Source organism: Coturnix japonica, chromosome 17 (genome assembly GCF_054131305.1).
Source record: "Coturnix japonica strain WE chromosome 17, WE-NBRP24, whole genome shotgun sequence".
Classification (NCBI taxonomy): domain Eukaryota; kingdom Metazoa; phylum Chordata; class Aves; order Galliformes; family Phasianidae; genus Coturnix; species Coturnix japonica.
This window is the reverse complement of record NC_140679.1, coordinates 13,819,155-13,880,102: the sequence shown is the minus strand read 5'-3', so window position 1 is coordinate 13,880,102 and position 60,948 is coordinate 13,819,155. Positions and strand designations below refer to the sequence as shown.

The window sequence follows — 60,948 nt, the reverse complement described above, 5'->3', positions numbered from 1 at the left end:
TGCTGCCTGCACTGCAATGGACAGAGGCACAACAGAGATGACGGCAGTGCCTTAGGGATGCAGGGCTGTGCAGGACAGATGTATCCTTGGGCCCATCTCCATGCAGCCATACAGCTCCCACAGCCCCATATGGCGTGCTGATGGCACCCACAGGGTATGAGGGCTGATGATACCTGTAGGGTGTAAGGGCTGCTGGGTCCAAATCTGTCCCAAACTCCTTTGCCTGCACAGGCTGAGCCACTCTGTTCTTTGAAGCCTGGATGAAGCCTGGGCATCTCAAAGAGGATGGGATCCAAACCCTGAAAGTCATATCTCCAAGCTTTGTGCAAGGTTATTGTCTTGAACACTGAGGTTTTCACCTACAGATCTCACAGCATTCTTTAAAACACAACAGCTGACCCACTGCAGCAATAACATATCTCTAACACAGGGGAATCACAGGACCTACCCAGCAGCCAAAGCCAGGTTTTGCATCCCAGATGCATCAGGCCCAGCCCTGCAGTCCCACATGGAAACCAACCTAGGCACGTTAGCACCAAGACATTGCTAAGTTCCTAAGTGAGCCAGTAATTACATTTTTACTGTAGTTTAAAAGGCCGTTTGAGGCCTCACAGAGCAAACGTTTTCCCTTTTAATGACATCGTAAGAGATTAAGAGGAGACCGATCTCACAGCAAACATTAAACAAAGGAGATGGATTCCCTCGACGGCTCCAAACCCATCTCCAGCACTCGGATGGGCATGGAGGTAATGGGAAAGCAGTGGCCACTGCTTTGTCCTCACCCTCAAACAGTTGTCAGGGAAGCAGAGCTGGGTCAAGAAAAAGGCTTTTGGTGTAGGGGTGGTGGTGGTGCCTCAGTTATTGCAGATGTTTTGCTTGTTGCAAGATGTTGGCCAGGAGAAGCAAAAGGGAGAAACAGCAGGGGAAAGGAAATATTTATCAAGCTTCAAAAGAAGCAGATGGCTGCAATGGAAGGGGGGAGTGCAAACGGGGCAGGATCAGGATCAGCCCTGAACCTGCAAAGGATTTCCACTCCATGGCACTGCTGAATCCCCAGGGTGCTCTGTGCAAAGTGAGGTGTTCCGGAGGTCTGGGGGTCACCTTCCAGATCGTGCATCGCCACTGCTTTGCTCCAGGGCATGCATCCAGCTGGGACCCATCTCTGTGTGCCCTGTCCCCACCCAGGATGTTGGTACAGCCCAGCACTGCAGCTTCCCCAGCTGTCCCTGAGCTGCTGGGAGCAGCTCCCGCGCCTGGCAAGATGCAAAGCTGCCTAATTAGTGCCAGGAAAAGCAGCAGCAGCAGGGGCCCAGGCAGCCCCTGCCAAGCAAACATGTTCAAATCAAACTGGAGCTTCCTCGCTCCAAAGTTTACAACATGTTTCTTTCAAACCCTCATTAAACCCTTCTGTCAGCTCTGGCATTGCCTGGTCCCACACAAGGCTGGGAGATGCCACCGTGCTCAGGCACTGATGCCTCCCAGATCAGGGTTTACTCCTGGGTGTTCTAACCCATGTTTAAGCCCAGGTTGGCCATCTAACGTGCTGTAATGCATGCAGAGAACACTCTTTCCTCCTGGAGCACTGCCCAATGGGCATTGCTGTGCCCTGTGCCTGGACATGGCTCATTCTCTGCTTTGGGTCACTCCATCACTTGGGGTTAGTTGGTAGTAAAAGCAGCAAGAGTTGCAGCTCTGTTGGGGCTGCTCCTGCCTTCCTTCCATCACTCATCACCCCTCAATGCACAGAGCCCACGCACAGCATGCAGCACACGTCACCTGCCCTCCTCCTCCTCCCAGCACTACAGCAGGATCCAAGGCAGCACAAGTCAGGGCGAAACTGAGCAGCTGGGGACACGTTGGTGGTGAAATACAGCCACGCGGGATCAGCACAGCTTGCAAAACATGGAAATGCACCCAGAGCTCAGCCATAAAGAGGTGGAGTTTTTAAAGGGTATTTCTTTGGGGGGTGGAGAAAGGCCAAGGAAAAGCAATGGAAAATATCAGGTTTCGACACTCCTGCAGTGTTGTGTGCTTCTCCTTTTGATGTTACTTCTTATTTTTTATATTGAAAAACACATTGTGGTCTGACGCAAAGCTCGCTCCTGCCTGCAAAGCCAAAGTCAACAGCAAGTGCTGCAAATGCCTCAAAGCGAAACATTGGAAACTATGTAATGAAAAAGGTAAATAAAAAGAAGCTGCCTTCTCTTTCCTTTTCCCTCCAGGCAGCTCACAGCGCTTTTCACTTTGCTCCTTCCCTTACGAAACCAAGTCGCACTTTGGGGCTCAGATTTGAGCCCAGTGCAGAGCTTTTCACTTGGCCAGCGGTGCTTATCCCACCCGCCTTGTGCTGTCAATAGTTAGCAATGCACTGAACAAAGCCATCCATAAAAGGCACAGAATTGAGACAGGACAAGGTACTTAGCAACATCAGCTTTGCATTTGGGCAATATATAGAATTCTGGCTGGAGAAACCCAACCCAAGGCAATGGCAAGCAACGCATCTAGAGGACCATGCATGTTTAAGACATTTGTGCCCCACCTCTGTGCATGCAGCTACAGGGAAAGAGAGAACCCATGCATACATGTGTGTGCATGTATGTCTCTACAACACTTCTGTATGTGCCTGCACTTCAGGCTGGCTGGGTGTGAGCCTGTTGATCTGTGTCTGTTTGTGTCTACACACTGTTTGTTGGTGCAGGCTGCCTTTCTCTCTGCATATGTCTCTGTGGCGACGTGCCTGATTGCATAGGAAAGCTCCTGTGGCTTTTTGGTGCCATTCCCAGACAGCTCTGACAGCAAAATGCACACATTGCACCGGGAAGTTATTAAACAGCAATGGGAGAGGAGGGAGGACGCTGGGAAATTGTTGCTTTCCAACCTGCATCTCATCACTTTGGGGTTTAATGATGGTGTTTCCCACTTGATTTTCTGGCTTCTAAGCCAAGATATGCTGAAGTGACTCTTTCCTCACTCAGGAACTCAAGAGATGAGGCTGGATCCCTTTCGGTGTGTAAGGAAGTTGTGCCCAGTTCTCCATTACACTCATCTCCTTCAACCAGTCCCTCAGCCCAACACCAGTACAAGCGGTTTTCCTGCCTACCTAAAGAGGATCTCAGGAAGTTTGTGTGTTTGCATCCCATAGGTTTCCTTTGTACCAAAGGACTCCAGGTTTCCCATCCGTAACACTTATCAGAGCCCCTCTTTGGCTCGTTTCTTTAACAAATCTTCCCCACGCACCTCACTGGGAGCAGCCCAGAGATAACAACAGCAGATATGGGCTGACCTATGGGATTCGTGGAGTGATCAAACTGTCAGATAACAGAATAAATCTTTCTCATGGGCTGAGGATTAAATCAGAGAAGTGTGAGCTGCTGCAGCTCCTTATTTATTTCTCTTCTCTTAAATTGCATTTCCCTTCCCCCCACAAAGAGTTCTTGCTGCCTACAGCTGTAAATTACTGCAAACCTTTACGGTACGCTCAAACACTGACTCTCTTAACCTTGCAAACACTTCTTGTTTTCCTTGATGGCCTCCAAAAACTCTTGGGAAAGAAAAAACAAAACCAAAAAGGGATATGATACGATAGCAGGTGTGTATCATGATATCATGGCCCAGCCTGAATGGGCTGGGTATACAGAACCCTGTGGGACCTAGGACAGGAACGCAGCCTGTATCCTGCCAGTCACTGAATTCCCAGTTCCCTTGGGCACTTCCCCTTGGGGCTGCATTGATTTTTGCAGCAGCAACCTGCATCCTAAATTGCAGGGATGACTGCACCGTGCTGGTAACCTTGCTTTAGCCCCATGCACCTCTGTAGGGCTGCTTCAGGGCATCATCTTTCAAAGTCCCTGCTACTTTCAGGTGCATTCATCTCTGGCTGTCCCTTAGGAGGCCCAGGGTTCTGATATGGCTGAGTGCTCTTGTTGCAAACCTGGCAGCCTCCCCAACCAGCTGAGCCCTGAGCAAGCCCTGCTTTGCTAAGCACTGTGCTGAGCAGTGAAAGACAGCAGGGGTGTCATCCCCAAGGGGACAGAGAGATGCCAGCACAGACCCTGTGCTGCAGAGCACACCCTGAGCCCTCCCCATGCAATGCTGTTTGCCTTCAGCCTGCTTCTGTCTTTGCCTCCATCTGAAACTCTTTCCAAACTTCCTAAGCAGGATTTTCATGCCCAACCATTTGTATTTGATAGCCGTGCTGAATTACTGCTTTATAAATAGCAGGAGCTTTATCTCGACTCTAACCAGCAACCTCAACTTAAAGCTAAATGCATAATTTACTGCAAATTAAACTTAATGGGACTAGAATAATTATGTTGACTTTTGGAAGTACTTAAGGATAAATACATGATTAGATATTTTTGCACACCGCGAGGAAATATTTATTTCAAAATACAAATTCTTCCCATTGAGCCTCCTGATGGCACATTTAGAGGTGTCACCATTGGCATATAGATTACAGGACCATTAAAGCAACTTAAATCAGCTCTCCAGCACTGGGGTCCCCTGTTGTTGGTCCCCTGCTCCCCATCCCTCCATGGCCTCATGCTAAAAAACACATACAGCATCACTGCTAACTCCTATCTTCTCCCTTAGAGGTCTGGGTTTTTTTTTCCTTGTTTTTCTTTATGGGAATGGCTCAATTTGAGAATAGCGTTATTTCTTTTTTGTCTTGAGAGTCAAAATGTAGAGAAATTTCAGCAGCCCTCATAGAATCTTTATCAGCAGCTCATGCAATAACAGCAGGTGTGACTGCATTGTGCTCCTGCACTTTGCTTGTGGTTCAAGCTCCAGTTGCCCCAAGCTGAGTGTATGGGAGATTGGTAATCACAGCCTGAACCTCTGATTAATCAGCTGAGGCAAGTCTTGGGTCAGCTCTGGGAGCACAGGTGAGAGTAATTTAGCTGTGCTTCCAGAAGGGGTGGAGCTCAACCCCACCTCCTCTAAGACTTCATTTAAGGGCTGACCACCACTAAAGCAGCATCTCTTGGAGATTGCTCTCTGGTAGAGATTGCTCCAGCTTTTCCAGCCAAGGCGTCAATATTGGTGAGTTTTCCTTTACAAATAACCTTTTGAATATTTGCTATCATCTTTGTTACTATCTTCATACTATTCAACCTTACACTGAGCAAAGCATCTTCCTCCTTCTCCAGGCTCTGTCTCCTACAATCCATGGAGATGCAATGTGGGCACTGTTCCTGGTTGCTGATAGACACTGGGGACATGCAGCCAAGGACAGACCCCATGGCCAGGGGGACACACACCCACCCTCAGCCCTTCCTAGCGGTGCTTCCAGGTTTCATTTTGCATCAGCCCCCTTTATATTATTTATTGATCAAATCTAATTACTGCATCCTTCACAAACCTTAATTAAAGATGAAAAACAGTCCTGACAAGTCAATTAGTTTCTCTCTCTTTTTTTTTTTCCCCCCTTGGTCTTCATTAAATTAAGACTCCAAGTGTTACTGGAAGTGTTTAATATCACAACACATTAAACCAAAGGCTGCTCTGTAATAAATAAATCACCCAGGACAATGCAGGAGCTTTCTTTTCTAGAAAGGTTTCCAACAGGTGTTCACTTTCCAGCTGGGAAAGGCCCTGGAAATCCCTCCTTGCTTTTATGCACCTTTCCTAGTGTTGGTTCCATCCCAGCTGTGGCTCTGCAGAGCAGTGCTGACCCTCCATGCCAGGAAGGTTCTGCAATCCCAGCACGTGGCCTTGTACCTGTTTCCCCCCAAAGCATCCTTGAACAAACCAAGATATGGCCATCTCTTTTCTCCTCTTCCTTCCCCTTCCTTAAATCATATGATGGTTTAGGTTATAAGGGACCTTTATTATGTAGATCCACCCCCCTCAGCTTATGGGGCAGGGACACCTTCTAGACCAGGTTCCTAGTAGTCCCATCCCAATGCCAGCATGAGAAAACCAGAAGCCATCACAAATTTGGAACATTTATTTATGCAACTGATTTTTCTTAAAAGGAAAGAAAGCCAAAAATAATATTAATTAAAAATAAAACCCAAAAACCAAAGAAACAGTCAACAACAGCTGGATGTGTGTGGTACAACCCACATCAAACATGTCCCTCCTGTGCCCCCCCCCACCCCAGGTTCTTCATGTCCCCTCCATGGGGACATTATAAAGGGAAAAAAATAAAAGCACCACTCGAACCTGTAATACCAATAAACATTATCCATCTTAAGAACAGTATTTATAGTTTTATATATATATTTCTCTCTATATATATTCCTATGTACAGGCTGCCCTTGCCTCTTGTCACATGAGCATCTCAGCAGGGGCTGGAGATGCATTGGTTTTTACAGCACTTGGATTCCAAAGTCTGCCCTCAAAACCCAGAGACATCCAGCAAGGAGATATGAAAAGAACCCTCACTTTTGAAACGTATGCAATTCCTCCATTCTCTGCTCTCTCTCCTCAGGACTAAATGAGGTTTCAAACTTGCTTTTCACCATTTTTCTTCTAGCCAATATTCATCTGCAAGCAGCAATCCCACACAGCACCTGCATTCCCTGGGCAGCATGGACGTGGTGCTGGAGAGAAGGGGATGCTGACCAACCCCACACAACAGCTGCAATGAGAGCAGTAGCATCACCCAAATCACTTGTGTTACCAACCCCAACTGGAGCAATGAGACTGTTTGGTCACAAGGCAACACCGGCACACAGCAGGGATGGAAACAAAGGGGAATGTGTTGCATAGCCCTTGGATAAAGTGTTGTCAAGCTGTGCCAGTTACTTAGCAAGGACGTGGGCAAATCCTCCAAGGAGAGAGATTGATCTTGTGGCCTCCCATCCTCAGAGAGCAGGTGGAAGTTTCTCAGGGCTTTGCTCATCCTTGGAGAAGCCACTTTGGCTCTGAGACCTTCGTGCTGCAGACTGGTGCAACCAAACAGCATCTGCTTGGCTTTGGATCATCTTGTGGGTACAAAGGCAGCAAGGGTGGAAAGGTTCTGCTGCCCAGGGAAGATGGCAGTGAAGGATACGGATACCCACGTGCAATTGCAAGCATAGGGATGCTAGTTTCTCATCTGATTTTTCTCTATTTCCCCAAAAATGACTGACAAAAGGCTGTGTTCAGCCCCTACCAAGATAAACAGCATCACCAACCCCTGCAGACAAACCTGCATCCCTTTGCTGTGCCCCCATGGAGTTGTTTGGAGAGAGAAATCCCTGCCCACAGTTCACTCCCAGTTCCTGATGACAACCTGGCTTTTCCACTGCACCTGATGTCTGCCTGCAGCAGGATGAAACCAGAAGGCATCAGCTGCCTTCAAACATCAGCCCCATGATTTTGCCTTTAGGGTCCTGGCTTCTGGGTGGGCACTAGGAATGTGTGACCAGCTCTTAGAGCCCCCCAAAGGAAGGAATAATTACTATGGATGGAGGTGACTGCAGATGGAGACAGACATGCCACAGGGGAAACGCCACTTCTGCAGCTTTGAAAGGACATGGAGAGAACTCTGGGCTGGTCCCCATGAGGGACATCACACATCCCCTGCCACCCATCCCACAGTCCCCCTTTGTCCAGGGCTGAATGTATGGAGGACACAGTTCACTGAAACACAACAGTGGAAACCAAGCTCGTGTTAAGCAGACAAATCCATAAGCTTCCTTCAAGGGTTTTGCTCCAGTACCAAGTGTTTCCACACAGGGCAAAGCACACCAGAACCATTGGGGCTCCCTGAAGAGCAGCTTCAGCTCTACATGTGACTTAAAAACATCTCCACAGATATTCATCCAGCTAAAACAGGCTTGAATCCTTCAGTTCTCTCCATCCCTTGGGGTCTTCTCCAGCTGTTCCAGATGTGTCCAGGTGGGCGCAAGCAGTGCTGAAGGGCCACCTCCCGTGCTCACCAACTCCACATCACAGCAGGGATGGGATGAGGTGAGATGCAGCATCGACCCATGGCCATGCACTTGGAGCAGTGGGAGGGAAGGCGGAGAGCAGAGGATGGAGAACAGGCAGCACTTCCCCAGGTCCATTTGTTGCTCCTGATTTGTGTCTGTGTCCGGTCCTTTGCTGTTTCCCCCTCCACCTTCAGCACTAACACAATGTCCAAGTGCAAAAATGGGAGTTTGGCACAAACCCTAAGCAAACCTCTGCCTTCACCTTCCTGGCAAGGTGCTATCTGGTCTCCAGGGACTCCAAGTATTCCAGTGCTATGTCGTAGCAGAAGTGATACTGCTCCTGTATGGGGATAGAGGAGAGAGTTAAGATCCCCAGCATGGCTAGCTCTATATTTATAGCAAAAAACACTGTTTGAACTTGTAAGCTTTGTCCACCCTTGTCCTCATTTATGTGAGCTGCTCTTGTACCTTCACACTCCCATTTAGCACACAAAACTATAGGGTAGCACAGACATCAGAAGTGCCCTTCCCAGTGAGATACTGCTCTTTCAAGCATCCAATGAGCAAAACAGCCAGAAGGTGGAAAACCACCACAATCCAGGTTTCAGATGCTCTTGGGTTGGAGCATCCTGGATACAGGGGAAGACTGAGCCTGGAGGAAAAGGCAGGGGAGGGAAAGCTCACCTCCCAAAATCCACAGCAGCAGCACAAAAATCCCATTATCCCCAGGTGGGAGTGGGAAGAGGGGCTTCAAAGTAGGGAGGCTGTGTCAGCTTAGATTAAAAGCACATAATGCTTTAGGATTAAGAAAAGAGATTGTTTCCATTTATTATAATATAAAAATAAACCCCACGGGCAGACAGAGGAGGGGGAAGATGCACAGGCTGGATCCAGAGGGAACCGTTCTGCTCTGGCTGCTCTCTGCAGGCCTGCACTCATACACAGGGGGAGGATCCGGCCTCCAGTGGCTCCAGGAGATTGGGATTCCCAGAATAGCTGTTTCAGGTTCATTTGAGCCTAGAGAATGCTTGTGTCCTGATGTGAAATGTTGCCTTTTTAATACCTTGGTAATTTAGCCCAATGGGCCTGGTGGCTTCATGCTTGTCACATCATCTTTCCATTATCTGCAGCCCTCCCTCCACCCCCCGGTACCCTCCCTCGCCTTCCCCTCTAATTTAATTCCTAATGAAATGCTTTTGAGGGGGATGTGATTTGCGTTTGTCAACTTAAGAGATTTCATAATCCAAGCGGGGTAAATATTTCCGGCTGGCTTCCTTCTGAACCACCACCAGGCACCAGCTCAGCACTGGAGATACGGAGACAGACATGTGCTGCTCCTGCCCCAACCCTGCTATCAGGGACCCAGAATAAGGCACAAGATTTCTACCCCTAAAGAAGCAGTGTTTTGGGGTACACGCATCCTATAGCACCCCCTTCTTCCCTGCTGGAGACTTGCAGGAAGGCAGAAGCAGTTAATGTGGATGCTGGTATTGCCTGTTGCTTACCAAGGTCTCCACCATATTTGGCTTGTAGTTGCGGAGGGTCTTCGCAGCGTAGAAGACATCTGCCATGTTGTGACACTTAATCATCTCCAGGATCATGGTGGAGGCACAGTAGGTGCCACTCCGGCCACCTCCATTCCTGGTGGGAGAAGCACACGATGAGGGCTAAAGATGGCCTTCAAGCATCTTCCTGCACCATTCAGTTCCCCTAATCTCTCTCCATTCCCTCCTTCCCACTGTAGGTCCCAGAACTCCAATCAACTGGGTGATATCAATGATTCCCTCATGTGATCCTGCTCTCTGGTCCACGCAATAGCCAGGTAAGAGCAACAAAGTGCCTTTTTGGACTGTCGGAGCTGAGGCTCAGACACCTGAGCTCAGTTCTCAATCACAGACCAATTTCCTGACTGACCCTAGAGAGGCCATCTAGTCCCTATGTGACCCTCTTGCTATTCGTAGCATGACCCAGCTCTGCTCTGCAGGTTGAGCACTGTGGGTAGCACTGGCTGGATTTGCTGTCCCTCATTCTTCCATCACTGCAGTAAAAATCATTCATCCTGCAGTGAAACCATCCGTCACATCCACGTCTGATCCCTGACAGTGATGGGGACTGGGGAGAGAGGATGAGCGAACATGACGCCGGTGTTTTATAAAGCATGTTTTCAAATTACCCTCTGGCTAATGAAGATGGGCGAAGCCATAATTAATTTTTGATTAAAGGCTCTCCTGCTGTCTCTACCAATCTGTGAACGTGCTGGGTCCCATCTGAGGAGAGCAGGGGATGAAGAGTACATGCAGCCTGCAGTGGGAGATGCACAGCCCCAACACCAGAGCCCACAACCCTCCAGCTGACACTCACAAGCAGTGCACCACAGTCCTGCCATCGCCGCTCTCCTTCTGCCACCTCTCCACTTGAGCCAGGAGGTGCAGGAAGGACTTCTTGGAGTCTGGGGTGTCTCGGTACGCTGACCACCGCAGGTACTGGAAGTGTCGGACCATCAGGTGCCCCTCCTGCAGCTAGAAAAGCAAACATCATCAGCATTAAGCCACAGGAGCCCTCTTTTGCCTCTGCTGGAGGTTTCATGGCAAGACGTGTTTGTCATGTATTAACTGTAGAGCAAAAGGGCTCTAATGCAATGAGATGGATGGTTAAGCCCTCTCCCTGACAGCTCACACCAACCCGGTTGACACACCACTCCAGGCAGCTCCATCAACGTGGTTCATCCTAATCAGCAGCACCTCGAGCTGTCTGCATCTCACAGAACCTGGCAGCTGAGCTCTCAGCTTCTCCAGGTCTCCTCCATCACATCCTCGTCCTGCATGCAGAGGACTCCAAAGGTATGTTTGCTGTGTTTGCTGAGCCAGGAGGCTCACAATGAGCTGCTGCCCATAGAGGGGTGGAATGTTGGCACCATGCCTTAATACCCCAGTAAGCTGGTTAGTGGGGAAACTCAAATCTGGTTAGCAGGCTGAGAGAGGAGGATTACATCCACTGAGCTGAATGGGGCCAGACTCCAGCCTGGCAGATGTGTGTGTGTAGGGGGGGTTCTTGCTTAGAAATATTCAGGGCATCAGGAGGTAGAACAGGAAGAAAACTCCTCTGGCACCCAGTGAGGAAAGCCCCAAAACCAGAGATAGACTCACCCGGGTTATGTTCTGCACTCTGAAGAGACGGGACACGATGTCCTCATCTGCTGCTCCTGACACATACTCCACCTCCATGGGGCCATAGTGCTGGAGCCCAGGCTCAGGCCAGTATTGAAGGCAGGGCTGCAGGGAGAATAGGCACAGTGCAGCTTTAGCCATCAGATAACACAACGGTGACCCTCAGCCCATAGCCAGGACCATCCCAAAGTCAAACCAACATCAGCTGGCAGCAAGGAAGGGCTGTAGAGCAGCTCCTGCTCCCTCCCACGTCCCGCAGGGCACTGATGGATGGCTCTGGCCAAGGGTCACGGATGCAATTGTTTTCACACCATGACAGCTGGGAAACCAGCAGCGATACAAAATATATGATGTTTGTCAGCACACTTTAACAGAACATTTAGCATTTCAGGCCATCTAACGGCCTGGGCCTAACTGCATGGCAAATGTGTTTGAGAAATAATTGGTTATTAATAGGGGCTATAAATCTCCAAGATCTCTAAGCCTTCTAGACTCAGAGCTATAATTTGGATATTAAAACTTCCTTCAGCAAGATATAGTTCAAGTGAGGGATATACCCTCTAAGTCACCTTTCAAAGCTGCCTGCTGTAAAGGCTGATTTATTAGCTGTTGGTCCTAAACTGGTAAACATTTAAGATCCAGCTAAATATTGTTACACGCAGACATCCCTGAAGAATAGACGTCTAGAGAGAGAGACAGGGCTGAATAATGAAGAAATATGGCACAGCCCTGGCTAGGATGGGGCTGTGGGATAGCAGCTGTACTGCCACGCTGCAGGGGACAGGCAGCTCCTGCCGGGCATTTCAGAACAGGGAATGAATGAACAGGTGGGGAGAAAGAAATGAAATGTTGGATGTTTTATTCCCCCACTGCTGCTGTGGTCCCTTACAATTGGGTTCAGCTGATAGCTGATGCTTTTGCTGCATTGGTCATAGTGCAGATGGTACCATGTGAGCATGTGGAGCTGTGTGTGTGTGTCCAGCACTTGGATCCACACAACACAGGACTGGTGCTCCATTCATAGCATCCTTGTGACAAATGGTCTAACTGCAATTTGGGGTCATTTATATTGTGGATCTGGTCTCACCTTGTAAAATTAACCAGCTAATGAAGTCTCCTCTAACAGCCGTTATGTGTTTATAATGCTAATTTTATGTAAAAATCCACTATGTTCCCTCATTGAATTAACATTACAGACCCGGAGTGGACTTTTACATCTGCTCTAGCTGTGGCACAGCTCCAGCTCCCCAACCTCCTTGGCAGAGGGCTTCTGTCCCTTCTCTACAGGGAACAGGTGACAGCGGACATCTCTCTTCCAGCTCAGCAGATCTGCACATCCCATCATTACACAACAAAGCTTCAGGACACTCACTCTGTAGCAGGCTGGTTTATAAGGCAGCATTCACAAACCAGCAGTCTTTTGGAAGACAAGCACTGGACAGCTTGGCACTGAAATGTTGCCAGGGTAGAGCACTGAAGGGCTTCTGACTGTGCACAATGAAACCATAAGCTTGTTCACTGCAGGAGAGGGATGGAAGGATGCACCTCGCTAGCAAAATATGTTCCTGATGGTGTAGCCTTCCATGAAGAACCAGGAGAGCCTCATTTTGGGCCAAGCTTAACCAAAAACTCTGTGAACCAGCAAAAAAACCCCATGTGCCTCAGTTTCCCCTTTTTAAAAGGAGAATAAAATCAGCTCTTAACCCCCCCAAACTTCCCTTTGTCCTGTTAAATTCCATTTCCTCTGGGCACTTGGAAAGATGATGGTTCTACGATGCAGCGCCAACCCAACATCAAGGCAGGATACAGCCACATACAGGGCTGTTGGCAGCACTCACCCAGGCAGAGTTGGACTGGTTCAGCTGGTTGAGCATAACGATGGAAGTGCAGCCATAGTCGTACACCAACCTCCAGAAGTCAGTGGTGGTGTTCTGCAGTGGGTGCAGGGTGACGATGAAGGCAGCACTCTTAGTGTAGCTCTGCAAGAAGAAAGAGCAGCGTGGTGGGGATGGTTCTCACAGGGAGAGGTATTTCATACATGTAACTAAGAAAGGGAAATCACTTTGGATCCATGATCAAGTGCAGCTGGACTGCCCCAGACATGAGCAAAAGTGCCACTGTATCACTCATAGCATCATTAGTCCCATGTCCCACCACCTCTGGACAACCCAAGCAGCAGAAACAGTAAGCAGCTTTCTTTTGGGAGAGGAAAGGAAACCAGAATGAAAGACCTCTAGAGAATAAGAGACTGCTTCGGCTCTCTGCTTAAAATATAACCCTCTGAAATTCAGGAGAGATGGATGGAAAGAGGAGAAAAAAGTGGAGGTCTCTGGGAAGGAAGTTGGGATCTCTACCTCTCCATCACATCCAGTAGCAACCCAGATAGGCTCCCCCTGCAAAATGGGAGCAGCAAAGCTGAGCTTTGTCCCCTCATCCATCCCAACACCAGCCTGCCAAAGGACTGCTAGCCCACAGCTGGGCATCAATCACTTTCACATTAACACACTGCAGCTCAAACCTCCTTGGAAGCACAAAAAGAGCCATGCACACCCTGTGCTGGTGAATTAGTGCAGCTCAGCTAACAGCGAGTCCTGACTGCTGCAAAGCCTTCTCACTCAGCTCATGGAAATGCCCTCACTGTGCATTGCATCCAGTCTCAATCTCTGCCCTTTGAGCTCCTGAGTGAGTGGATTTCATCCTTACCATGCACATCTCCAGCACCTGCAGCGCTTCTGCACCAGTGTCAGTGACAGTGCCATGGCTCTGCCAGTGGCACCACAAAGCTCAGCACGGACCAATGTGATCTGACAGACTTACAGAGCAAACCACTTTGGCACTTAAAAAAAAAAAAAAGAAGTCTCATTTTCTTTAAGAGCCAAATGGGTTTTATCCCTTCAGCGAGAATTTCATCCAAAGGGCTTTTCATGTCTGTGTGTCTGTTCTCTGACCCTGGCTGTCCCCATAGCAGAGATTAAGGAAGGGAGGCTCAGTGACGTATAAACACAACATAGATATGCAGACCCCAAGCAAGATGAAAACAAAGCTGACGCCGTGCTCCAGTCACAGCCTCATCTGCTGCTCCCGAGCCATCAGCAGCCACCTCTAGTGTAGAAATTGCTTCTGCTGTAGGCAAATGCAGGTACAAGGTCTGTATGAAGGCACAGGGAGATACATCACCCAACAGGGGGAATAATACAGAGCTGAGCCAGGAGGTGCTCAGGTGCTGGGGAAGGCAATGGAGGGATGGGGGGGGGCAAGCTGGTTGGAGCACACAGCTCTGTAGGGCTCAGCCAAAGCACCCACCTCACCTGAAGGAAAGTGGTTTTGGTGACAAACGACCTGTCACTCACACCCTGAGCCTCTCTGCTCCACTTTGCAATCATCAGCAGGCAGCAAATTGCTTTTCCGTGATGGGTGGCCTTTCTGATTGCACAAGGGGACACACGGTGGCTTTGGGAACACCTGGAAGCCCCTCAAGATTGCAGCAGAATGGACAGGGAGCACGCACCATGGGATGCTGGCAGCACTCAGGGATGCTCAGCACTAACAACTCCCTCCTTTTTCTGTGCTTCAGCTTCACTACAAAATAAATGAAGACCATGCCCTGACCTTCTTTTGTGAGAGATGAAAAGCCCTTCTGAGATGAACAAGATGTCAATGCACAAAGACGGGGTGAGGGACCCTGCTATGGAGGTCCCTGCCCTCCCTCTGCAGGCTGGGGCCAACATGTACTGACATCTTTGTGCATCTGTACAAAAATGGGGCTGTGGATTCATGCTGAGCAAGGTTTGGCATGAAAAGCCACCCCTCAGCTTACAACAACCCCATGAGCATGCCCACTCCTGCACTGCAATGGGGCACAGGCTGTGTTTTGCAGGCTGCATGGATGCTGGCTGCTTTGCAGGATAGACAGCAAATGCTAAAACTGCACCAGGCTTCCCCACATCCCCTCTACAAGCCAAAATCCCTCATACCCAAGGCTCAGCAGCCCAAGCAACTCAGCTTTTGCACCCAGAAGGACACTGAGGTTCACCTCATCCCTCCCTCCAAGCCCACACACCACCCAAGGAGGTTCACAGCATGTCACGAGGACCCTAAACCCGTATCAGCCCCCTTCCTTCTCCACAGAGCACACGTACATCAGTTAAGGCCGCGTTGATGTAATTGTTGCTGTCTCCATCCACGGAGATGAGGAAGGGAAGGCATCGATCTGGCGGCAGGACGTCCATGCTGCGGTTCCTCTCCCGGTTGCGGGGCAGGAGAGCAATGCTGCACTCTTCCACATCCAGGTGGGGAGTCACTGAGTTCAAGGTCTGTGGGCACAGTCTCCTCTTAGCTCCCCAGGAGCCAGTCCCCAAATCCCCTCTTGGCTCAGCGGGGAGTTGCAGAGGGTGATGTGTTGGTTTTGGGGTCACTCACCTGGAACTCCTCCCGCAGCTGCGAGGAATTGCTCTGCGGCTCAATCCTCACCATCTCCTTATAGGTGGGCTTGAACTCGCTGGCAGGGATGCTGGTTTCACCACACAGGCAGGCTTCCAGGATGGCATCGTGGATGAAAACATACTGCTCCTGTGGGGGAAAGGAGCCAGCTCTAAGCAAATCACCCTCCAAAGGCTGAAAAGCAATAGGATGGGTGCTGGCTTTCTATGAGACATGACCTCAGGTTGGGCTGGGATGCTTTATAGCCTTTCTTGGCTCTGGCATCAGCAGTATGATGCACCAACCCTGCTCACCTCTGTCTGTATCATGTTGATTCTCCGTGAGCACAGCGTCTTCACACAGTTATAGATGTCCACAACACCCTCACACTCAGCCATGTCCAACATGACATCCAGAACGATGTAGCAGCCGGTTCTCCCCGTGCCAGCACTGGAGAAGAGGAAAACAAAGCTAATGTGTACTCAGGCCATATGGCACCGTGCAAAGCCCCAGGCACCAGCAAGGTCTGTGCAGGGCTGAAGGATGCCTCTGTAATACAGCCCTCAGCCTGGCTTTCCTTGCATCCACCCCATCCATCTGCATCCATGTGCTGCTGCAGGGACAGTGCTTGCAGGGGAGGGGATGAGCTCACAGCAAAGGGTAATGAGCACCTGAGCGCAGCTGTAACTTATGCTCTTTGCAAGAAATACCTGAGTTCCAACAGTCCTCTCCTAAAGGATGCTGCAAGGAGGATGCTCAACACCAAGAGTAGAACACTACTATGCCTGCAGCCAGAACACGTGGCATCCCAAATCCTGGCACTTCCACACATGCAGCCAAAATGTGACAGAGGCTGAACCCTTTGAGCCCCCTCAACACAGAGCTGCCCCCCCCTGCTCCTTTCCCATGAAGTCTTATGCAGTGAAATCCTAATTTCTGGGGCTGATGAATCATTCGTCATGATTATCAGTGATTACAGACTACAGGAGCTAATCACACTCGCTGTTGCCAGTGAATGAATACTGATGAGGCAATTGACAGGGAGAAATCAAATAAAAAAAAAAAATCCCTCCCGTTCATCAGATCTTCCTTGTTTGCCCAGCAGAGGAAGAGCCATTAACCTGTCACACGGGGACGCCTGCATGAGGATGGAAAAAATATCACAGCTCTGCTTTCCCTCAGCTGAACCAGGGACACCCTGCAGGGATGGGAAACAACATCCAGCCCTGCTCCTCCCCTTTGGGCAAGCACAGCATTTCAATACAGCCATCACTAGTAGCCAAGCCAGCCATCCTTTCACGCCACCAACCCATAGCCCTGAGGGTGATGTCTTATAGCTCCACACCAAGCACAAACCCCAGCTCTGGACCTGCCTCAACTCTTCCTTTCAATCACCCATCATCGTTTTCCCTGCTAAATATTTCAGGATAACTCCGAGCTTTGCAAAAGCTGAGCACTCACCTGTAACACATCTTGCTGCCTCATGCACAACCCAACAGCCCCAAAACCCACCTCGGATGGGGATAATCCTCATGCCCACCTGCAGTGGATGACGATGGGGCCAGCATCGGGTGGTGTGGATGCTTTCACACGGCGGATGAAGGCCAGCAGCCCCGTGGCGTGGTAGGGGACACCGTGCTCAGGCCAGGATGTGAAGTGGAACTGCTTCACCTCGTGCCGGGCTGAGTAACCTCGCTGCAAGGGAGGGCAATACAGCATGTGGGCATGGGGCAGACAGATTGATGCTGCGTGAAGCTGTGGCAACTGTAATGGGGATGATGCATCATGAAGAGCCCGAGCTGTTCAGCTGCCTGGTGCAAACCCTTGGGGGTAAAAGCCCTGCTGAAGGGATGCTACTGAAAACAGAAGGGTCTTTACAGCAGAGAGGGCAAAATCCTGTACCTAAATACCTCATTTCCTTAGGAATCAATGATTCCAGCCTCACTGTGGTCAGTCACTCCAGGAATGCTATGGCTCCTCAGATGCAAGAGGGTTAAAAACAAGCAGAGAAGGCAGTAGCCCTGAGGCACCCTGGATCTGTTCCACAAGCATCTTTGCTACCTGCCTCCTAACCAGACAGTGATTTCACATTCCTGTAGATTAAGAGGTGAATTGCATTGGCTCCATCCCCAGGTACCACGCTGGAAACTAAGTGCCATATTACCCACATTGCAGCCTGGAGGGGAAAAAGCACACTTATCCTCCTTTGCAATTACACAGTGCTCACCCTGAGCCACATGCATGGGCTGAGGGCAGAGCTGGAACCAAGCTTGCAACAGAAAGCGCAAAAGGAGGATGCACTTGGGGGCAGCACCTCCAAAAGGTGGAGAAAGCCCCATGCTGGGGTAAATAAGCAGAGTATTGGTAAATGCCAACAAGGAATAGTTAAAGGTGCTCAAGGTTTGTCTGCTTGCATGGGCTGGCATGGGCAGGGAGCGTACCCTCTCAAGAGCAAAGGTCCGCACGGCGTACTCTGCCAACATCTCTGACTTCACCAAGGTGATCTTGATGTCCCCATACATCTCCGAGTCATCCGGCCAATATTTGGAGCATTTCACCTGCAACAAAGGGACACGGTGGGTTTTTAGCTCCTGCAGAGCATGTTGCAGAGCCAGAGCCTGGAGGCAAACAGAGCAAAGGAGACCCTTACCCGGCCCACTTCCACCAGCTTGGTTATCATCACGATGCTGGAACAGTGCTCCTGCCACACCATGCGCCAGAAGTCGTACACCATGTCCTGCTTGGGACCTGGGGACATTAGGATAATGTGGTCCTCAGGCTTATGGTGCCTGCACTGGGACTGCTGACCAAATCTGCTTTGCTATTGCCCCATTTGTCCCCAGATTGGATCGTTTCCTCCCTGTCTTGAACAGATGAGACCAGATACCCCAAGGGATTAAATCTGGCTGCTGAATCACTGCTTGCAGAGAGCAAGCAAAAACGGGACAACTCACCTTGGGTGGCGATGAAGTGGTTGGACCTGTGGTAACCCTGCAAGAGAAGCAGAGGTGTCAGGCCCAATGGATAGGACATGGAGCACTCAAACTCTGCCCATCAAAACCCTTCCCAGTTAGCAGCAGCAGGTGCCCAGGTCAGCCTTGGTAGCCTGGATCACATCCTATGACTCAGCAAAGGGTGTGACACCCCGCACCCAAACGTGCATCCTCTTTGCAGACCAGCACCTCCAAAACACCCCAGACTGAGGTATGGCCACACCGTCACAAAAGCCCAATGAATAATACACATCCCAGCCTGCAACAGCCACGTGGCATGGGGTGATGGCCCCACTCCCCCTCCTGCATCCCATTGCACTGTGAGCATCACTGGCTCTCAACACAGACACATCAGCCCAAGCAGCAGAGCATCTCCCAGTGAGACCAGTGCCACAGGGACCCATGGGCACCAGGCATCCCATTCCTGCCAGCAGCCTTGGCCATCGTTCCTGTATATCACACACATGGAGCTGACAGTGGCAGAAGCTGGAGACCTCACCTCTCTCCCTGTCCCCAATCTTTCCATGTCTTTTACCAGGCCTGCCTCTCACGGGTGCAATTTTACACCTTTACGTGGAACAACAGCCCCATGGCCAGGAGCAGAGGAGCAGGGAACTGTCTACTTACTTCTCGGTTAATCCGAATCTGAACGATCCCATTCGGACACAGGTTTGAGAGAGAAAGATCAGAGACAGAGACATTAGTGAGGCAGAGCTCGAGAGGCAGGACAGAGCCACAGGGCAGGAAGGACGCACAGGGACAGGCACAGGGACACTGCTTGGGCACATGGAGCCCATCACAGTGGCATCCCATCACAGTGGCATCAGAACCCTCTTGCTGGACAACATCCTCTGAGCAGCAGGGTCACCATCCTGGCCCAGATCTGGAAGCAGCACCTGTGACTTCCAAGGAGCCTGCAGAGCCACTGTCCTCTCCTTCACTTTGTCATTACCAGAACCCAGAGTTTCAAGCCTCCCCTGGGCCTGGCTTTGCTGGAGGGGACAGGGGACACCATTCCAAGAGCCAAGCTGTGCTCAGCTACGTGCACTGCTGGGACCAGGGGTGCCCCTTCAGCACAGTGCAAAGCCCCAGCCCGTCCCCATGTTCCTCCTCCACCTCTGCATACTCTGACTTACAGAGGACAGCAGTTCCTGGAGCCATGCAGAAAGCATGGAAAAGGGAATGAGAAAGCAGAGACAGACAGGAGGATGAAAGACAGACACAGCTGCAGGGGACAGCAACAGAAACAAGCACAAATTGCTGATGGACATAAAGCAGGAGGACTCTTCAGGGACACGTGGTGTGATCTTCCTGAGCTCCCTCCAGGGAACAGACCCTGATGCCCTCAGGAAGCTCAGCCCCACAGATGTGTCCCTGCTTACATCAATGTAGTTGGCGTTGATGTAATCCGAGTTGGGATCACCCAGCAGTGGATGGAGCTTCACACGGTGGCGGTCATCTGAAAGGTAAGAGGAGAAGGTGATGTTTCCTCCAGTGCTGTAGCCCAATGGGAGCTCTCAGGCCCCAACCCCTGCTAAGCAAGGAGCTTTCTGCTGCTGTTCAGGGTATCCAAGCCTTTGCTACAAGCACTTACACGTCGACACATGATCCTGTCTCCCTTTGGTCTTGTCTTTCTTCTTTGAAGCATCCCAGCCTTCAAAGAAGCTCTGCAAGGAGAGACAGCTGTCACAGCTCGAGGACAGGGCTCTGGGGACACCCCTACCTCCAAAACCCTCCCAGGGATCAGGGCAGAAGCCTTGATTCCATAGCAGTTCTGCCAGCATCTCTGTTGCATCCACAGAATGCCCTATTTTCCAGCAGATTACATATTGCTTGGTTTGTTTTTTTCCTCCTAGTTTGTTTTTTCTCTCTCTTTTTTTTTTTTTTTTATTATTATTTAAATCTCCCCAGACCCTTCTCTCCCCAGCACAGAACAGGTTTGCATGTAATAACAGTAACATTCATAGATTGGCGTAAGAGGAGGAAAGTGGAAGGAAATTACATGTTTTCTCCCCTCCCATAATATCTGAGTGCTTTCAAATGACTAGGTTCCAAGAACATACAGCAGCTTTTCAAGGAGCACTAATGATTATAGCCAGCCCTGGTTTGTCCAATACATGAAAAAGGGGGAGGAAAGAAAAAAAAGCTCCTGCACTTGAAACAACTGAACATTAAACAGTAATTTCACTGGGAAATTTCAATCACTAGAACTGTGGGACACCGAGAAGCTGGGAAATCAGCACGGCCGTGTGCATTGCAGCAGAGCTGTGCAGAATTCTGCACTCTGTTACAAGAGCTGCAGCCCAATGGGATGGAAAGGGCACAATGCAAGTGGTGACCCTCAGGGATGATGTGCCTTCCCTAGAAGGGCAGGGATGGCCCCTCCTGCAGCCTCTGCATGGCCCTGGGAGCTGCCAGCTTGCAGAGAAACTGCTTATCTTCAGGTTGTGTCCATGCTCACCAATACATCTCCATTGGAGATGGAGGAAGTGGTCAGTAGGACCTAAGCAAGGAGCCCCCCAGCACCAGCAGAAGATGCTGGGTGACCTACTGCAAGGCTGGCAGAGTTGCTTCAGCTCATCTTGCTTTTCAACTGCTGGTTAAATAGAGAGCAGCTGAAAACTCAAGCGAGACTCAGCCAGAAAAAGCAGGAACACCTCCTGTGCTGATACCTAAGGACCTGGGGAGCTCAGAGAGCTGTGATCTCCAGCTCCCTCCTTCCAGATCATTGTAGCTCCACATCATCCTATTGCACAAGAGTCCTGTACACCACCTTGCCACATCCTGGGGTCCTCATCCATCCTACCACGTACCCTCGTCAAAACACAGCACACAACGCTCTCACCTCGTACTCCTGCTTGAAGCCATAGCCTTCTGCTGTCTTCATCTGGTTGATGTGCTGGAGGAGGTCAGCCACACGTACGGCAGGGTGCAGCTGCCCAGTGTGATATGGGGACCCTTTGCGACCACATTGGCGGCGGGGAGACCCCCCCAGCAGGCTGCTGGACTCATTGACCACACTGCTGCGCTGGTCACCTGCAAACCAGGAGGGATAAGGAGATAATCAGGGTCTGAGGCACTACTCCCATGTCTGCCCCACTCACTCACAGAGCAAGGACAAGGAAGGTCTGTTGGGGATGCCCCACCACTGGTCTCTCTCAGAGTGACAAAGGTAGTCCAGACCCCACCATACTCTCTGCAGCTGTTCCTGCAACCCAAAGCCCACAAGGGCCATTACAGCCTCTTAGGACCACAGCACAACTCTTAGAAACCAGTAGGCAAGATCTTAAGAGGGCTCGCTGCTTATTTCTCATTGATTCAAGCACTTACCTCCCATCCAGACCAGTACGAGCCACATGCATAAATATTCACTTCAAGTCCTGACTCAAAGAACTGCCTTGCCAAAGTCCCCAGCCCAGCCTAATGGTTAATTTTCCTCACTGCTGGATACCATCCTCTTACTTCTAGCACTGACACAAATGGGACTTGCTGTGGGTTAATGCATGAGCTTACGCAGTGTTTTACCCAGCTTATGTCAGCGCCATATAATTACTGGCACAGCTCACCTATGTTCACCCCACAGGGCTGCTGCACGGCCAGCATACATGATCCTGAAATTTGGGTTTGCACGAGAACTGATGTTCCTCACTGCTACCAAGGAGGTGGCTGCTGCAGATCTCACAGTGCCAGCAAGCAGCTCTGCTGTGTCAGTGCAGCCCTGGATGTGGTTTCCCTAACAACACTTATAAAGCCACCTATGCTGGCTTGCTCAGAGCTGCCAGGCCTTTTTTTTTGGGGGGGGAGAGGGGGGTCTGCTCTAATGCAAGGATCAGCCTCTCACTTGTGCTGGCAGCTCTGGCTCCTCATGCAGCCCATACAGAGCCTTTCTCCAACAAGTTTAATAGGAAAAGAACTGCGGGTGTTGCAGTGTGCCAGCAGGTCCATGCAGGCTGGGATCTGCACGGTCACCCACACTGAGGACCCTTTATGAGAAGTGATCCTGGCTTTGTTTAAATGCAAGAAAACTGAAGCAAGGACCAGCAGAGGGGCAGGGAGCAGCAGAGCAGGACAACAGCACCAGCCCAGGTGGGAGCAAGATTCAGTTCTACAGCCCCACTCCCATAAGAAACACAGCATGGCTGGCTATTCTAGCTCCAAGATGGAGAAAAATCTCAGTACAAACCAGCCTGGCTATGAGTGTTTCGAGGAGCCCCAGTAGGACAGTAACTGAAAAATAATACGCTTATACAGATGTATTAAAAGGAGGCAAAGTTTGCCCTCTGGGCTTCTACTGTCTGCGAGACAATGCCAGGAATCATATTAATCCAGCATCGGTGGAGAAGAGCTGTGTGTAAAGCAGCATCTTGGAGTTACTGTAACAGATGTTATTAGCATATGTTTGAAACTGAGGCACTGAACGAGTTATTTTACAACTAAATCAGTGCCGAGTCGCATACTCCAGTGGGTGTTCAGTTATCAGTCTCCCTCTGATAGGAAGGCTGTAGCTCTTTAACCCTCCAAACCCCACAGCCGTGCACAGCTGTGGTCAGAGCCAAAGGGCCAAGCGGGGCATACAGCTGCTCTGACACTTAAAGCAATGGCAATGCTGCAGCTCCCCATCCTTACCACGGTTACTGTAGTTGTGGGTGTCCATGAAGGACAGCCCCAGCCTCTCATCCTCCTGCAGGGTGCTCTGGTCCGTGAAGCTCCGGTCGATGGCACTCATCATGTGTGTCTTCTCGTGGCGGTAATTAATTGTTGCTTTGGTCATGTTGACAGGTTTGCTGCAGAGAGATGCAATAGGACAGCAATGAACCAGCAGCACTGACAGACCCCAGACCAGCTCCCCAAGGTTTGGTATATTTGGGGCCACAAGGCAGCTTATTTCCCCCGGGCAGGACCAGCCCTGAGCCCACACCACCTGAGGGACCTCACATGAGTGGGGAAAAGACACTGCAAAATGCTGCCAAAATCCTGAATTCAAGTAGAATTGGCCACCTCAGCAGGAGCACAGCCATGCTGGGTGTCTGACCCTTTCTGCTTACACTGCCTTCCGTCCTAATGAGCTCAGAAGCATTATTTTCCCAAGCCAAAGAGGCCCTTAAGATGTACTTGACAGAGAAAAGGACTTGTTGGAGTGGAGAGCAGCAGAGCAAGGGGGGCAGGAGGGAAGGAGGAGAGAGAGAGAATGACAATTACTTACGGGTAATAGGAGTAAGAATAGTAGTTCCTCCTGGCAAGCGTGCAAACAAAGAGAATGGCACAAATTGCACAAGCAGCTTTTCTTTGATGGAGAAAGTGGGGCTCTAGGGCAGCGTGCAGGGAAGGAGAGCACAGAAAGGCAGGCACCCGCACACCACGAGCATCTCAGAAGGGTCCCCATCCTCTCAGCCCACCCACACGAGCCACCCTCCTTCTGCACTGCCTCAAGTCATGGGATGAAAGCTGAGGGCAGCTCCTCCCTGTCTCTAGCAGCAAGCCTTGGAGAGCAGGTAATGGGCTGCACGCGTCCTAACACCAATGAGTTATTGCTGAGGAGCCCTGAGCTGTCGTACAAAGCACCAGGGACTTCAGCCCAGCTCCGTGCTCAGAAAAATCAAGCACATCAGACAGAACCCTGGCTGCATCCATAGCAGTCCAGGCATCTTGGCAGCACAGCCTGAGCACCGGCTCCTGAGGCTCCCATGGTCAGAGAGGTGCCCAGGGGATATTTCATGTTTCCTGAGACTAAACAGTGAACGTGCTGAGAATTCAGGCTGTCCCAGGGAGGTGGGGCTGCTTTTCCCTATGAGGGAACATGGGGCCAGGGTCGCCTATGCCGGCTGTCACCACTCATTACAGACGAGTGGATTCTGGGGGCACATTTCCATTCCACCACATCAGCATTTTCCAACAGCAAAACACTCCAGAGGAGATTGATGAGCTAATCCCAGCTTCCAACAGCTCCATGTTTGTATCCTCAGACACTGGGTCTAATTTGTGGCCCCTTCTGCCAGTTCACGCTGGGACACCAAAGCAAAAGGGCAATGGAAAGCAAAGAGGTTTTCTCCCTGCTGGGCCAACAGCACCACTCATAAGAACCAAAAGGGCTTCAAATGCATCAGCACCACCAGCTCCATCCAGAACAAGCCCAGCACTACGTGCACAGGGAGGCGAGGAGCCAATCCTGCACACCTCACAGTGCTGCAGTGGTGATGGGACCACACCACAGCTTTGCTTTCAAGCTGGCACAAACCAGAGTGAATCCTTCAAGGCGAACAAAGCCATAAAGAGATGTGCAGATCTGCACGGGCTGTGGTTGTTTCGCTCCCCCTGGCCATTAGCATACTTTCCTCCCATCGCTCCCAAGCTCTGCACAAGGACAGCATTTAATTGCTGCCCTTTTTTCCCCAGCCATTCCAGCCCTGCTTTTAATGCCCCCCTCGGCTCAGTGCTGCCTTGGGCCCCCTGCAGTAAAAGGCCACTTTCCAGGGTGCTGCGCGTTAGCAAAAAGCAATGGCTGCGTCCCCAGTGCTCCTGGGGTTGAGTGTCCCAGAAAGCCCTCATCCTCCTCCCTCCCATCCTGCTGAGCTTCCCCAATAACAGCTGCATGGCCACAGTCCCATCCCTAATCACAGAGCAAAGGGACCCCCCCCCCCTACCATGGGAAAGCAGAGGAGTTTGGGGTCCCCAAGGGGTGAGTGTTGGGAAAGCTCCCCTCCAGCACACAAATGAATCGGAATGTTTCATTTAGAGCCAGAAAAGCTGTAAGAGCTCAGCATGTAACTGCTCGTTTTACTAAAACAAGAGGTATTTCTGCATTAAAATGAGTCCAGGCAGAGTGGGGATGGCTGAGCATCCATACCTTGTGCAGGCACCTGCATCTCCCCCTGCCCAGGGGATGGGGCTGCTCCCATCGTCCTTGAGCAGAGGGACAGGGATGGGGCCAGTGAGGCTCAGCACTGCCCCAGCATCCCCCATGCAGCAGCATTTTGGCCCACACAGAACTAACAGGGCTGCACAAAGCAGTAACAGACCAGAAAACACAGAGGAGAGTGACTGTGGACTGAAGGTGCACAGTCTCAAGGGTGAAGGAGTGTCCCAGGACTTTGTACATTGGTTCCCAGGGTCACCACACCTTCAGCCCATGGAAGCTCAGCATTTCCCTACTACCCAGACAGGGTGAATGTCAGCCCCTATCTGACAGGTATGGGTTGGATGTGGCAGGGGAAGCAAGTGAAGAAATCTCACAGATCCCGACTACCGACATCAGTTTGGCTGGGAGGAGGATCTGAAGTCCACCCAGTACAGCAGTGGGGCTCCCAGTCACCTCCAGTTAGCAATGCACCCCACTGGTTACAGCAGGGAGGACAGACAGATGGATATGCAGGTCTCCTTACCCTTTCCTAATGATGACAATGATGGCTCCCAGCAGGATAATGAGGACGACGAGCCCACCAGCACAGATCCCCAGGATCAGCCCCATCTCCTCCGAGTGCTGAGACACTTCCAGAGGCCGTTTGCTCTCTTTGCAGGCAGCTGCCAGGGTTGAAAGCATGAGAAGCTCAGTGCTCAGCTCCCTCCTGTAGCACCCAGCCAGGGCTGGGCACCTTCCACACAGCAATGGATGTAAAACTAAGTGGCAGTGTCAGGTGGGAAAACACAAGGAGGGGAAAGTAAGAAACAAGTGCTCCTTTGGGCACCAGAATGGATGCATACACTCTGTGCCAATGTTCAGACCATGGACAAACATGCTGCACCCTGCATGTGGAATTATGGAATCACAGAATATCCTGGGCTTGAAGGGACTCACAAATATCACTGCATCCAGTTATGTGAACTCTATGTAACGCACTGTGCTGTCTCCATTACATGCAGGGGATGTAAAGGATGCTGTAGCATAGAGCACAACACCCAGGTCTCTTCCCTGTAATTTTTCCCCATGAGATGCTCTGCATGTTTTATCCCATCTGAGACACAAAGGGACTTTATTCTGCACAGCCTGGAGATCCGCAGTGCCTCAAGCACATCCCTCTGTGCCTCCTGATCCCTGGGACACAACCAGCCTCATCCTACAACAACCACTACAATACAGCAACAGAGCAGAGGAAAAACTAGACACATAAGAAAGCAAGCACCAACCACGCTTCCTCCCAGCACTATGGGACTGAACTGTAATGAACCATCATTCACTCCCTGATCTCAGGGCAGCACTCCGGGTCTGCAGCCACAGCAGAAGAAATCTAGCTGGAATAGCTGCTATGAGCAAGGAGTTTACCAGGAGCAGGGAGCTTACCTTTGCGAGCAATGCGGATACAGTTGAGCCGGGTTTCCTGCAGAGGAAAGAGATGGGGAGTCAGAAGCTGGCTGGATGCAAGCCTGGCTTGCTTTTGCCCTCAAATTGAAGGAGTTTCCAATCGATTTGAAGCACCCACTGTTGAATTATCTGTCCCCACAATCTCTCCTACACCAACATCCTTTGGTTTAATCAGGGCAATAAAGCTCAGCGGTGTGCAAAGAGAAGGTCCTGAGCGAGCTCTTGGAGGATGTGCAGGTCACCATTAAGCTAAAGATCGCAGCCAAAGTATCCCAGGTCATTCAGCAAAGTCTTCACACTCCATCCCTGGTGCTCTGCATGTGCTGCTAATGTTGCCATCATCACTTCAAGCTCAGCTGTCCAATAATCTTAGCATTTGTGCTGGTAGTTCAGCTAAAATATTCCATCTTCTGATGTGTTTGATTTCTGGTGGGGAAAAAAATCCACTGTTGTTGCAGTTCTTCTCTCTAAGCTTCCTCCAGCACCTTGGGACACCAGTGCTGGCAAACCTGCTCCATCCACGCAGCCCAACACCAAAATCTGCCCACACACAAAGCGCTTGGGGCAGCTGGCACAGCGCTGCAATCCCAGAGTGTTCCAGGTCTGGTTTCTCCTGCTTTGTGGTCCAGCTGGCCCGAGAGCCATGGCAAACCCAAGCTGGGATGCAGCTTTCTCTCAGTGTCTGACAGAAGCCAAGGCAAACCCATTGGCTCCCAGCAGGAAGGCTGTAAAGCACCAGTTATCATCCAGCAGTGCCCGAGCGAGCCAGAGCCGAGATGCAGCAGCCTGTCTCAGCTCTAATTACAACCCAGCGAGGTGTGAAAGATCCCAGTGGAGAAGGATTCAAAATTCACATCCCTGCCTGCAAAAAGCGAGCTGCCAGCCAATGCGTGGATCTGTGCAGGAGCTGAGATGAGGATGCTGCCATGGTCCCACTGCTTCGTGTTTGGCAGCTCATGACCCAGCTGGAAAGGGGTCTGCTGGAGCACGTGAGGATGGTAAGAGTCTCCTGCTGGTCCTTGGAAGAAATCAGCCCAGACAGAGAGCAGAGCTTAGGACAGATGGATCCAGGTGTTGGTGCCATTAAGCCAAGGAACTGGTGGCCCAGGAATACGTTGACAGCTCTTCATTCCCAAATGGTTCTTTTCTATCCAATGATTACCCTCTGGGAAAGTGGGTCTGTTCCACAGCAGCAGGAGCTGAGGTTGGACCCCTCCAGCCTCAGCAGCCAGGCCCAGGCAGGGAGCTCACATGTCCCAGGGGATGCCCAGCCTGCGAGGAGGATGGATGGGGAGCACCCAGCTGTGCTCCCAACATGTCCCCAAGGCCCTGGGTGGCAGCTCCCAGATAAGACAGTGTGGGCTCCAAGGGTGAGCAGCCAGCAGAAGGACTCAAAGCAAGCCCCACTTCCCAGGACCCCTGAGATGCCATGCAGCTGGTGGCAAACTAGATCTACCAGCATCCCCAAGGAGACCCAGAGAGCTACACAGCTACTCACCCCTTTGAGGTTGCTCATGGCCTGGAAGTAGATGAGATAAGCCTTCTTGGGCTCCAGTGGTGGGTTCCAGTAGCCACTGTAGGTCTGGTTGTCCCCTACAGTGAAGGGCTTGGCCTCGGTGAGGCTGCTGGCAGGCAGCTCAGCCCCAAAATAGTGCACAGAGCCACGAGACATGGCATCATCAAACGTCAGTGGCACCGGGAAGCACTCCTGCCCACCCAGCTCCCGCTTGATCCTCTTTGGTCGGTCTTCCTCCACAATGACCTGGTAGGTACTGGGTGGGTGGAAGGTACAAGACACAGGTTAGCTTTGCAAGGATGTCCTTGCCCTTCCCACCATGCCCTCAGCCCCTTGCAGCCCTTGTTTACCTGATGGGAGCCCCCCGGCCCTGTGCCGGTCGCAGCAGCACTGTGATTGTGCTCTCCGACTCGCCCAGTGGTGATGGCATATCCCCATAGTCAAAGGTGGGAGCTGCAAAGAGAGTATGTGGGACTGAGCAGCAGTTCTGTGTGTATAGGGCTGCCCACACTGAGGCACATACAAAACTCCCTCAAGTCTTGAGCAAGCATTGTATTTTGGAGAGGACCTGGGGGTTGCAGTGAGGGGTTTAATGTCACAGGCCCAGCAGACAGCACTGAATGCAACCTTGACAGGACCCAAACACTCCAGCCTTAAGATGGGCTCTGTGTGCTTACAATATAGCACCTCACCCAACCCCTGGCATGGCATAAACATCACCTTGAGGACAACACACCCCCAAAGGAAGGAGGGGATCCCCTTAGACCTGTGCAAAGAAGCAATCAGAGCCAGATTAAACAGCACCTACCAGATATGTTGGTGGTGATCTCAGTGAGTGCTGTCTGGCCAAAGCCCTTGCCTGTACGAGCACGCACTGAGAAGAGGTAGGTGGTGCCAGGATGAAGGTTGGAGAAGACATGGTAAGTCTCATTGCGCAGCTTGGAGACAGTGCGTCGAGGGCCGGGCACGTTGACTGCAGGGTCAGAGGACTCAATGCTTTGGTAGCTGATCTGGAAGGACAGGGTAGTGCATCATGAGTGAGCAGGACTACGGGGAACATCACAGAACAGAATAGCCCAAGTTGGAAGGGACCCACGTGGATTATTGATACCTGTGCTTGTGTTTTGGGGTAAAGTGCAATGTGTTTGGAAAAGCTGCTGCTGGAGAACAGCGCTGGCACTGAAAGCAGGGATACCCAGCAGAGAAACCCTGCAGTCAGGAGGATTTCACTGGGCTGGAACCATGCTCCCTTCCTCCCTGCAGCAATCTGATCATCCTGTGGGTAGCAGAGGTGCCAGGGCTCAGGACGTACCTCGTACTGCGTGATGAGGCCATTGGGCTCCACGGGTTCCTCCCACTTCAGAAAGATCATGTCCTCCAGAGGGGTGAAGGTGAGTGACTCCGAGGCGATGCCACCAGGCACTGAGAAAGGAAAAGGATTAGGATGAGTTCCACTGGGGTTTGCTCTGAGTGCAGCCTTCCTCCCCCATCAGCAACAGGGCTCACCATTCCCCAGCTCTCCCTACTTAGCTAACACCACCACCAGCAGCTACAAATAACAGGGCAGAAGGTGTCAGGATTGATATTCGTTTTCTTTTATCATCCTTCCCCCACTCCCAACCCAAGAGGGTTGTTAAGGAGGGCAGGATGGGCAATTGTTCAGCCAAGACCATTATTCCCAAGCAGCAGCATCTGCTGCAAGCAATTGCTGGAGCAATTAAACCCACTTAAACCAGAAAACCGGCATAGCTCACGTGGGACCAGGATGCTGGAGGCACAGTGAGAACCATCATTAGCAGTTATTACCTTGGGAACAGCCCTCAGGTGGGACACAATCCAGGCAAGATATCACCGAGAGTATTACATTCAGCATAGCTTTGCTGAGCTCTGCTATTTGGGTCCAGGTATGTGTATACCTATAAATAAGTATTTCTCCTACAAAACAAATGCAGGGTGCTCACCTATGGATACAAAACATGCCATGACCACACAGGCATGGCAGGGGGATGCACTCAGTATAAGGCACAGAGGATCAAACCCAGCCAACTGCTCACTGCAGAGGTTGCACAGCCACCACCCCATGTGGCCCAGTGCTGTGGGATGAGGACCACCATGGTCATATTGCCAAGGGCTGCGAGCATCCCTCTCATCAGTTCCCTTGGCCTTACAGAAGACAAAGCTCTGTGCCTGCTTCTGGCTTCCTGCACAGGACAGTGTGCTCTGCAGTGATTGTAGGCACTAATTACAACACCATTCTCTGCTGATTTGGGAAATGCTCCGACTGTATGAGGATGTGTGCACACCAACAGGGACAAGCTGGTGCACACACCAGGATGACCACTAGCGCTGGAGACAGCAGATCCCAGCAGTGTGCAAACCCCTCTGCCACTCACATATACCTGTATTTGCACCTATTTATTCTGGCTTGCATTCAGCAAGAGAAAGAGCTGGGGCTCCCTGCAGCATCAACACATCGCTCTGCTGTGAGGGAAGGAAGGAAAGCCAGGGAATCAGCAGCCCTAAAATGGAGCTCTGCAGAACCCTACCACAGATTACATCAATTTGCTTCCTTGGTCAACAAGGCGTGTGACCTTGCCATAAAAGTAGATTAAGTTCATTAACCAGGACCTTCCTCCCATGAACCCATGTTGGCTCTGACCAATGATGTGCTGCTTTCCAGATGTTTCTCAATAACTCCCACAATAATCTTCTCCATAATTTTGCCAGGCACTGAAGTGAGCCTGACAGGCCTGTAATTACCAAGAGAAGCCCCAGTGATGCACAAACAGACGATGCAAACAAAGCACAAAAGACTCAAATAAAACACAATCCAAGGTTCTATTATTCAGTCTTCACCATCTCCTCTTAATTGCATGGGGGGCCACTTGTCGCCCAGCTCTGCTAACTCAGATCATCATCACCAAGCCATAGAATGCAGAGGGGGAAAGATTCAGCCCATCCCTATCAGGTCTGGTTGCTTAAAAAACAGCAGGAAACACCCCAGTCCCATGGAGATGGAGAGCATAAGGTGGGAATATCCCCATCACACAGTGAGGTGGCTGCAGAGCTCTCAGCACAGCCAAGGCCCCACTGCTGCTCCTCTGCAAGCTTTCAGAGACACTACACTGCCCTGGCAGTGGAAATGCAGGAGCTGCAGCAGCCGAGCTTCACACCCTGTCATTAGCTAATTTAGATAAACTGAATATCTAACATAGATAAATTGAATAGGGCGAGCTGGGCCAAACCCACTTATAACATTTGCAGTGCATCTATAAACCCAAAGAAATGTCGATTCCTCCTGGGATGGAAAGAGCTCACTGTACAAAGTTCAGTCCAAGGGGGAAGCAGCCAGCCCTGCTTAATCAACGTACAGTGAGAAGCATCTGGAGTGATTACAGTATAGCAAAAAAAACATCTGGAGCTACTGTATTAATATACAATAAGAAAGCAGCTGCAGCAGTCACAGCACAGTGAAAACAGCTGAAGCAATTAGAGATATAAAAGGCTTCAGGAGCACAGAGTTGGGTGCTGGTGGCTGAGCAGGCTCAGGTCTAAGGACACAGCGTGCTGATGGGATGCATGCAGAAATCACTTTGTTTTCAGTATTTAGATTGAAACAAGACTAAAGACCAAGGCCAGGTTTGCATGAAGGGTATGAACCTTTTCTTGGTGCCTGGACAGAGCACTGGGTCTCAGAAAGCAGGGGAAGACAAACAGTTTGGCTTTACATGAAGAGCTCATATATGCAACTCAAAGGCAAAGTTAGTGGGAGAAAAGCACAGGGAAGCTGATCGAAGCTGTGCTGGGAACACACTGACCTCCAGTTCACAGTGCTCACCAAGAAACCCAGCAAAGCCAACTTAATCAGCCCAAGCTCCGCAGATGAAAGGAGTTACCTAAGTGCAAAGCTTTGATCATTGTTGCTATTGCTGCTAGGCTTTAATTCCACAATACAGGATTAATGAGGGCACAAGCTGAGATGGACATCACTGCATGGGGCACAGCTGAAATGCTACAGGATGGGGACTTCTCTGGATAGACACAGCCCCATCACAACCCAACCAACCCACAGCGTTCCTCCCAAACCCATTATTACATGGCCTTACCATCCTCATCTGTCTGGAACGTCACCTCCTTGCCCTCCTTGCGGCCCTCGGGGTTGGAGAGGATGAGCTTGACGTGGATGTCCCTGTAGGGCAGCAGGTTTTTGATGGTGTAGCGGTTGGCGTTGCGCTCCATCTTGGCGCACTCGCGGAAGGTCTGGTTGAGGCTGCTGCCCAGCAGGTAGCGATAGCACAGCGAGACGCTGTAGGTGTGACAGCGGGTCAGGTTGTAGCCCAGAGGTTCCCATTGCAGTGTCAGCTGCCTGGATTGGATCTCGGAGAAAGCCAGGCCTTTGGGGGCTCGCATGGGCTCTGCCAGGGAGAGAAGAGATCCAAAACACATCACTCCAAGTGTTTAAGCTAAAGCACAATTCACTTTGCTTCAGTTGCGTGGAGGCTTCATAGAGTGAGAGTATGGCTCAAAATGGGTCCCAGTTTTCTGCCTCACATTGCCCAGATTGTGGAGTCTCCTCCTTAGAGATTCTCAAATGTGAGCTGCATATGGACCTGGGTAGCCCTGCTGAAGCAGGGTGAGCCAAATGGACCCTGCCCACCTCGCCATCCTGTAACTTCCAAGGTCACCAGCACTGCATCCGCTCCTCCTCACCCATTAATGGGACACTGGGAGCACAGCAATGTGGCCCCCAATACTGCAACTGAGATGGCAGCCTTCAGTTGTCCATCAAGCTGATGGCAAGCTCTCAATAGGACAGAGAGAGTAAAAAAAATTAATAAACTCCCAGCCCGAGTCCCTTCTATGCCTGGTTTAAGGACTCAGCTCTGGTACCACTGTTAGCACAATGAAGATTCTCAGCCCCATCACCCTCAGCAACCAACCCATCATCTTCTCCACCCATCAAGTACACATCTCCTTATTCCAGTGCATTTAAATGATCAGCAGGGAACAGCCAGCCCAGCATCCCCAGGCCAACACACACAGATAGGAATAGCAATTCAGCAAGAGCTCAGCTAACGAGGATGTCTGCAGGCACCAACATCACTGAATATATCCATGCAATTAGTGCCAATGCCAAGCCACCCATGCTCACAGTTGCTAACACAGTTGCACGGACACAGGCACAGTGTCAAACATGGGTGACAGTGCTGGATCTCCTGTTGCTCCAGGGCACATTTATCCTCTAAGTGGATTCTTCCAGGCTCCTTTTGGATCAGATTCTGCAAAGCCCACTGCCACCAAGGGCTGGTCCAGAGATGCTGCAGAATGCAGGTTGGCACATCCAGGAGGATGTGGTGCTGGTAACTGAGCCGCAGCCATTTCTCTGGTAGAAGAATAACTGTTGCTTAATCCCAACATGTTCTGGGTTTGGAGTGAAATCCATGCTTGTATCACACAGAAAGAGCATTGGAAGCCTGGACTGGAGGTGGAGACCATTGGAAATTGAACACAGAGCAACTGTCATCAGCTTGGAGGTAATCATGAAACCCAGGCTTACTTGTAGCACTTATAAGAATCAACTGGGAGAAATGCTCCTGTTAAGGGTTTGCGTCTCCATTGCTCCTCTACCAATGTCAGAAGCCAGCCCCTCAGGGTTACAAGACACAGCACAGAGGCAATAAAACAAGCTCCCATAGAGGAGCCAACCCACCTGCACACTTGGTACGGCTGATGAGGGGAGGTCCTGGTTTTCCTGTGCCCCCTTCACCAGGACGTGTCAGCAGGACACTGATCTCATACTCCGTGTCAGGATCCAGGTGCCAGAGCTTGTAGGTCTGCATGTTGACAGCGTGCACCTCTGACCACGGCCCCGAGGTCATGCGGTATTCTATCTCCTTGCGCACAATGGGGCCGTCGCCGATGATGGAGTTGGTGTTGAGCTGGATGATGAGGTAGGTGGAGCCAGCCCGCAGCAGCTGGGGGGGTGCGATGGGTGTTGGGGGCTCTGGAAGAGAGAGGAGAAGCAGCTGGAGCATCTGACCCCATCCTAAAGCTGGAGTATGCATACCCAGAGGACAAGTAAAACTATGATAAGGGAATGGCATCAAAGTATTGAACACAAAGCAGTCATTAAATCGCTCTAACGGCCCTGGAAGCATCAAGGTTTCATATGACCAAATCTTATTTATAGAAGATGCACTGCCTGACATTCACTAAGGTGCCACAAAGTTTCATTGGAATGAATTAATTCCCCTCAACTACAATCAAGAATCAATGAACTAAGGCCAGTGGGGAAGACAGTGTCCCAGTTTTATGTTGAGCCACTGCATACTGACTTATGTTAGCAGCAAGTTAATGCAATTTCAGTGCCCTGACACCCCTGGAATCAGGAGCAAGGAGTGCAGTGGGCATGAGTGCATAGAGATGATAGTGGGCACCCACCTTTCACAATGAGCTCAGCAAAGTTGGAGACCCCAGAGCCACGGCTGGACTGGGTGACACAGCGGTACAGGTCCTGCTCGCCTTTGGACACCTCACCCAGCTGAAAGGTGGCCAGAAAGCGCCGGTGGCTGATGTGCTTCACGGAGGCAGCAGGGACCACTTCGCCACTCTGCCTCTGCTCAGTGGGGAGAGAAAGGCAATTGGAGGGCTCAGTGTGGCACTTAGAGCTACCAAATGTGGCCCTCGAGGACCAAATCCTCACCTGCATGAGGAAGCGCTCTGCCTCAGCAGCCTTGCCAGCAGCCACACACTGGAAGGTGGCGTTTTGCCCCGCGTTCACCTCCACGTCACCCAGGCGGGAGAAGTGAGGGGCTTTTGCTGCCATGGAACAAAAAAAAGAGTATTAAGGAGGCTTTTGTCTATCTCAAAACTCAATTGAAGCCCCAAAACTTGCCCTGTTGGAGCTGAAGTGGCAGCTTCCTGCAAGTAATGGATGGGCTCAGGTCCCATCTGCGCAGCCCAGCCATGGGTCGTTCCCCCCAAGAAGCCCATAGAGAAGCCCCTAGAGGAGGACCTCCATCCCTGCAGGAGCCTGCACTTCCCCTATGGCAACTGCAGCAGTGCAGGAGCTGCTGGTGATGGAGGTAGGGCTGCCCAAGGAGATGATCCAACACCCTGGTGACAACAGGATGCTCAGCTTGCACCCCAGCGCTCACAGTCCCTAAGAGCATCCCAGCCCAGCAGCACCCACCACGCAGCAGCAGCCCCGACTTCCACCTGCACTCACAGCATGGATAATTCAAGAGCAAGATGTCATCCAAGCCAAGGTAGCCCCGGCGTTCACTGGAGATCACCGCCTCGAAGAGGACCTGTGGCACCGAACAGAGGGGTCAGGCGCGGCGGAGCGGTCCCCTAACCCGGGACCGAGCCTTTGGAGCTGGCCCCATCTCCTGAGCAAAGGGATGTTAAGGCACATTTATAGCAGGTGACATGGGGTCTGTAAGGGGCGAGGGGGTCCGGGGGTGGACTCACCTGGTACTCACTGGGCCAGAACAAGCTGACGGCCAACTCAGCCTGGTGCCACTGGCGGCCATGGGAACCTGAGGCATTCCAGACCGCGCTGCCCACCGGGCCCCCCATCACCCTCACGTAGGCATTGAGGGTTCCAGGGCTGTGGCCATCGCGGCTGTACATGAAGTAGCTGAACTGCAGGCAGTGAGTGTCGTTCTCACTCAATGCCTGGAAGAGCAGGTGGGCCCGTTGGCCAGCAGCGTGTTGCGAAGCATTCACCATCAGGTAGGAGCCTGAGGGAGAGGAAGAGGAGGGAGAGCATGCAACTGTGCCTGCACCCAGCCCTGGGGTGGGGACATGGAGGAAGCAGGGGGACCCTGAGGATGAGGGAAGGCTGAGGAAGATGGTCCCCTGTGACACCAAATCCCACTGCACGTGCCACCGAGCCCTTAATGCCCACAGCTCCAGCAATGAGCCCCCACCCTGACCCGACCCATTTAATTCCCATTTCTCTCGTATCATTGAGCACGCAGTTGTTGCTGATATTAAACTGTGCTCAGCAGGTGCTCGTGGGGATAAAAATGCTCATCAGCGTAACGAGCCCACTGGGATGCCCACATCCTGCTGTCCCCATCCCCAGAGCCTTTGATCCCACACCAGCAGGCAGTGCTGCAACCCAAAGCCATCATAGGTGCCAATGCTCACCTATAAAGACTGAACACCCAAAGGGGACCCAAAATGCATCACCCACCCTGCAAGCTGCATGGCAAAACCCTGCCATGGAGGAGCAGAGTCATGCAGGGGTCCCATGGCCAGCTCTGACCCTAACCCACGCCAGCAAAGAGAAGACCATTCAGATTCCATCCCTTTTAATTACTGCACATGCTATAACTAACAAAGCCAGGCCATTTATCCAAGTCAACCATTGTTTTCCTGACAGCAGCCCCTTAATAATTAATAGCTCTCACCGCTAATTTACATGAATCCACGCACTGTCCTCCCACCAAGCAGCACCGTGGGCACCCAGCGAGCCTAGCAAAGGCACGGGGACATTCACGTGCTCAGGAGCTCCTCCTTGCTCTGGCAACAGGCTGGATGGGTGCAACATCCCTCAGCAGCCCCTGGGTTTTCTTGCAGGTATTTTTCCTAATTTCAGCACGTTTCTGGCTGTTTTTCAATACAGCCCATTTCTTAAGGCAGCACAGCCCCAGCTGGGTGCCCCCAGTAGCAGCAGTGGGGCAATGCCAGCACATAGGGACTGCAGCACTCGGTCCCAGTGCACCATGCAGCCCCACAGGGCTTGTGATTAAAAACCCTGCTAATTGCTTCAAGCAGAGCCAGAGCCCGGGAGGCAGAGAGGCTGCATCCCTGCCCTGCAGCATCCCAGAGCCACAGGGCTGGGCAGCCAGAGTGCAGTGCTGTATCACAGCTGTGCTTTTTGAGCTCCGTCCATGTGCTGGCAGCACAGCAAAAACCCACTCCAAAAAGCACAATGGGAATTATTCTCAAGCCTCTCATCATGAAACGGGCATCTTCAGCAGCTACGGGAAGGGGGCACAAGCTGCAGCCCCCCAGGAAACCTTCCCTCCCCAGCAGTGCTGTGTCCATTAGTGCAGAGGGTTTGATCGATGCCGTGCTTCGTTTGGTAAATCCTTCCTCTGCTGTTCAATCCAATGTAAGGTCAGCTTTAATTGACATGCCAGCCCTGCAGGCTGTCACCTCGCCTCATAATGAGCCATCCCCCCTGGGACAGGCAGCCCCTCTACCTGGGAGGACATGGGTAATGTAATCCAATTTAGTTTTCAGGTGGTTTTCCAGGGAGAAGCCCGACTGCTCCGTGGAGATACAATAGAGTCTTAAAAGCGCTAAATAACCTTTCAAATGAAAACAGAAAGAAGTTTCTGGCTGTGTTTCCAATGGGAAAAAAAACAGCACATTGGTAGGTTAAAGCTGTGAGCAAGGAGTATCTGAGGTCTGAGCTGCAAAATCCCCTCTGCCTCTGGAGTCTGTGTATGGCAAGCCCTGAACCTGTCCCTGTAGAGTCCCTGTGCAAGGTGTTCAGCTTTGCTTCTCCATCTAGAGAACCTGTTCAATGCTTTGCAATGCAAACCTAGCAAAAGAAGCTGCTCATAAAGCCCTGCTCCATCCTGCACCTGCTCCACCCGACAGATCCCAACGTTACTCCAGCAATCCCAGCCCATCTTCAGCGCAAGTGTGGGCAGAGCAGCACCGCAGCCGCAGGGCTGCAGCCCAGAAACAAGCTGAAAAAGCACAACTGCAACGTGGGAGAGCCCCATCCGTCTCCTTTATGAGAAAGAGAGAGATGAGTCAAGATGGAAAGAGAGGGGGAAAAACAAACACGGCAAGAAAACAAAAAGAAAGAGGGAAGAAAAGGTAGAGGCGGGTGGCCAGCAGCCAGCATCCGCTCCAATAAATCCTGTGCTCCTCCAAGCTGGCTGATCTCCAAGAAAAACTCATTTTAATCCAAGACCACGAGACTCCTTTGTGAAGTGCTCCCTGGAGGGATCCTGGTGCTGCACCACGGTGTTTCTGCTGGGGGGCACCTTGGGGAGCCCCATAGAAGGGGATGAGAACCCCACAGGTGCCACCCATTGCTCGCTGACCCACGCTGTGGCTGGGACCCCTCCCTGCACACCCATGGGCTGTATCATGCCATGCTGCAGGCTCCAGCCCCAGCACTGCAGCATCCAGCCACCTGCAAGCCCCCTGGCTTCAAACTGGTCTGCTTTGTTGCTGCTTTTAAATTGCAGCTGAAAATTGAGCAGAAACTCCAATTACAGGTTTGAGACTCCGACATCAACCCCCAGCATCCCCTCCCCAGCTCCGCTTCCCGTCTTGCTGCCCCCAGGTAAAAGCCCCATCAAAGAACAAATTAGGTTAGCTCAGTTTAAAGCAATTATCTCCATTATCTGTAATTATTCCTGCAGCACAAGGCTGCTTTGGGTGCCCAGGATGCACCAACCCCCCTAACCCCAGTCCCCCCATCCCAGCCATCAGAGCAAGGAGCCAGACCTGCAAAGTAACACTGAGTGGCTTCAAAGCGATGCGATTTTAAAAGGGAAGAGAAAAATCTCCATCTGCATTTTTCCTCTCACAGCTCCTAAGATGTCAGGGCTGTGACATCCATAGGGCCACGTTAAGGACCAACGCAGCTCATCACACCTTGTCATGGGGCACAGCAGCATCCCAACCAGGAGATGGAGGGTGAATCAAGGGGCAATTCCCACCCCAGGCATATGACCAGCTCTAGATTTGGGGGGTGAGGACTCACCATGGGGCAGGTCGGCTGTCAGGTGTGGCATCATGTAGCTGCGGACCAGCTCCCACCCGAAGTCATCATCCTCACCCTGGCTGTATTCACACTGGTTCAGGTCGTCGTCCTCCTCAAAGGTGCAGCCCGCTGTGGACAGACAGACACACATCAGGTCACAGCCGACTTAGGACTCAATGACCAACTAAAATGAGTCCATGACCCGACTCAAGCTGCAGCACAGGAGCTGCCACAACAGTGCCAAGCCTCAGACAAGACCTCCAGCAGCAACCACAGCAACTGCACTGCTGGACACCCAGCTGCAGGCTGCCACCACCGAGCACCTTTAGTTGTTTCTTTCCTTTTGCAAAGCTAAAAGATGCACCAAAGCCAAGAGCTGCACATCTGTGGTCTGCAGGACTCCACATCCACCCCTTCTCCCTCCATCCATCCATCCATCCGTCCGTCCATCCATCCATCCATCCATCCATCCATCCATCCATCCATCCATCCTCCCATAGGAAAATGAGCTCTGGGGAGCTGCTGCTTCAAGCTGCCTCATTAACACCACCCCGTTGTTTTGCTAAAATCAATGATTACCAATATTGGGGCTCCAGGGGTAATTAAACCCCTGGGCTGGTGAGGGCAGGCACATTAGGAAACAGGAAAGCAAACAGGAAGAGAAAGGCAAAGGTCCCCTGAATGGGTCACAGTGGGAAAGCAGAGCGCAGGTCAGGGTGACGCTTGTGGGTTATTTGTATTTTAACCCCAAATTACACTGTTCAAACCTCCCCACTGCTGGGGCACGTGGGCCTGAAGGGCAGGAACCTCATGGATCTCCAAAGAGCTCCAAAACAGCCAGATTATGATGCCCACCACTACAAGTTATGCATAAAGTCGTTCTTCCCAATGCTTCACATCCATCAGAACAGAACTGAGCTTTTCTCTCCCTTTAGACTCAGCGTTTAAAGCACCGGGGAGCGCTCCAGCCTCAGCATCCAGCTTTGTTTCCCTCCTAAGAATGAGGAAACTTCATTTAGAAGGGCTAAAAGCGAATCTTCTCCCATTCAGAGCTCCGAGGAGCCGAGCCTGCCTGCTTTCTCAGAGCCTCTCACTAAAAGGATCATTTGTGCTGTGCCAGCCCTGCACGGCAGCGCTGTGTGTGGATGCACTCCCAGCTCCTTCCCATCGCAGCATCTCCGGATCTGACAGCACTCACCACCTGGCTCAGCCTCCCAATGGGAAGGAGAAGCAGAAATGTGATCAATTCCTTCAAAGGAAAGGGGAAAAAAAGAAATGAAAAAGTGTTGGAAATTTCTAAGTGTTTTGGGGGAGAGAAAAAGAAGAGTGCACGTGTTTTCCTTCTGCAGTCTGCTGAGTATTTGTAGAGGGAGCAATTTGTTTGTGGGGATGATTTAATCCCATCCCAAAGAGCAGCAGGGCTCTGTGATCCCCATGAAGGATCCCCCATCCCTGATCCCACAGAGCATCCTCACCACCCTCCTCATGCAGCCCCTTCTCCATTCAGCATAGCAGCACCTGAGCTCCCAGACCCCCACATCCCAGTGCCCAATACATTGACCTCCTTGTGTATCCCAGCAAGATACGGACCTTCACACCACTCCCCAAAGCTTCAGGCTTTATCAACTCCAAGGCTTCCCTGCAACCCAAACTCCCCACCTGCCAGCACCAGGATGGTTTTAGCCACCCAAAGGATGCTGGCAGCAGCAGCTCATGCTCCACAGGAGCTGCTCTGGGTCCCAGACGCTTCCTCAAAGCTTACAAACGGAAACACAGAGGCCCCCGCAGCAGCCCCTGCCTTGGTTCAGTGCCAGGGAAGGAGCAGCTCCAAGAGCTGGAGGAGGTGAGAAGCAAGCAGCAAGAGCAGATTAAAATATCAGCGTGGGCACGACTGCCTGGTGCCAACAGCTCCGAGCATCCCAGATGATGCTGGAACAGCCCAAATTAGCTGACAGCCCCCGAAACCCAGGGGATGGAGAGGGAAGAGACGACAGATCCATGAAGAGGAAGGAGGAAAAGAGAACACGGAGCAGCAGGCATGTCTGCCCACCTATTCTATGCATGGAGGCGGCGCTCCTCTCGCCTTGATGTTAATTATGTCCTTTGCTGTTTAACACTGTGGGACAGACTCCAGGGGCTTCTCCTTGTTGTTATGGAGCATCCCAGGGATGTGTGGATGGGGATGCAATGCACCTCAGCCAAAGAGAGGCTTTAGAAACAGGGCCGTGCCCCAAATGCAGGCTGCCCTGAGCTGTGGTTAATGCAACACCTCTCCCACATACATCTCAGTAATATGCTCTGGGTTCTGCCCTTAACTGCAAGGCAACAGCGCTGGTGATGGGGTTCCCTACTCCCATGCCCATCTGTCAGCCCCACCTGGCACCAGGTTCCCTCCAGCCACAAGAGGAGATGGCAATGATGGGACATGCAGCAGGACGCGGCAGCTGGGTAGCAGGGATGGATACCCAGGAGCACATAGAGATGCTGCACGTTCCCTTGCCACAAGCACACGGCATCAAACAGCTCCCAGCCCAACAGCAGCACCCGGCTGTGCTATTTCCAGGCTCTGCTGGAAGGAAGCTCCCACGTGCAGGCAGCAGACGCGGGGGATTGGGAATGCATCCTGCAAGCTCGCTCTGCTCCCTGCAGCAGCTCAGCCCATGCATTGCAGCATCCCTTCTCCCAACCCAACTGGTGCACAATGTCCCACACTACAGCCCTTCTGTCTCAGTGCTGCCCCAGCCCCCCCCAAACTGGAGTCTCTGTAGCTTAAAAGCTCCTTGGATCCAGCAAATGGGAGCTCCGTGCATCACACACACCATATCTTGCCATAACCCCCCAATCCCTGCTTCTCTTCATTGCCCACTTTGGCAAAATAGAAATGTCTTTAAGAAACAAATGTACTCATTTCCTGGACCCGATAAAAGCTGATTAGAAGGACATGGAAAGCAGCGACATTAAGATTCTTGCCAGTAGTTTGTTTTGCTTCTCCAAATCATTTCAAATACTGCGTTTAATAGAAAAATAATTTGCTCAGCTGTAAGGAACGTCAATTTGCAACTTGAAGCCTTGTATATTAGCCAAAGAAGCTAATGCGTAAACATTAGCAGCTCCAATAACGCATGGGGTTTAGCCAATGCAATTCCAGGGAGAGAATAGCCAGATATTAAGACAGAGGATTTGCATAATAAGTCACTTACGCCTGATAACCCCAGCGCCTGGCACAGGGCTGGGAGAACAACCAACTGCAGACGTCATCCATCTGGGTTGCTAAAGACCCTCCTGATGGGTCTTTATTATTATTTATTATGACCCACCTGCAAAGCCACCACTGCTGGGACCCACAACTCAGAGCCCGGTGCTGAGATGCTGCAGCACCCTCAGGTCCCATAGGAAACGGGGGGGAATTCAATGCAATGCAATTCAATGCAATGGAAAAGGCAGCGTGGAAGGGGTTGGTTGTGGGCTGCTCAGCTTGCAATATGAGCCCTTTCATAATTAACCGTCGCTTAATTAACAAAGTCGGGGCTGTCTCTTCTGCGCTGCAGGAAGGAAAACAAAGGCAGGCTTTTGGAAACCCCCTGTCCTGCCGTTATCCATTGCTCACAATGCAATTAAGCCTCAGGGCTGACAGCTCTGCTCCTCCTGCTCTTTGGGGGTTAAAAAATGGCAAAAAAATAAAGGTCATCTGGCCTTTCCTGCCCCCTGTTACCAATGGGTGCCTATGGGGAAGGCTCCCTTCTCTATGTGCATCCTGAGAGCCATGCAGAGCAGCCCCAACTGCAAAGCAGAGCTCTAGGTGCTGGTATGAGCACGTTGTAAATCCGGAGCCACCAGAGCCCTCAGCTGCCTTTCCCAAAGGTTTATTTATTGCTTTCAATACCTCCCTCCTTCTGCTCGCAGCGCTGTCTGCAGAGCCAGGTTTGCTCTGCAAATGGTCCGTGTCATTTGTCTTAAAAAAAAACCTGAACTCCCCTTCTGAACACGCTGGGGCTGTGGGGAGGGCTGTGCCAAGCAGTCTGTGCTGCCCTGTTCTGCTCCCAAACACACAGCAGCCAACTGCTCAAACACAGCAGGGATGGATGCAGCAACACCACGGCTGAGACTGAGCCTTGCACTGAGTCTCAGCACTGACCCAAGCTTTGCTTTTTGCTGCAGACAGGCAGATGAGAGGCAGAAATGAGCCACAGCAGCGCTGGGTGCATCCCGGCCATCACACAGCTTCGCCCTTCTCCTTTCTCTTCAATCTGTTGCATCTCAGCAGCTTCTCCCACACAGAGGATGGGCCAAGTGGGGACCTCAACGAGGCTGGGGATGCAAACGCTGGGCAGCAAAAGTGGATTCACCCATTGAGTGATGCTGATAAAACCAGAAATTCTCCAGCACGGAGATGTGCTGCTTCACTTTGATGTTGTTAATACTGGAGCGAAGCGGGACTTCTGTCTGCTGGGCAACAAAATCAATGGGATGTTATCACGTAGCAAAAGGGAAGCAGAAGGTGGCTGTTAGGCTGAAAATAAGAACCCAAATTGAATAGCACAGGGAAAGCTCTTGGGAAAAGGCAGCACTAGGTGCAGCCCCATGTGGACCAGCCCAGGACATAGCAAATGCTTCATATTTGGTGCTAAGCCACCACACTAAGGCATCTCACTTTGTGCCAGGCAAAGTCTTTGAAGGTTCCCAGCCAGCCAAAAGCTCCCCAGGCTCTGCCAGAGCCACATTAAGGGTCCATGAGGAATATGGGATACCCTACAACCAAGCAGAGACATCAGCCCCATATACGTGGCCGTACCCCACATATATGAGTATATCTTCCACTGTGCAGTCCTACGGGCACTTCCAGATCCACCCAAACAAGGAAACGCTGTTTGTCTGTGATCCATTCATCCACCATGTGATGCTCCATCTCCTCCAGTGCATCAGGTTCCAGCAGCAACAGGAAGACCCCAAAGGAACCTCACTGGGAAGCAGCTGAGTCTCAGCACTTCATCCCTGCAGTGCTACCATCCCTATGATGCCATCACCCCCCGATGCCCCAGCTGCAATGATGGGATGTGGGCAGGCAAAGGGCAGTGCATGCTCCTATCTGTGCTAATTGGGATCACTGCTGTGGATGGCTCTGGTACAGGGACACGCGTGAGGCTCAGACAGCCTGGGGGCTCCATGCCATTGAATGGTCAAACCAGCAGCACTGCATGGACAACAGCCTTGTTACCACGATCAGGTCACTGCGGTCCCCTCATGCTGTCGAGGTGGAGGGGCTCAAACAGCAGCTCAAGCCACAGCCCTCATTAAGTTAATAATGTCACACACCAGAGCTCACACACACAGAAGGGTCTGGGCAATCAGTGTCTGATCAGCACATACAGGGGTCTCCAAAACCAAAGGGTGAGACGTGCACTGCCGCAGCCACCCCACGACAGGTAAAAGCTCCTTCTCAAGCTCCATCACATAGCACAGATTCAGAGCATCGCTCCAGATGCAATATTTGCTCCCTCCATCCACAGCACCGCTCTGCTCCGTGCCCCACTCGGGGTCCCCACGCACGGGGACAACATCGCTGCTGCAGCGGCCGCTGTCGCCGCTCCCTCTGGCGGCCGCATAGTGAGCAGCTCCCGGAGCTCCGGGAAAGCCAACCCCTCATCTTTGGGGTCAGGAAGAAGGGGAACGGCAGGGAGACATGCAACCAGTGCAGTGAGGGAGCTCTGCTTCGGGTGGGCATTAAAACCCGACCTCCTTGAGCTTGTTCCAGGATGCGATGCAAGCAGGACCTCATTGCTGTTGGGGACGAAGCAGTCAGTGCTCTGCACCCCACGGTGCACAGCAAGAACAGAGCTGGTCTGTGGGTCTGCGTGGGTCTGTGTGCCCCCAGCATCAGCCCGATGGGTCGGAACGGGGCTGGCCTTGAGCTTTACAGCAAGGTTGGACTTTGGATCCGTGCACCAGGAAACAGCTCCGCAAACACCAGCAGTGGGGAAGGACCTTTGGTGCCTGCCAGCCCTCACCCTCCTCCTCCTCCTTCCCACATCCACCCTTCAGCCCAGTGTCCCCAGGATGCCCTGCAGCTGCACCAAGGCCCAGCACCTCCCTGACCCTCATCTGGATGTATCCCAGCATTAAAACCCAATGCAGCTCTGCCAGGCAGTGGCGGAGCAAGGCTCCAAGAGGCCATCTGCAGCGGAAAGAGAGTGCTCTGTCTCCAGGACGGCTTTATTTGAAGGCTGCCAAGAAGGAGGAGATCAGCCCAAGGGGGGGGGAGAAGTGTTGGGAATCCTTCTCACCATGGAGGGAAAAGCCTCTGTTTCCCCAGTGTCATTGCTTTGGGACTGGGTGAGCACCACATCATGGGGCAAATATTCCAAGGGATAGGAATGGTGCTCAGGGGCAGCTGCAGAGCAAAACCTCCAGCTGCCTTTGGGAGAGGAGGAGGAGAAGGGTTGGGAATGTGACATTTAATCACGCAGCAACTAAAGGTTCCCAGACACGTCTAATAAGACAATTATAGTGCATGTTAATAATAGATTATTTAAAAAAAAGCTTATTTATGGAGGTTTAAGCAGGCAGATGGCAGGGCTGTGTTGATAAGGCTCTCCCCAGCCCCGCTCCGAGCATGCGGAAGGGATTTACCTGTTCCTGCCACTTAACCCCTTTGTGGCTGCCAGCAGTAAAGCTGCAAACAACTTGGGGGGGACCTTTATGGGGGGCCACCAGCGGGCAAAGGGAGCACAGCCCAGGGGCAAAGTGGTTCTCAGGGCTCTGGGAACTGTGCTGAGAAATGGCTGTGAGCAATGCAAGCTCCATCCTGGTGCTAAGTGGGGGGGAAACACTCAATTTGGAGGAAAAACACTGTCTTTGGCTGGCTGTGAGGGGGGGGGGCTGCAGCCCAGGCAAGGGTCAGAGCCTCTGGCTTCCAGGGTTTGGATCCTGCTGGCTACGAGCAGGGAACGCTCCCCAGGAAGCTGAGATTTGGAAGGTTTGCCTTAGTTTGGATAAGGGAAAAAATGCTCAGTGCGGGCCAGGAGGTGACTCACCAGGATGGCAGGGCAGGTCCAGCCCAAGAAAACAACCAGGGGGAGCAGCACCGGAGCAAAAGCAAATCGTAACGAGGGGGGACAAAAACGGCACCGCAGCACCTACAACACAGCACAGCACTGCATCCAGCTGGGAGCTCTGATATCCCCCTGCTCTGCTTTGCCTTCACAGGCAGCAAAAGCCCCTCCGTGCCCCTTTGCTGCTGGGGAGAAGGGGAATATGGAGAGATGGAAACAGGGGGCGTAGGAGGAGGGTGCTGCATCCCCAGCAGTATAATAACCCTTTTGGAGCACCCTGGGATGCGGGGACCCTGTGTGGGGTCATCATTACCTGGTGCTGCAGCACCCCGATGCCAGTCCCAGTGCTCGGCAGCACCAAGCGTGGCATAAAAAGCAAAGAAACGCCGATGGAACGGCAGCCAAGGGAAAAGATTCCTCCCAATGCAGAAAGAAAAGACAGGAGGGCAAAAAATAAACCCATCCCATGCTCAGCACCAGCGCAGGGGCTGCCAGCAGCAGAGCCCCAACCCCAGGCCAGCCCCCGAGATCCCGACCCAGCAGAGGGAAAGCGAAGCTCCATCACCCCCTATTATCCCATGATGAGGACGCGGCCGTTACAGAGCGACGCGGCCGCATTTGTTCCGCTCCCCGACCCCAACACCCGACAAAGGGAACGCGGCCGCTCCCATTCACTCGGCGCAGACAATGCGGGGTCAGCGGAGAGGCCAAAGCCCCCCCACCGAGCCCACCCCAATGCCACCACCCCGAGCTTTGCGAGTGTGGGAACCTCTCTTAAGGGAACGCTCCGATGCTAAATATTGTATTGCCGCTGTATGGCCAGGATGCTGCTGGAAGAGCCCCCCAATGGGTCGGGGGGGACAAGCAGGGAGCACCGCCACATCGAAGCTCCGGGGTTGCAACGATGTGATGGGGATGAGCAGCAGGTGCTCGCTGTCCTATAGTGTCTGACACCGAGGCGATGCCCCCCGGAGCTCCCGCTGCGAGCAGCGCAATGCCGGTAAACCAGCCACGGTGCGATCGGAACGAAACATCGAAGTTTGTACGCTCCGGAGAGGAGCACAGAGCATCCCACGGGAACCGGGTGGAGCAAACGCTGGGATTAACGATGGGATGGACGGAATAACAGCCCCACGGGGATGGGGGGGAGGCACACAGAGCCCCCGAACCGCAGCATCTCCGGTCCGTCGGAAGGGGCGCCCCGCAGGCAGCGCATGGGGCAGCGGGGCGGCGTGGGGCTGAGCCCGAATTCGGCACCTCCAGCCTCAAACCCGGCTCCAGACGGGGGAAAACACAACGACCCCCCAATCCACCCAAAGCGCAGCGCACCAGACACGGATCCCCTCCACTGTAAGCTGCCACCACGCGGTGCGAGCACAGCCCCATCCCGGGCGGCGCAGCGCTGCTCCGTGCCTCAGTTTCCCCGCACAGCGGCACAGCCCCGCACCGCAGCGAACCAACACAACAGCGCAGCCGGACCCGGAACGGAGAGAATCCCAATCCACGTGCCTCAGTTTCCCCGTACTACCCAAAAACCCACCGCACCCAAACTCCGTCTTGAGGGATAACCACGCATCAAACCCCCCCCCCCGCATCCCGCACCGCTCACCGGAGGGCGTCTCGCTGTCCAACGCACACACCCGCAGGGCGAGGGCGAGCAGCAGCGTCCGGGCGCTGCGCATGGTGCGAAGGGGGCGGCGGGGCGGAGGGGCCGGGGGCGGCCACCGACGCCACCGCCACCGCCGCCTCCTTCGGGCCCCCCGGATCCGGCACAGCGGGGCCCGAGCGCCCGCCCCGCACCTCAAATAGCGGCGGCCCCTCGCCGCCTTGACGTCAGCGCCGCCGGCCCCGCCGCCTCCACCGCCACGGGCACCGCGAGAGGGAGGGGAGAGGGCGGTGGGAAGGCGTCCCCTTGTGGTTGTATGGCGAGCAGGCAGCGCGGTGCCGCCCCCATTGAAGGGGTGAGGGATGCGGGATGTGCGGGGCGGGGGGAGGTTGTGGTTCGGAGGGGCTGAAGGCGGATCTGAGGGCTCCCTGTTGCACGGGGTGTAGGGGGATGTAAGGTTGGACGGGGCGTGCTGACACCGCAAGGTTGGAAAGGGGAGGTTGCAAGGTTGCAAGGGGGTGAATGGTTTGGGGGGTACGTGGTTGTGGATGGGGGTGTGAACGATGGATGGAGGTTGGGGAGGTTCTGGGGGTGCGTGCTTGCAGCTGGTGGGGTGCATGGCTGGAGGGCTTGCATGCTTGCAGGGGTGATGAAAGGCTATAGGAGGTGATGTTGCATGGGGTGGTTGGTTGATGGGGGGGAGCAAGATGGGGGGGATGCTTGGTTGCATCTTGGGGCATGCATGGCTGCTGAGGGGTGCACAGTTGCAGGACATTGATACAGAAAGCTCAGCATGGCTGTGTGGGAGCAGAGGTGGCAATGGTGGGGTGACAACCAGCAGTGCAACTATCCCTGGGGTCAGATGGAGGGTGATGGATGGGGAGAGGTGCAGCAAAGGAAGGGAAGGGGGGGAAAAAGCATCCAAAGGATATAAAACAAGGAAAAATCTGCACAGAGCCCATAGGGATGTGGTAATGCCAGGGGATGAAAGGACTTTTGTTCGCCTGCACCCTCAGCAGCAGGAAAATGTTTACTCAGAGGCTCTGGGGCTGAGTTCTGCCATCCAGCTCAGCTCTGTGCTGCTGCTGCACCCTGAGTCCCTCTGTTTTATCCCTGGGGAGTGAAATCCATCCAGGTAGCAGCACTGCACCCTCCAAGTGTAGCCTTTTTGCCATTCACCAGCAAAATCAAAGCTAATCCCTCCTCACCCCAGTGCCAGCCTGGTGCCAGCTGCAGGTCTGTGTGCCACCAAGCTGCAGCCAGGTCCATTCAGGGGCCTTCCTCCCTGCAGAGAGGAGGAGGAGGAGAAGGAGCAGGGATTGAATGCTGTCTGTACGTTGGACAGCTTTACTATGGAGCAGCACAGGGCCTGGGAGTGTGGCAGTGCCCTTGGGACAGCTGTGTCCCCATTGCTCCCTCGTTGTTCCAATGCATGCTGCACACAGAGCCCTGGGGTTGGTCCCTGGGACCACAGCCCCTTCCCATCCCCACCCCATCTCCTGCTGCCATCAGCCCCCATTGCCTGCAGGAGCAATCGAGCTAAAATGAAGTAATCACTCTTCAAGTGCAGTCATTTGCAGGGAAAAAAAAAAGAAACGCAGGCCTCTCGGTGATTGCAAATGGTCTCTGCCGAAAACCCTCATTCCCATTCCAAGGATAAATGTTTGCAGCTCCAGGGTGACGGCAGCCTGCAACACAGCCCTGTGTCCTCACTGCATCTCTGGGTTCCTCTGGATCAGGGTTTGGGGCTTTTGAGCCTCCTGGGAGCCAGCAGTGCCATAACAGGGGCAAAGTGATGAAGCGGGGCTGGCCCATAATGGGACAGGTGGGCTGCAGGAGCTGCCCTGCACTGAGTGGGACTCCCACCCCTAAACCTCTACCTCCCCCATGCTGCTCTCTCTCCCTCTCCCCTCCCTTTTCTTCCCTCTTTCTTTTTCTATCTCTCTCCCTATTACACCACCATCCAGTCCTTTACCTCTAATAAGCCCCCGCTATTTTCTCAAATCACCGCCTTTTCCTAATGCCCCAAATCCTTCTCTTTCTTAGCAGACAAAACAGCTGATCTCATTCAGCCCAGCGGTCAGGCGCCCGCGCTGGGCCGGATGTAATGGGGCTATTAGATGAGTTATCACCGCCTGAAAGGATGAAATAACTCTGTGCCTTCACCCAAATAAACCAGCAGAGCCACTCATGGTCCTGTGCATGGCAAAGGATGGAGAGCTCCCGGAGCTATGAAGATGCTGCAGGGTGTTACGTGGTGTGACATGGCGTTAGAGCGAGTGATGCTGTGTTGTTTCAGATGCATTGGGGGTTTCCCTATGGGGAACTGGGTAGAGCTCAAAAACTATTCCAGAGCATCACCCATAAGGCAGCAGAGCTTAATACAGGGTCACAATCCCAAGCACGTGGATTTGCCTTGTCAAAGCAAAGGAGGGAGCACGGCTTTGTCTGGCATTCCTTATTACTTCTTACTCTGGGGATGACACCACTTTTCCTGTTTGTTTTCTTCCATTGGGTTTCACTTTGAGGAGCACCAGCTTCACCCCCGCTGTTTGTCCTCCTGGCAGCTTTGCTTTGGTGCTCTTCCAAACTCCAGCAGAGAAAGGATGAGCTCGGCACTTTGCAACACAAAGAGCTCGTCGGGTATTGGGGCTGAGCAGGGCTGAGCTGAGGCACCAGCAGAGCCTGGGGAACAACCGATTCCCATTGCACTCATATTGCTGCAGCATTGGGAAAGTGTCTGCTCTGCTGTGATCAGGGGCAGAATGGAGACGTGGGGACCTGGAGCAGGGGAGGGAGGAAGAAAGTTTGGAAGGAACCTTAAAAGGCAGCAAAAAGAAGCAGAAAAAGGTGCTGATTTGATTCATATCTCAGCGTTCTAAACTATTTCAAGGGCTTTCCCCTGCCTAGAGGGGTCTCTGCTTGTATGGAATGTGCACGTGTACACACGTGCAAGGATATTAGTGCACGTGCATGCACGAGTGTGCACAAGGTGTTTGCATTCAGGTGTTTCTCTCCCTGCAAAAGGACCACGGTGATATTCTGGGTCCCCACTGCTCACAGCACAGCTGGATCCTTTGTCTGCTCCTTCCCTTATTGATGGCTCCAGCAAAGCCTCCTTTTTCATCTCATTGGCAGAGGATCAGAACTCATCAATCCTCAGTTAGCTGCTGAGCGCTCCGTTTCTTTTATTATTTTCTTTTATTATTATTATCTCCGAATGAAACAATTCGAAGGGAATAGCAAAAAGAAATGATAATACGGGCTGTTCTGGAGGCACAAGGCTCAGCCATTGGCATGTGTACAGAAATTAATCCTGGGCAGCCACATGCTGGCAGCTGCTGCTGTATGGAGCACTGGGCACAAGCATGGCTTTAAGTGGATACAGAAGGGGTTATGGGATGGTCCAGCACTGCCAGAGGGTTAAATGAGGGATTCAGGGGTAAGCTAAGGATTATAGAAGTGGTTCTTTAAGCTCAATATATTTTGTGTTTTCAGGTATGTCTAATCAGAAAACACTTGACCAATTTGCTGCTTTCTGCCTGGAATTGCTCAGCAAGTGATTCCCTGGATCTGTGTCCCACACAGAATCACAGAATCACAGAATGACCAGGTTGGAAGGGACCTTAAGGATCATGTAGTTCCAACCCCCTGCCTGGCAGGGCCACCAAACATACACCTTTACTAGATCAGGTTACCCAGGAGACCCCATAGATCCCCATAGAGACCCATAGAGACCCCATAGATCCCCATAGAGACCCCATAGATCAGGTTGCCCAGGGCCCCGTCCAACCTGGCCTTGAACACCTCCAAGGACAGGGCATCCACAACCTCCCTGTGCAGCCTGTTCCAGGGCCTCACCACTCTCCTAGTGAAGAACTTCCCTCTAACATCCAACCTAAATCTTCCCTCTTTTAACTTCAAACCATTTCCCCTAGTCCCCTTATGTTTCAGACACAGGATCCCAGTGGATGTCACCACTGAGCTCTCATGAGCAGCCCTGGGGGCTCTGGGCCAGGCCATCCCCAGGTGTGCACAGCCAAACCCAGCCCTCATTTTGCTTTCCAGCCATGAACTAACCCAAATCAGCCAATGGATAAGACAAAGCTTTGCTCATTGGTTTTAAGCAGGAAAAGGCAAAGGGGAGCTGGGAGCATCACTCAGCTCCTGGCAGAGCTCTGTCTGTGCCACCACCTCAGCCCCATCCTCATTCCAGCACTCCCAAACCCCTCTCATGCAAGTTTCTATGTGTCTCTCCCAGAGGAAAAAAAAACTGCAATTCTGGGAGATGAAGCAGCCATTAATCACCAGGAAACTGTGCTTGTTACAGGAGAAACATTAACAAAATAATCATAAATAGTCTGCCAGCCCTGATTTGCAAATGCATATATTCTGAACCTTATGGAAAGGCGTCTCGTTTTGCTCCAGTAATTAGTTATTAACCCTCTGCCACTCAGTGTGGGCACCCAAGCCTCCCACTGTGCAGGCTCACCCACATTGCTGCATCTTAAACATGGCTGTATATGTAATTCCAGGATACAGCTGTTCTTGGGGTCCCACCAGACATAGGGAAAAAGGGTTTGTGCTGAGGGAATGGAATCCTATGAAGTGGGGGAAGGAAATGGGCTTAAGAACCCACTTGTCCCAGCACTGCTGTGTATCTCTTATGGTGATGCTGAGTTTTATCAGTGCCATCAGTACCCATGTGCTCCTGTGATGGAGCAGCCATGGGATGCAACAGCGGTGATGTTGGATCAGGCCTTTCCCTTCCTCCTCCTATCATGGAATTCACACCCCAAAATGTTATTTTTCCTTTTTATTATGATTAAAACAACGCGATGCTGGCTGACTCTGGCCTTTCACTTCATCTTTCCTGCTGAGCTGCCCTTGATTTTCAGTTCATTTTTCAAAGAGGAAATGATGTTTGTAAGAAGTTAGTTCTGCAATGACAAGACATGCAGCACACGCAGCACCTTCACTTCCCTTTCCCTCCCCCTCCCCCCAATGTAATCAGCTTTAATTGGGAAAATAAATGAGATCTTTCCTCCAAGACAATTATACCGAACAGTGGATTAAATTACTATTAGGATCTTTTTTATCTTTCACTGGTTCGGGTGCTGTCTGTTGTTTTAAATAACCACGCAATGAGCATTTTTGCTGCTCTTTGTGCATGGAAGGAGCAAGAGTGCTCTGGGCTGGGGATGGGACAGGCAAAAGGGGAAGGGTTGCTGGGGCCAAAATACATCGGTGTGCAAACAGACGAGGCCAAAGGGTGCTATGGCATGGCATGGCATGGTAAGTTGTTATGGTATGGCATAGTATGGCATGATAAGGTATGGTATGGCATAGTATGGCATGGTAAGGTATGGTATGGCATAGTATGGCATGGTAAGGTATGGTATGGCATAGTATGGCATAGTAAGGTATGGTATGGCATGGCATGGTATGGCATGGTAAGGTATGGTATGGCATAGTATGGCATGGTAAGGTATGGTATGGCATACTATGGCATGGTAAGGTATGGCATGGCATGACATGGTATGGCATGGTATGGTATTGTATGGCATGGTAAGGCATGGCATGGCATGGTATAATAAGGTACAGTATGGCATGGCATGGGGTAGTAAGGTACAGTATGGCATAGTAAGGTAAGGTATGGCATGGCATGGAATGGCATGGCATGGAATGGAATGACAAGGCATGGCATGGCATGGTATTGTATGGCATGGTAAGTTATGGTATGGCATAGTACGGCATGGTAAGGTATGTTATGGCATGGCATGGCATGGCATGGCATGGCATGACATGGTATGGCATGGCATGGAATGACAAGGTATGGCATGGTATGGTATTGTATGGCATGGCATGGCATGGCATGGTATAATAAGGTACAGTATGGCATAGTAAAGTATGGCATGGCATGGTATAAAAAGGTACAGTATGGCATAGTAAAGTATGGCATGGCATGGCATGGAATGGAATGACGAGGTATGGCATGGCATGGTAAGGCATGGCATGGCATTGCATGGTATAATAAGGTACAGTATGGCATGGCATGGTGTAGTAAGGTACAGTATGGCATGGTAAGGTGTGCTATGGCATAGAGACACAGAATCATAGACATGTTTTAATTGGAAGGGACCCTTAAAGGCCATGTGGTCCAACCCCCTGCTATGCACAGGAACACCAGCAGCTCCATCAGGGTGCCCGGTCCATCCCGACCTTGAATATCACCGGAGACACGAATGTCACAGCCCGGCATTACAGCACGACCCGGCACAGCCCGGCGTGACTCCAGGCCGCCTTAAGGACAAGCGAGGGCGGAGCCGACCGGCTGGAGGTGGGGCTGCCCCCGTGACGATACCGGGGGCCGTGCTGGGCCGTGCTGGGCCGGGCCGGGCCGTGCGGGGCCGGGATGCAGCGGGCGGCGGTGCGGGCGCTGTGCGGGATGCGGGATCCCCATGTACGGGCGATTTGTGCAGCCGCTGGGACCCCCCCGCGAGGGCTGCTCTATGAGCGGCACGGGGAGCCAGAGGACGTCCTGCAGTAAGGAGGGAGAGGGGGATTGAAGGGGGTGTAGATATAGGGGGTGCATTGCAGGGGATGCATAGATAGGGGGTGCATTGCAGATATAGGGGGTGCAGATATAGGGGTTGCAGATATAGGGGGTGCATTGCAGGGGATGCATATATAGGGGGTCCATTGCAGATATAGGGGGTGCAGATATAGGGGGTTCATTGCAGGGGATGCAGATATAGGGGGTACATATATAGGGGGTCCATTGCACGGGGTGCAGATATAGGGGGTGCATTCTTGCAGGGGATGCAGTTATGGGGGTGAAATTGAAATGGGGGGAGTGCACTGCAAAAGGGTGCAAGTATGGAGAGCTGCATTACAAGGGGGGTGTATTGTATGGAGTGTTGGGAGTTCAGAAGTTTGGGGGTTTATGGCAGGGGATGCAAAGAGGGTGCAGCTGTGTGGGGGTGAGTGTATAAGGGGTGTATTGCAATGGGGGGCAGCAGGTGTAGGTGGGGGTGCATGGGTAAGAATAGGGGTGATGTGAAGCTTCTGGGGGATACACAGTGTGGGGGTCCCAGGGTAGCTCCACCCCCTGGGCAGCACACAGAGAAGGGGAAACCACATTGCCAGTGCAGGACAAGCTGTGAAGGAAATTCGGTGCAGTTGTTCCTAATGACACTCACTTAGCAGCACATAATTGCAGCAAATAACCGCTCTGAAAATTGGCAGCACCGGGGTCCAGCCACCTCCTTCACTTCTTAAACGTGGCTCAAATTGCCCTCATCTTGCTAATGGGTCCCTGGAGATGGCTTTGCCCTGGCCTGCAGCAGGTCAGGCAGCCATCAGCTCCCTCATCCCAGCGCTGTGTGTCATGGTGTGACTGTTGCTTGATGCATCTGCAGGCACTGGGGCATGGCCCTGCACACCCCCTATGTCTTCTTTATTGGAAGGTGTGTGGCCCAAGGCAGCCAAAAAATGAATGGCAATTCCCCATGCACAGCAGCAATGGGCTGAGTGGTTTGGTGATGGGAAGATATTGACTAGCAGGGGCATGGCTGGGTGGTGGCACTCAGTGGGTTGGGTTGACTTGGTGGCCTTGAAGCTCTTGCTTTGGGTGATTTGGGGTTCTGCCTCTCCCAGCTATGGTGTAAGGGCATTTACCACGGGTCTGAACACAGTTTGGTGCCTCCTCTGGACAGGATGTGCTAGAGGAGCAGTGCAAGTGCCCTGTTAGTTACTGAGATTTTAGTTCTTGCTGGGTGTCGCAATGTAAATGGGGAAGTAGCACTGCTTTGCTTATGGCTGATACACTGGAGATGTAATACAGGAATGAACCTCTCTGCAATTCCTGTGTCCCCACCAGGCTGAAGGAGCTGGAGCTACCTGCACTGGGACACTCAGATGTCCTCATTAAGATGCTGGCAGCGCCCATCAACCCGGCCGACATCAACATGATCCAAGGTAGTTCCTTGCTGCCCACCATGTGCTTCAGTCCCTATCCTGGCTCTGTGTGTGGCTCTCACTCTGCTCCCTGCAGGCACCTATGCCCTCCTGGCCCCACTGCCGGCTGTGGCAGGCAATGAAGGTGTTGGACGTGTGCTGGAGGTGGGCCCTGGTGTGATGGCACTGCGTCCTGGGGACTGCATCATCCCTGCTGATGCTGGGCTTGGTGAGTCTGGAGATGGGCCCTGGGTGCCCTGTGCCTGAATAGGGGCTGGGGATGCAGAGCCCCCATCTCTCCAGCGCCCACTGCTGTGTGCTGAAGGCGTGTGTTCAGCTTTAATTCAGCAATCATTTACTTCTTCTATAGTGCAAACCCTTTATGGGCCTTCTGCACTATTACAGAGCATCACAGCAATCTGTTCTCTGGAAACAAGCGTGTTTTGTCACGGCTGCTGATGGCCTCTGTAAAGACACAGGATAAAGCGTTTAACCTGTGCAAGGGCAGTTCTGTCTCATTACAGTTTCCTCCCTAATAGTGCTCTGATGGGAAAGCTTGGGAATTTATTTTCCAACAAATGCCTCTCGTGCTGCTCCAACACGCCAATTGGCCAGAGAAATTGTCAGTTCCCGTTTAGTGTAACAGCTTGTTCCTTCCCTATTTCTTCTTAAAAGGCTTTTTGACTTAATGGGAAACCGAAAGCCATCTAGTTAAGATCTAAATGTGAGATTTTTAAACATTAAAGGGGGGAAAAATAGTAAGTGGATGATAGGGGTTAAATCAGATGTAAGTATATCCAGCCTGCACCTTGTTTCAGACACAATTGGCTTTCTCTTTCTTTACTCATGTAAACATTCTGGCTCCAACCATTCAGGAAGAGGTTTAATATATTGCAATATGATGTTTACCCCTTGCACTGCAAGGCTGTGCTGCAATAGTGTGAGTTAAGGCACAGTGCAAGGTCTCCCAATGGTGTCTTTTCCCCATTGCCCAGGGACGTGGCGGACACACGCGGTGCTCCCCGAGGACAATCTGCTGCGGGTGCCCAGCGACATCCCAATGCTGTGTGCTGCCACACTCAGCATCAACCCCTGCACGGCGTTCCGCATGCTGACCGACTTTGAGAGCCTGGCACCGGGTATGTTGTGTGCTGCAGTCATGCAGGAGGGTGGGGGTGTGAGCTCACGTGGCTGTGCCAAACCTGTGCTCCCCAGGAGACTCCATCATCCAGAATGCAGCCAACAGCGGCGTGGGGCAGGCTGTCATCCAGATTGCAAAGGCTATGGGCATCAAGACCATCAATGTGGTGAGGGACAGGTGAGTGCTGTGGGGTGGGAGAGGGGAAAGGAGGCACTGGGCACAGTGTGAGGGCAGGAGGTTTCTTCTGAGCACGTTCAGCCCGGAGAAGATGGTGAAGACTCAATCATAGGGATCTGATTCTGTTTTATTTCGGTCTCCTGTGGTTTGTTTGCGTGGTCTGTGCATCGCTGGGGCTTTTGTAGGTAATTACAGGCCTGCCAGATTCACTTCAGTGCCTGGCAAAATGATGGAGATTATTCTGAGAGTTATTGAGAAACACCTGGAAGGCAGTGCAGCATTGGTCACAGCCAGCACGGTTCCATGGGGAAGGTCCTGGTTAATGAATTTAATCTCCTTTTATGACAAGGTCACACACTTTGTTGACTAAGGGAACAGCACAGAGGAGGAGGGATGCCCTGATCTCTGCCTCTCTCTTTCCAGACCTGACCTTCCCCAGCTGATGGAGCGGCTGCTGGCCTTGGGTGCAGACCACATCGTGACGGAGGATGCATTGAGGAAGCCGGAGATGAAGGAGATATTTAAGGTATCTCAGTGTGGAGCCATCCGAGAGGCTGCCCCACAGCTCAGTACCTCGATTGGAGCTGCAGGGGTAGCAAAAAGGAAAGCCTGCAATAAGCAATTGTGAGTCAGGGCAGGCTGCGTGACATCTGGGCTGTAAGTCATTAGGAATAGATACAGTTCTCTAAGCCACTCGCTAATCGCTTCATATATTTACCCAGCCATTAATACAAATGGGCTTAGTGGAGCTCTCTGCACAGTGCTAATGAAGGACTCCCTTCCTTATTCCTGCAGAGCATCCCAAAGCCCCGGCTTGCCCTGAACTGCGTTGGAGGCAGGAGCACAACGGAGATGCTGCGGCACCTGCAGTGAGCTGGGCTGGGGGGGGGCTCAGAGCCTGCTCCAGGGCATGTGGGTTGGGGTGTGATGGGGGAGAGCTGCACCATGGGGACTGTGGGCAACCCAAGGCCCTATTCCTCCTGCAGACCCAAAGGGACCATGGTGACCTATGGAGGAATGGCAAAGCAGCCTGTGACGGTGCCAGTGGTGAGTGTAGGGATGCTCTTGGGTACATCTGCAGGAGTTCAATGCATCCTCTGCCATTCTGCAGCCTGGATGTCACATTCAGAGCCTCCAAATTTCTGTCTTTATTTGGGTTTGTTATGGGATGAGCTGCTTTGCATTCTGCTGTAGATCTCTCAGTTGCACTTATGGAAGATTTGGACAGCTCTGAAGTCCCTGCACTGAAACAACCCCACAGATGCTGAGTGTCCAACTTGTCCTGGTGCAAACTGTTCTTGCATGCCGGGGCTGTGTGTGTCTCCTTGATGTGAAACTGGGTTTTATCCCAGTGAGACACAGCTCAGTGCTGCAGCACGTGGTGTTTCATTAGTGTGAACCTGTCAAAGCGGATCTGTCCCAAATTAGAGCCCTGAGTGATGCTCCTCATGCTGACAAGAACTTGAGAGCAGGGTGAAGGGGACAGATCTCATCTCCTGTTTCTGCAGAGTGCCTTCATCTTCAGGGACGTGAGGCTGCGCGGCTTCTGGATGACACAGTGGAAGAAGGACCATGGTGAGCTGCAGGCTTTGGGGTTAGGGATGCATTGGGGTTGGGTTTGGGTTGGGTCAGCGTTCAGGTTAGCAGGCAGGTCTGGTGACAGGGGCCACCTTCTTCTTTCACAGACAAGCAGAGCATGGCCAGCATGGTGGATACCCTGTGCCAGATGGTGCGGGAGGGACAGCTCAGCGCTCCTACCTGCACTACAGTCCCACTGGAGGACTTCAAGAAGGCCCTGGCAGCCTCTATGCAGCCCTTCACCTCCTCCAAGCAGATCCTCCTGCTCTGACCTTGCAAAAATTGTTTCTTTTTTTTCCTTTTTTTCTTATTTCAGGTATTAAAAGCCTCTGGAATTTTGCAGAGGCTGCACTGAACAGAGGCTGGGTTTGCTTCTGGAGGGAGACTTGGGTCCCATTTTAGCTTTGTTGCAGCTGAAAGCCTGGGCTCTTCCCTCAGCCATCTCAAGGGAAAGGAGCAGATTGAATTGCAAAACCACTATTGAAGATATTAGTATTATTATTCCTTTTTTTATTGTTAATTTTTCCCTACCTACATTCAATGCTGGGGCATTCATGCAGGCTGGAGTTATGTGGGACAACGTTGGTACATTTTCTACCCCCTGGGCTCACCCCAACAATGTGATTTTGCCAAGCCCTGGACTTGAATTCAGTTTTGCTGCTGTTACTGAACCACCCCAACTTCTGATGGTGGAACACGCAGGGAAACCTCTTGGAAATCAATGCCTTGATATATCTATTTTTGTAAGACTCTGCCAATAAACATTGATGTGCTCATTCTGTTGCTCCAGCAGCTCCTGTAAACTCTCCCTGTTCCAAGCTCAGGGCTGGGAAATCCCGTAGCTCCTATAGGGAGGCGCTGGTGGGCTTTGCCCTGTTAGCACTGTGGGGTTTGGGGTTAGTGTTAGGGTTAGGGCAGCTCACCTGGAGCCTCAAGCAGGACCTTATGGAGAGCAGAGTGGGCAGCTCTGTGCTTGGATGGGCTTCTTGTTTTGAACAATAGCCCGTATAACAATTACAGTCCCTCTTCACATTCTTGGGGGCAAAAATCAGGCTTTTGGGGTCTTCTGATAGGGAGTAAAAGAATGAGGCACTGAGATCCGTGGCATTTAATTAACGTTAGAACAGTCTGCTGCGGTGCAGGTGGAATCCCATGATGAGGTGGCCCCTAACACTGGGGTGGAATCCCATGCTGAGGTGACCCCCTGGACCCTAACACTGGGGTCAGTATTTTAGACCAGGTGGGCCCACTGCTGCCACGACCCTTTTAAGAGCCATGAGGTGGGCCCACTGCTGCCATGACCCTTTTAAGACCCATGAGGCAGACAGGTGGGCGTGGCTTACGCTGACGTATTCCCCCCCCACACTCAGCGCCGCACGACGTCGTGACGTTACGTCGCCGTTTGGCGCCGCCCCCCCCGGGCGCGATGCCGCGGGTGTACATCGGCCGGCTGAGTTACCAGGCGAGGGAGCGGGATGTGGAGCGTTTCTTCAAGGGCTACGGCAAAATCCTCGAGGTGGATCTGAAGAACGGGTGAGCACGGCTCGGTTCGGCACGGTTGGTCGGTACAGAGCGATTCGGTCCCGGCCTTACGCAAAGCGGCGGCCTTGTGAGGAGGGCTGGGCCTCGCTGTGAGGGGAGGAGGCAGATGGGAGGGAGGGGAGGGGGATTGGGGGGTGTAGGGGTTTGGGGGGGCTTGGGGAGATGGGGGGTGGGGGTTGTGGGGATGTAGGGGGGATGGGAGGGGGTTTGGGGGGTTGTAGAGGGGTTTGAGGGGGGGGTGATGGGGTTTGGGGGGATGTAGGGGGGATGTGGGGGGTTTTGGGGATTATGAGGGGGCTTGGGGGGTTGTGGGGGGGTTTAGGGGGGTTTGGGGGGATGTGAGGGGGTTTGAAGGGTTGTGAGGGGGTTTGGGGTGATGTAGGGGGAATTGGGGTGATGTGGGGGGGTTTCGAGGTGTGTGAGAGGGTTTGGGGGGTTGTGAGGGGGTTTGGGGGGTTGTGAGGGGGGTTTGGGGGGATGTAGGGGGGTTGTGAGGGGGTTTGAGGGGTTCTGGGGGGGGGGTTGGGGGTGTGTGAGGAGGTTTGGGGGGATGTAGGGGGGATGTGAGGGGGTTTGGAGGGTTGTGGGGGGGTTTGGGGGGATGGGGGGGGCTTGGGGGGATGTAGGGGTGATGCGGGGAGGTTTGGGGGGTTTGGGGGGTGTGTTAGGGGGCTTGGGGGGTTGTGGGGGGGTGTGAGGGGGCTTGGGGGGTTGTAAGGGGGTTTGGAGGGATGTGAGGGGGTTTGGGGGGGGGGGGTTGGGGGAATGTGAAAGGGATTGGGGGGTGTGAGGGGGTCTGGGGTGATGTAGGGGGGTTTGGGGGGATGTGGAGGGGTTTGGGGGGGGGTTTGGGGGCATGTGAGAGTGTGTGGAGGGGTTTGGGGGGGTGTAGGGGG

At 52.3% G+C, this 60,948-nt stretch overlaps 3 protein-coding genes across 8 annotated transcripts in view; 2 read left to right on the top strand and 1 right to left on the bottom strand.

Annotated features, from left to right (window-relative positions):
- Positions 1 to 5,935: 5,935 nt before the first annotated feature.
- On the bottom strand, positions 5,936 to 47,906 carry PTPRU (protein tyrosine phosphatase receptor type U). Of its 4 annotated transcripts, XM_085518485.1 has the most exons (32): positions 47,659 to 47,906; positions 39,001 to 39,129; positions 35,730 to 36,001; positions 35,485 to 35,566; positions 34,960 to 35,075; positions 34,698 to 34,872; positions 33,967 to 34,260; positions 32,363 to 32,671; positions 29,569 to 29,678; positions 29,065 to 29,266; positions 28,607 to 28,709; positions 28,239 to 28,512; positions 26,720 to 26,756; positions 25,824 to 25,962; positions 23,648 to 23,677; positions 23,071 to 23,228; positions 21,290 to 21,480; positions 20,039 to 20,111; positions 19,827 to 19,903; positions 19,072 to 19,089; positions 18,406 to 18,442; positions 18,102 to 18,199; positions 17,893 to 18,009; positions 16,992 to 17,146; positions 15,766 to 15,901; positions 15,452 to 15,601; positions 15,172 to 15,345; positions 12,871 to 13,011; positions 11,012 to 11,137; positions 10,227 to 10,384; positions 9,371 to 9,506; positions 5,936 to 8,205 (listed from the first exon to the last, which is right to left on the bottom strand). In XM_085518485.1, exons 1-32 carry the CDS (start codon positions 47,729 to 47,731, stop codon positions 8,143 to 8,145), a joined length of 4,353 nt encoding a protein of 1,450 aa, XP_085374611.1. In that variant the 5' UTR covers positions 47,732 to 47,906; the 3' UTR covers positions 5,936 to 8,142. The 4 variants fall into 4 exon arrangements, with proteins under 4 accessions (XP_085374611.1, XP_015739125.2, XP_085374610.1 ...); XM_015883639.2 differs by lacking the exon at positions 19,072 to 19,089 and having other exon boundaries at positions 47,659 to 47,869; XM_085518484.1 differs by lacking the exon at positions 23,648 to 23,677 and having other exon boundaries at positions 47,659 to 47,869.
- A 6,155-nt stretch (positions 47,907 to 54,061) lies between these two features.
- MECR (mitochondrial trans-2-enoyl-CoA reductase) lies at positions 54,062 to 59,286 on the top strand. 2 transcript variants are annotated; one of them, XM_015883657.3, is made up of 10 exons: positions 54,062 to 54,201; positions 55,538 to 55,635; positions 55,712 to 55,843; positions 56,610 to 56,753; positions 56,830 to 56,932; positions 57,356 to 57,458; positions 57,728 to 57,801; positions 57,919 to 57,979; positions 58,441 to 58,507; positions 58,618 to 59,286. In XM_015883657.3, exons 1-10 carry the CDS (start codon positions 54,071 to 54,073, stop codon positions 58,779 to 58,781), a joined length of 1,077 nt encoding a protein of 358 aa, XP_015739143.2. In that variant the 5' UTR covers positions 54,062 to 54,070; the 3' UTR covers positions 58,782 to 59,286. The 2 variants fall into 2 exon arrangements, with proteins under 2 accessions (XP_015739143.2, XP_085374609.1); XM_085518483.1 differs by lacking the exon at positions 54,062 to 54,201 and adding an exon at positions 54,878 to 55,124.
- A 621-nt stretch (positions 59,287 to 59,907) lies between these two features.
- Positions 59,908 to 60,948, top strand: part of SRSF4 (serine and arginine rich splicing factor 4) — a 10,199-nt gene continuing 9,158 nt past the window's right edge. For both annotated transcript variants that reach the window (XM_015883655.3, XM_085518475.1), the window contains exon 1: positions 59,908 to 60,043. In XM_015883655.3, the coding sequence (XP_015739141.2) occupies positions 59,937 to 60,043 (107 nt within the window). In that variant the 5' untranslated portion in view covers positions 59,908 to 59,936. The remainder of the gene's footprint in view (positions 60,044 to 60,948) is intronic.

Bases quoted from the DNA above. Each gene is read 5' to 3' on its own strand.
- PTPRU (XM_085518485.1), bottom strand. From the start codon at position 47,731: ATGCGCAGCGCCCGGACGCTGCTGCTCGCCCTCGCCCTGCGGGTGTGT. The intron at 35,076-35,484 runs GTGAGTGCAGGT...GTTCCATGGCAG, and splicing joins GCTCTTGAATTATCCATGCT to CAAAAGCCCCTCACTTCTCC. The intron at 15,346-15,451 runs GTGAGTGACCCC...CTGTGCCCACAG, and splicing joins AGCTGCGGGAGGAGTTCCAG to ACCTTGAACTCAGTGACTCC.
- MECR (XM_015883657.3), top strand. From the start codon at position 54,071: ATGCAGCGGGCGGCGGTGCGGGCGCTGTGCGGGATGCGGGATCCCCAT. The intron at 56,933-57,355 runs GTGAGTGCTGTG...CTCTCTTTCCAG, and splicing joins ATCAATGTGGTGAGGGACAG to ACCTGACCTTCCCCAGCTGA. The intron at 57,802-57,918 runs GTGAGCTGGGCT...TTCCTCCTGCAG, and splicing joins GAGATGCTGCGGCACCTGCA to ACCCAAAGGGACCATGGTGA.